General features: G+C 43.2%; 1 protein-coding gene across 2 annotated transcripts; it reads left to right on the top strand.

Moving 5' to 3' along the window:
* The first annotated feature begins 21,807 nt into the window (after positions 1-21,807).
* LOC138638242 (complement C1q and tumor necrosis factor-related protein 9-like) lies at positions 21,808-56,082 on the top strand. 2 transcript variants are annotated; one of them, XM_069727396.1, is made up of 3 exons: positions 21,808-21,872; positions 47,517-48,081; positions 50,600-56,082. In XM_069727396.1, the coding sequence occupies exons 1-3, from the start codon at positions 21,849-21,851 to the stop codon at positions 51,487-51,489; spliced, it is 1,479 nt and encodes a 492-aa protein (XP_069583497.1). In that variant the 5' UTR covers positions 21,808-21,848; the 3' UTR covers positions 51,490-56,082. The 2 variants fall into 2 exon arrangements, with proteins under 2 accessions (XP_069583497.1, XP_069583499.1); XM_069727398.1 differs by lacking the exon at positions 21,808-21,872 and adding an exon at positions 44,090-44,142.
* The last annotated feature ends 16,007 nt before the right edge of the window (positions 56,083-72,089 follow it).

Below are 72,089 nucleotides of genomic sequence, written 5' to 3'. Positions count from 1 at the left end.
ACTCGGCACAGCCTAAGAAACTAGCTAGCCTGAAGATAGAAAAATAGGCCTGACTTGCCCCAGAGAAATTCCCCAAAGGAAAAGGCAGCCCCCCACATATAATGACTGTGAGTAAGATGAAAAGACAAAACGTAGGGATGAAATAGATTCAGCAAAGTGGGGCCCGATATTCTAGGACAGAGCGAGGACAGTAAAGCGAACTTTGCAGTCTACAAAAAACCCTAAAGCAAAACCACGCAAAGGGGGCAAAAAAAACCCACCGTGCCGAACTAACGGCACGGCGGTACACCCTTTGCGTCTCAGAGCTTCCAACAAAACAAAAGACAAGCTGGACAGAAAAAAAGCAACAAAAAAGCAAAAAGCACTTAGCTATACAGAGCAGCAGGTCACAGGAACAATCAGGAGAAGCTCAGATCCAACACTGAAACATTGACAAGGAGCAAGGATAGCAGCATCAGGCGGAGTTAAGTAATGAAGCAGTCAACGAGCTCACCAGAACACCTGAGGGAGGAAGCTCAGAAGCTGCAGTACCACTTGTGACCACAGGAGTGAATTCAGCCACAGAATTCACAACAGTACGTCCCCCTTGAGGAGGGGTCACCGAACCCTCACCAGAGCCCCCAGGCCGACCAGGATGAGCCGCATGAAAGGCACGAACAAGATCGGAAGCATGAACATCAGAGGCAAAAACCCAGGAATTATCTTCCTGAGCATAACCCTTCCATTTAACCAGATACTGGAGTTTCCGTCTAGAAACACGAGAATCCAAAATCTTCTCCACAATATACTCCAATTCCCCCTCCACCAAAACCGGGGCAGGAGGCTCAACAGATGGAACCATAGGTGCCACGTATCTCCGCAACAACGACCTATGGAATACATTATGTATGGAAAAGGAGTCTGGGAGGGTCAAACGAAAAGACACAGGATTGAGAACCTCAGAAATCCTATACAGACCAATAAAACGAGGTTTAAATTTAGGAGAGGAAACCTTCATAGGAATATGACGAGAAGATAACCAAACCAGATCCCCAACACGAAGTCGGGGACCCACACGGCGTCTGCGATTAGCGAAAAGTTGAGCTTTCTCCTGGGACAAGATCAAATTGTCCACTACCTGAGTCCAGATCTGCTGCAACCTATCCACCACAGAATCCACACCAGGACAGTCCGAAGACTCAACCTGTCCTGAAGAGAAACGAGGATGGAACCCAGAATTGCAAAAAAATGGAGAAACCAAGGTAGCCGAGCTGGCCCGATTGCCAACGGCAAAAAGGACACCCAATCATCCTGGTCTGCAGAAACAAAACATCTCAGATATGTTTCCAAGGTCTGATTGGTTCGTTCGGTCTGGCCATTAGTCTGAGGATGGAAAGCCGAGGAAAAGGATAGGTCAATGCCCATCCTACCACAAAAGGCTCGCCAAAACCTTGAAACAAACTGGGAACCTCTGTCAGAAACAATATTCTCAGGAATGCCATGCAACCGAACCACATGCTGAAAGAACAAAGGTACCAAATCAGAGGAGGAAGGCAATTTAGCCAAGGGCACCAGATGGACCATTTTAGAAAAGCGATCACAGACCACCCAAATGACTGACATCTTTTGAGAAACGGGAAGGTCAGAAATGAAATCCATCGAAATATGTGTCCAAGGCCTCTTTGGGACCGGCAAGGGCAAAAGCAACCCACTGGCACGAGAACAGCAGGGCTTAGCCCTAGCACAAATCCCACAGGACTGCACAAAAGTACGTACATCCCGTGACAGAGATGGCCACCAGAAGGATCTAGCCACTAACTCTCTGGTACCAAAGATTCCAGGATGACCAGCCAACACCAAACAATGAAGTTCAGAGATAAGTTTATTAGTCCACCTATCAGGGACGAACAGTTTCTCTGCTGGACAACGATCAGGTTTATTCGCCTGAAATTTTTGCAGCACCCGCCGCAAATCAGGGGAGATGGCAGACACAATGACTCCTTCCTTGAGGATACCCGCTGGCTCAGATAAACCCGGAGAGTCGGGCACAAAACTCCTAGACAGAGCATCCGCCTTCACATTTTTAGAGCCCGGAAGGTACGAAATCACAAAGTCGAAGCGGGCAAAAAATAACGACCAACGGGCCTGTCTAGGATTCAAGCGCTTGGCAGACTCGAGATAAGTCAAGTTCTTATGATCAGTCAATACCACCACGCGATGCTTAGCTCCTTCAAGCCAATGACGCCACTCCTCGAATGCCCACTTCATGGCCAGCAACTCTCGATTGCCCACATCATAATTACGCTCAGCGGGCGAAAACTTCCTGGAAAAGAAAGCACATGGTTTCATCACTGAGCAATCAGAACCTCTCTGTGACAAAACCGCCCCTGCTCCAATCTCAGAAGCATCAACCTCGACCTGGAACGGAAGAGAAACATCTGGCTGACACAACACAGGGGCAGAACAAAAACGACGCTTCAACTCCTGAAAAGCTTCCACAGCAGCAGAAGACCAATTAACCAAATCAGCACCCTTCTTGGTCAAATCGGTCAATGGTTTGGCAATGCTAGAAAAATTACAGATGAAGCGACGATAAAAATTAGCAAAGCCCAGGAACTTTTGCAGACTTTTCAGAGATGTCGGCTGAATCCAATCCTGGATGGCTTGGACCTTAACTGGATCCATCTCGATAGTAGAAGGGGTAAAGATGAACCCCAAAAATGAAACTTTCTGCACACCGAAGAGACACTTTGATCCCTTCACAAACAAAGAGTTAGCACGCAGGACCTGAAAAACCATTCTGACCTGCTTCACATGAGACTCCCAATCATCTGAGAAGATCAAAATGTCATCCAAGTAAACAATCAGGAATTTATCCAGATACTCACGGAAGATGTCATGCATAAAAGACTGAAACACAGATGGAGCATTGGCAAGTCCGAACGGCATCACTAGATACTCAAAATGACCCTCGGGCGTATTGAATGCAGTTTTCCATTCATCTCCTTGCCTGATTCTCACCAGATTATACGCACCACGAAGATCTATCTTAGTGAACCAACTAGCCCCCTTAATCCGAGCAAACAAGTCAGACAACAATGGCAAGGGATACTGAAATTTAACAGTGATCTTATTAAGAAGGCGGTAATCAATACACGGTCTCAGCGAACCATCCTTCTTGGCTACAAAGAAGAACCCTGCTCCCAGTGGTGATGACGATGGGCGAATATGTCCCTTCTCCAGGGATTCCTTCACATAACTGCGCATAGCGGCGTGTTCGGGCACGGATAAATTAAATAATCGACCTTTAGGGAATTTACTACCAGGAATCAAATTGATAGCACAATCACAATCCCTATGCGGAGGTAGAGCATCGGACTTGGGCTCTTCAAATACATCCTGATAATCAGACAAGAACTCTGGGACCTCAGAAGGGGTGGATGACGAAATCGACAAAAATGGAACATCACCATGTACCCCCTGACAACCCCAGCTGGATACCGACATGGAATTCCAATCCAATACTGGATTATGGGTTTGTAGCCATGGCAACCCCAACACGACCACATCATGCAGATTATGCAACACCAGAAAGCGAATAACTTCCTGATGTGCAGGAGCCATGCACATGGTCAGCTGGGCCCAGTATTGAGGTTTATTCTTGGCCAAAGGTGTAGCATCAATTCCTCTCAATGGAATAGGACACCGCAAAGGCTCCAAGAAAAACCCACAACGTTTAGCATAATCCAAATCCATCAGATTCAGGGCAGCGCCCGAATCCACAAACGCCATGACAGAAAACGACGACAAAGAGCATATCAAGGTAATGGACAGAAGGAATTTGGACTGTACAGTACCAATGACGGCAGACCTAGCGGACCGCTTAGTGCGCTTAGGACAATCAGAAAGAGCATGAGTGGAATCACCACAGTAGAAACACAGACCATTCAGACGTCTGTATTCCTGCCGTTCAACTCTAGTCATAGTCCTATCGCACTGCATAGGCTCAGGTTTACCCTCAGGCAGTACCTCCAAATGGTGCACAGATTTACGCTCGCGCAAGCGTCGACCGATCTGAATGGCCAAAGACAAAGACTCATTCAAACCAGCAGGCATAGGAAATCCCACCATGACATCCTTAAGAGCCTCAGAGAGACCCTTTCTGAACAAAGCTGCCAGCGCAGATTCATACCACTGAGTGAGTACTGACCATTTCCTAAATTTCTGACAATATACTTCTATATCATCCTGACCCTGGCACAAAGCCAGCAAATTTTTCTCAGCCTGATCCACTGAATTAGGCTCATCGTACAGCAATCCGAGCGCCAGGAAAAACGCATCGACACTACTCAATGCAGGGTCTCCTGGCGCAAGAGAAAATGCCCAGTCTTGAGGGTCGCCGCGCAAAAAAGAAATAATAATCAAAACCTGTTGAACAGGATTACCAGAAGAACGAGGTTTCAAGGCCAGAAATAGCTTACAATTATTTTTGAAACTTAGAAACTTAGTTCTATCTCCAAAAAACAAATCAGGAATAGGAATTCTTGGTTCTAACATAGATTTCTGATCAATAGTATCTTGAATCTTTTGTACATTTATAACGAGATTATCCATTGAAGAGCACAGACCCTGAATATCCATGTCCACACCTGTGTCCAGAATCACCCAAATGTCTAGGGGAAAAAAAAAAAGTGAACACAGAGCAGAAAAAAAAAAAAAAAAAATGTCAGAACTTTTTCTTTCCCTCTATTGAGAATCATTAGTTTGGCTCCTTGTACTGTTATGTATGCTAATGACAGGTGTTATGAAGGCAATCCAGAAACACAGTGTGCTTAGCGATCAGAGCGCACACAGTGGTCTGACAAATACCCAAAAATACAAGAACGAGCTCTGAGACGTGGAAACTCTGTAGACTGCACACCTGATCCTATCCTAAACACAACTAAAAGCGGCTGTGGATTGCGCCTAACAACTACCTAGGCAACTCGGCACAGCCTAAGAAACTAGCTAGCCTGAAGATAGAAAAATAGGCCTGACTTGCCCCAGAGAAATTCCCCAAAGGAAAAGGCAGCCCCCCACATATAATGACTGTGAGTAAGATGAAAAGACAAAACGTAGGGATGAAATAGATTCAGCAAAGTGGGGCCCGATATTCTAGGACAGAGCGAGGACAGTAAAGCGAACTTTGCAGTCTACAAAAAACCCTAAAGCAAAACCACGCAAAGGGGGCAAAAAAAACCCACCGTGCCGAACTAACGGCACGGCGGTACACCCTTTGCGTCTCAGAGCTTCCAACAAAACAAAAGACAAGCTGGACAGAAAAAAAGCAACAAAAAAGCAAAAAGCACTTAGCTATACAGAGCAGCAGGTCACAGGAACAATCAGGAGAAGCTCAGATCCAACACTGAAACATTGACAAGGAGCAAGGATAGCAGCATCAGGCGGAGTTAAGTAATGAAGCAGTCAACGAGCTCACCAGAACACCTGAGGGAGGAAGCTCAGAAGCTGCAGTACCACTTGTGACCACAGGAGTGAATTCAGCCACAGAATTCACAACAATCTCCCCCACCTCATTGTAGATTGTAAGCTCTCACTAGCAGGGTCATCTTATTTTGCTTTAATTATTGTATTGTTAACGTTGTTACTTATGACTGTTGTGTTTAAAACTGTTAAACTGTTAAGCGCTATGTTGGTGCTGTATAAATAAAGATTATACATATATATATATAAATGATGCTCAGTAGTGTGTGTGTGGCCTCCACGTGCCTGTATAATCTCCTTACAATGCCAGTCGGTTTCTAACCATTTGTGCAGACACATGTACATTTGTGGCCTGCTGGAGGTCATTTTGCAGGGCTCTAGCAGTGCATCTACTGTTCCTCCTTGCACAAAGGCTGAGGTAGCTGTCCTGCTGCTGGGTTGTTGCCCTCCTATGGCCCCCTCCATGTCTCCTGGTGTACTGGCCTGTCTCCTGGTAACACCTTCAGCCTCTGGACACTATGCTGACAGACACAGCAAATCTTCTTGCCACAGCTCGCATTGATGTGCCATCCTGGATGAGCTGCACTACCTGAGCCAATTGTGTGAGTTGTAGAGTCCATCTCATGCTACCACAAGTGTGAAATAATAAAGCGACATGTGCACAACAAAAAAACGTGTGCACAACGTGTGCACATTGAAAAAAAATGGTTATTTTTTTCCTTCTAACTTGTCCTCAATCGATCATCATGCACTGTCTTCACTTCAGAAAGATGACAGTTTGATTATTAAGCCAGCTGGCAAGGGTGGAGCCCTGGTCGTTATGGACAAAACGTCCTATATATCAGAGATTAATAGGCAATTACAGTATGTGATACTACGGTCTATAGTAAACTCACTAAGGATCCCACTTCGGAGATCCTTCTCAAAACGGAATCTATTCTTACTAAATACTCCTCACAGGGCATCCTGGACGCCAAAACCCCTGAATATCTCAAAAAGGAGAAATCCATTACACCGGTATTCTATATCCTACCCAAAAAACATAAAAACCTACAGAACCCCCAGGGGAGGCCCATAGTTGCTTCCACCGATTCAATTCTGTCTCCATTGTCCATCTACCTTGAAAAAATCTTGACTCCCATTACCCAAACCTCCCCATTGTTTCTCCTTGACACAGGGGGATTTCTTCAATGCATCTCATTAATCAAGCAAGTACTACCTGACACTCTGCTGGTCACTTTTGATGTCAAGGACCTGTATACGTCTATCCCGCATATCAATGGCATCAATTCTGTCCATCATTCTCTCACCACGGCTGGTTTTGACACAGATCAAATTAATCTCTGCGTGGACCTTCTAACAATTGTCTTGTATAACAACTTCTTTCTTTTTCAGAACACTTTTTTCTTACAGACGCGGGGGACCGCTATGGGCTCCAATGTAGTGCCCCCCTATGCAAATACCTACATGTCTGACTTTGAATCTTCCGTCATCTATAAACATCCATTATTCATCAGTAGCATTTCCCTCTGGAAACACTACATTGATGATATTTTTTGCATCTGGTGGGGCTCATTGGAGTCCCTTCAGGAATTTTTTGCATCTCTCATTGGGGCCTGGCCTGGGATCAAATTCACCATGAATTATGACCAACATGCCATCAATTTTCTGGACACCATGGTCCTCAAGGACTCCGAGGGCATGCTGACCATGGACCTCTATATCAAACCTACAGACAGGAATAGTATACCCCATTACCAAAGTTTCCATCCTTCTCCGGTGAAGCGTTCTATTCCCAGGTCTCAGTTCCAAAGGGTCAAACGTATAGCCCCTGATGGCCCTCTGAGAACAAAACGACTTCATGACATGACCACTAAATTTGAAAAGAGGGCATACCCTTTAACAGTCCTAGCACATTCTATGGACCCCCCGGCACATTTCCTTGCTTACACTGTGCTCAGTGTAACAATATACAGAAGGGAAGTACATTCTAACACCCGAGGTCTGGTAAGACCTTTCACATTAGGGGTTTTTTTTACGTGTGATTCATCTTTTGTGGTTTATATGATTAAAAGCACATGTGGCCTTCTCTACATCGGTGAAACCACCCAGTCGATCCGTGACAGAATCTCAAGACATAAGTTCACAATCCATTGCAAAAACCTATTATTACCAATCCCTCATCATTTTCACACTCAAGGGCACTCAGTATTCCAACTCAGGTACCAGGTGATTGATTCAGTCCCTCCACCTAGGAGAGGTGGCAATAAGTCAATGTTATTGAAAAAAAGAGAGGCATTTTGGATTCATACATTAGAGACCTTTTTCCCAAGGGGTCTCAATAAGGAGTATGACCTAATGGCATTTATATGAACATATTTGTATATCATTCTTACAGGTATTAACACCAATTTCTCTATTTTCTCCAGAGTCGCCTCTATTGATCCCTGGACACCGCTGAGCACAAATTTAGACCGGCACGTTTTGCACATCTCTTCTCTGCCTTCCAGTGCTCCTCATATATCGATACATGTCATTTCAACCTGATAAGTGCACCCTTGAATCTATTATCTGAATAATGTCTCCTCCATTTATTCCCCTGTGTCATATTAGACTCATAGTCTTGTCTCCTACATAAATGTTCATCATTATCTCTTTTCACCCTATATCTATAGTCATTCTGTCTTACCCGCTCCCACTAACATGTATTTATTTCATTACACTCTGCCTTATTGTGGACATATGCCCACACTGCGCCTTTCCTTACGATTGCGCAAGCACCATATTACAGCAGGGTGGAACGCCCCTCCGTATTATCTATTTTTAGCGGTGGTACGCATCTTTAAGCCACGCCCACTCTCACGTCACGTTGGCTTTTACCCACACTGTGTCTCTCCTTATTACGCATGCACCACATAATAGCAGGGTGGAACGCACCAACATATTAGCTTTGTCTAGTGGTGGTACGCATCTTTGAGCCACACCCACTCTCACATCACTTCCACTTCTGCGCAGTGCGATCCGGCCTTCCCACAGGTAACCGGAAATACATGCCGGTCATGCCCCTGGGCTCTAATATTTAACCTGGGACACACTTCCTTAAGGTACCGTCACATTAAGCGATGCTGCAGCGATATAGACAATGATGCCGATCGCTGCAGCGTCGCTGTTTAGTCGTTGTGTGGTCGCAGGAGAGCTGTCACACAGACAGCTCTCCAACGACCAACGATGCCGAAGTCCCCGGGTAACCAGGGTAAACATCGGGTTACTAAGCGCAGGGCCGCGCTTAGTAACCCGATGTTTACCCTGGTTACCATTGTAAATGCAAAAGAAAAAAACACTACATACTTACATTCCGGTGTCTGTCGCGTTCCTCGGCGTCAGCTTTTCTGCACTGTGTAAGCACCAGCCGTAAAGCAGAGCGGTGACTTCACCGCTGTGCTCTGCTTTACGGCCGGCTGGCGCTGACACAGTGCAGGGAAGCTGACGCCGGGGGACGCGACAGACACCGGAATGTAAGTATGTAGTGGTTTTTTTTTTACATTTACAATGGTAACCAGTGTAAATATCGGGTTACTAAGTGCGGCCCTGCGCTTAGTAACCCGATGTTTACCCTGGTTACAAGTGAATACATCGCTGGATCGGCGTCACACACACCGATTCAGCGATGTCAGTGGGTGATCCAGCGACGAAATAAAGTTCCAGACTTTCAGGTCCGACCAGCGATGTCACAGCAGGATCCTGATCGCTGCTGTGTGTCAAACACAACGATATCGCTATCCAGGATGCTGCAACGTCACGGATCGCTATCGTTATCATTCTAAAGTTGCTCAGTGTGAAGGTACCTTTACATTCTCAACTCAGCGGTGGATGCCACGTCACTCCCCAGGACACAGGTAATCTATCTATCCAGCCTCACTACACAGTATGCTATACTGTTTATCCTTTACAGCGCACTCTGCTTTTGTGACAATGCGCATACACTTATCTGGGGGCAGAGTCTTAATCATTATATATACTGTCATACAGGCTTTGTCCCTATCCTCATTGGAAATTCTCCTGAATCATTCTCATACCTATTACTGGTAAGATCTAGTCACTCTACCTAGTACCTATATCTCTTTTGCCTCTCGCATAGGCAGTTCACAAAACACTCCCACCGTTATTTTCCCTACAGGCTTGCACAGCCGTTTATAATCACACCACATCTCCTCATACGGTATGTTCTCACATTTGACATAATGTTGTTTTGTTCCTTGTATAGTATTTATCTTCCTCATGATTCTCTCTCATATATCTGATAATTAGCCACAGTATCTCTCTATGAGCTTATATTTGTTATATACCGTAGTTCTTGAATACACTTTGTTTCTTTTGATTGTTACCCCACTTATGTACTCTTTTTATTTTGTGTATATATCTGTATACATTTTTAAAGTCATTACAGTCATTGATAAAGGTCCCGGATTGGGACCGAAATGTCTGTCATACATTGGGATAAATAAATCCTGTTCTGTCCTCACTAGCTGAGGCAGGCTCATACGTAGCTATACAGTCAGCTAAACCGCTATACCGGGGTCCAATAAGGAGACTGTGGTTGAGTCTGTGCTTTATTAAACGTAGTGGTATATTGATGCGGTGAAACTGTGAACAATGATATACATAGAATCAGTGCATGGTATAGAACAGATACATACTACAAATGATATACATTATGCATAACATTTAGAAGCTAATAACTTAACTAGGAGTACAACTGGCTAAGCTAGGCTAATATAGAGCAGGGATTATCTAGAGAAGGCATAAAGACATACCGGCAATGCAATCGCAAGGGGGATGAAGTGAAGCGTCTTTCCTTGAAGGCAAACTGAAGAAAGTGAAAGGAAAAATGGAGGGAAATGGAGGCTGAGCTACCATAATGCATTGCAAAAGAGGAGGAGAATCATACATGGATAATACAAAACAGAAAATTGAACTGTGAACATGACTCTGACCGCTAGAGGGAGCCAAAACACCACAGATGAATAAAGGCATGAATATATCAATACTGTATACTGAGGAAACTGCAATTATGCAAGCAAATAATCGGGGGTAGCAAATTGGATGGCGGAGACAGAACACTCCCCGTCTGACATCAACGGATGTCACTACTTTTTTCTTCCGAAGGCAACAATAGGACCAGTTCAGATATTGGTCTGGAAAATGTCTTAGGTTCATTCCCTTTGGTCATCCTTAGCTCAACTTTGCGGACGTTGCGTCCTTGCTCGGGAACGTTGCGGTAACTAGGCCAAGTGGCCACTGGTTCCGATGAATTTGACAGTCTTTCACAAGAACAAGGTCACCTATGTTCAGATGAGGTTTAGTAGATTGCCACTTTGTATGTGGCTGCAGGGTAGACAAATATTGTTTGCGCCACCTGTCCCAGAAAGTATTTGCAAGACTTTGTACCTGTCTCCATTGGCGCTTGTAGAGGTCCTTAGCGTCGAATCCTCCTGGAGGGGCACTGGACAGTCCCGTTTTCTGGGTAAGAAGAGTAGCTGGAGTCAATAGCAAGGGCTCCTCAGGGTCATTAAGAACTGGAACCAGGGGTCTTGCATTGATTATAGCTGCAGCTTCAGCCATGAAGGTGATTAGGCTTTTGTGGGTAAGCCTCGCTGCTCCTTTACATTTTTCCATGTCACGAGTTCTGGTGGTCCTGAATGAGCGAGCTATATGAGTCAGGCAGGTAATGGCTCGAGTAAGTGACTTCCAACTTGAGAATCTGTCGAACCTGCAAGATCCAAGCTGGATAACAGAGGTCATTGTATGTAGTGTAGACACCTGAGGGCGGATTTCAGCATCTGAGTCCTCTCCTACTAGTTCAAAGGTGTCTGGAAAACATTCCTCAATGTACAATAGTTTTGGTCCAGAGAGCCACATTGTGCTTCCTAGTCGACTTGCGTCAACTGCTCTAGTTGCATGATCCGCTGGGTTCTGATCTGTGGGCATGTAATGCCACTGCTTTGGATGAGCTGATCTCCTGATTCGTAGCACTCTGTTATTGACATAAACGTAGAATCGCCTGGTTTCGTTGTGGATATATCCCAGGACTACTTTGCTGTCTGAGTAGAACTTGGCCTGTGTCAGGTCGATATCCATTTCGGATGCAATGAACTCCGCTAACTCAACGGCTAAGACTGCGGCACAAAGCTCTAACCTGGGTATAGTGTGCTCTGGTTGTGGTGCGAGTTTAGCCTTTCCCATGATGAAACCAATGTGGCACTGACATTTAGAGTCTACAGTTCTGAGGTAGGCAACAGCGGCAATTGCTTTGACAGAAGCATCTGCAAATACGTACAGTCTTTGGCTTTGTATTTCAGTAGATGGCACAGGGGTGTATGGTCTCGGCACATGCAGGTTGGAGAGTGCCGCTAACGAGTTCTTCCACTCTTCCCACTGGATCCTCTTATCAGGTGGCAGAGGTGCATCCCAGTCAGATGTTTCCCTAGCTAAGTCTCTTAGTAGGGCCTTGCCTTGTATAGTAACAGGAGCTGCAAAACCCAAGGGATCGTACAGACTGTTGATGGTAGACAGGATGCCTCTACGTGTGAAAGGCCTTTCTTCCTGACTGACCTGAAAGGTGAAAGTGTCTGACTGTAGATTCCAGAGAAGCCTGAGGCTGCGTTGCATTGGTGCGGGGTCTGACCCCAGGTCCAGTTCTCTGAGACCATTACATAGGTCCTGAGAAGGGAACGCTTCCATGAGTTCTTGGCTGTTTGAGGCTATTTTATGAAGCCTAAGGTTCGAGTAGGCAAGCATGTCCTGGGCTCTCCTGAGAAGACTGATGGCAGTCTCATTTGAAGGCATGGCTTTTAGACAGTCGTCGACATAAAAGTCCTTTTCTATGAATTGGCTGACATCTGCTCCATATTCTGCTTCTCCTTCCTGAGCCGACCTTTTGAGTCCATAAATGGCGACTGCAGGTGAAGGACTGTTACCAAAGATGTGCACTCTCATGCGATACTCTGTGACTTCTTTAGTATGGTCATTGTCTCTGTACCAGAAGAATCTTAGGAAGTTCCTGTCTCTCTCTCTCACAAGGAAACAATGGAACATTTGCTGGATGTCAGCGATGAAGGCAATGGAATCCTTACGGAAGCGCATAAGTACACCCAGTAGTTTGTTACTGAGGTTTGGTCCTGTCAGTAGAACGTCATTCAGGGAGACATCATTAAACTTAGCACTGGAATCAAACACGACTCTGATCTGGCCTGGTTTTTTAGGGTGGTAAACTCCGTCACATGGGTAGGAACCAGCATTCTTCAGAGTCTTTGAGAGTGGGAGCTAGTTCTGCGTGACGGTTTTCAAAAATCTTTGACATGAAGGAGAAAAAGTGATCTTTCATCTCTGGTTTCTTTTGCAGATTACGAATGAGAGAGGAGAAACGTTGTAATGCCTGATTTCTGTTGTTCGGTAGACGTGGTCTGTGGGTTTTGAAGGGAAGAGGTGCGACCCAGCTGTTGGTCTCATCTTTAACGAGTCCCTTGTCCATTACCTCTAAGAACAACTTGTCCTCTACCGACATTGCCACTTGGCTGTCCTGCTTAGTTCTCTGGAAGACTGTGCACCCTAACTGCTCCCCATAGCTTCCCGACACTATATTGCTGTCGTGAGTAAAGTCTATTAGATGGTTGGGCAGTTGGATGCTGTGTGGCAGTTCCCTGACATGGAACTCATTGTTACAAGGTTGAAACAGAGATGTACGTCCTTTCTCCAATGTATTTGTCAGCATGCTTGCCACAGAAGATGGGGCGTGCATGCGTCCCAAGCATACGTTGCCAATTATGACCCATCCTAGGTCTAGCCTTTGGGCATAGGGAGCATTGTGGAGTCCATTGATATGACGTCTCACTTTATGAACCTGCAGGATATCTCTCCCCAACAGCAGAATTATCTGGGCCTGATGGTCGAGTTCCGGTATAAGGTGTGCTATTTGTTTTAAGTGAGCGTGATGGATTGCTACATCTGGTGTAGGGATTTCCAATCTGTTGTCTGGGACCTGGTTACATTCGATGATCATAGGTAGCGGTAGGCAGAATTGTCCGTCTAAAGACTCGATCTGGTAGTCAGTAGCTTTCCTGCCTGCTGTTGTCACAGTACCTGCACACGTCTTTAAGGAGTAGGGAGTGCTTGGCCCTTTGATGTTGAATAGGTCAAAGAACGTTGATCTAGCCAAGGATCGATTACTTTGATCATCCAAGATAGCATACAGTCTTACAGCTTGGTCTCTATGGCCTTTCGGGTATACTTTGACGAGGCATATTTTTGAACAGGACCTACTGTCTATTGTCCCTTTGCAGACCTCGGTGCATTGTGAAGTGATCTCTGGCGTAGCTGTATCAGTGTTCCTTTCCTCCCCGCTATGCTCACTGTCAGCTGGCGTGTTTTGTGTACTCCATGGAGCTGGGCCAGGGTGTAGAGCGGTGTTATGGTTTGTGGTGCCACATTCTGTGCATTTTACACTGACCTTGCAATCCTTGGCGAGATGAGTTGTGGACGAGCAGCACTTGTAGCAGATACCGTTTTCTTTCAGGAAGCTTCTGCGATCTGGCATAGATTTTCCTCTGAAGGCTCTGCATTTCAGGAGAGGATGAGGCTTCTGATGAATTGGGCACTGCTTGTCAGGGTCCTGCACCTTTGTCTCTGATTGGGAGCAGCCAGCAGACCTGTAATTAGAACCTGGAGAAGAAACATAAGTCTTGTGTACCTCCACAGATGTTCTGTGTGGATTTGCAGGTGGTGATGGTGTGGCATATGGTATTGCAAAGTCAAAGCTGGGATCGTTTCTAATTCTCGATTGTTGGTGTATGAAGTCTACAAAAACGGAGAAGGGAGGGAATGGAACGGTGTGTTTGTATTTGTACGTGGAACCATGTGTGAGCCACCTCTCCTGTAGATTGTAGGGCAACTTCTGGACTATAGGGTTAACACCTCTGGCTGTGTCGAGGAATGCAAGTCCCTGTAGGTCATCCTCGTATTTGGCAACTTGGACTTCCTTTAGCAGGTCGCTTAGCTCTCTAAGTTTCTGGAGACCTTTGTTAGATATTTTAGGAAAGTCATCGATTCTTTTGTACAAGGTTCTTTCTATTACTTCTGCTGAGCTGTAACACTCATCCAGCCTCTTCCAGATCTCTTTGAGGCCAGTCTCAGGGCGGTTTATATTAATGTCTCTGATCCTTACTGCATGTTTGACTGACTCTTCTCCCGGGTATTTGACTAACAGGTCTATCTCTTCCCTGTGTTGTAGTCCCAAGTCTCTAATGACATTTTGGAATGAAGCTTTCCAAGCTCTGTAACCTTCAGCTCGGTCAGTGAATTTCATGAGTCCCTTGGCAACCAGTTCACGTCGTGTGAAGAACTTGGCAAATTCTGTCGTGAACCGGTTGTCAGCAGAGTATACTGGTAATGGGTCGCCCTGATAGTGATGTGAGGTGCGTTCGTACCTGTTAGTGTCCTCAGGGTGGCGCCAGCCGGTGTCGTATTGCTTCGGCCTGATGTACGGTGTGTCAGCAGGGTGATCCACGTTGGTTACCTGGTGAGGGGTAAGGTAGTCATTAGCAGAGTTGTTTTGCCTCACATTTTCGAGTTTGTTTCTGTCCTGAGCCTCGTGACGACTCTTGCTCACTTTGCTGGAGGTGTCGTATTCTGGTTTTGGTACAGGGTTATAGTTTGGATCAGGAAGTTCATTAACATACTGAGATGTGCGTTGTGGTGAGTCTTGCAGTGGAAACTCCAGACTCGACGTACTGCTTTGGCTATGCAGCTTGGGATTTTGCGCGGCTTCTAGCGATTCTGCTTCGGCGAGGGCTGCGGCAGCTTCCCTTTTTGCTGCTAGGCTTTCTAAGGCGGCATCCACGCGCGCCTTCTCTAATTTAAGTTGCATCTCTTGGTCAGCAAAGCTCCCTCGCATTTTGGTGGCTTCAGCATTTGCGCGGGCAATGGCGACCGCGCTGCTGATAGATGTTGTCTTTGAGGAGACGGAAGTAACAGATCTTGTCCTATGTGATTTGTCAGACATGGTGTCTTGGGAAAGTGCTTGGCTGTGCAGAGATTGCTGTAGATGTATTTAGACTCTGAGTAGCCGGTGACTTGAATCCCACTAGTTGGATGGCTGCCGTTTCACTGTTCTGTCCTCACTAGCTGAGGCAGGCTCATACGTAGCTATACAGTCAGCTAAACCGCTATACCGGGGTCCAATAAGGAGACTGTGGTTGAGTCTGTGCTTTATTAAACGTAGTGGTATATTGATGCGGTGAAACTGTGAACAATGATATACATAGAATCAGTGCATGGTATAGAACAGATACATACTACACATGATATACATTATGCATAACATTTAGAAGCTAATAACTTAACTAGGAGTACAACTGGCTAAGCTAGGCTAATATAGAGCAGGGATTATCTAGAGAAGGCATAAAGACATACCGGCAATGCAATCGCAAGGGGGATGAAGTGAAGCGTCTTTGCTTGAAGGCAAACTGAAGAAAGTGAAAGGAAAAATGGAGGGAAATGGAGGCTGAGCTACCATAATGCATTGCAAAAGAGGAGGAGAATCATACATGGATAATACAAAACAGAAAATTGAACTGTGAACATGACTCTGACCGCTAGAGGGAGCCAAAACACCACAGATGAATAAAGGCATGAATATATCAATACTGTATACTGAGGAAACTGCAATTATGCAAGCAAATAATCGGGGGTAGCAAATTGGATGGCGGAGACAGAACAAATCCTTTCAATTTTTTCACCGCTAAGTTGAGTGCCGGGTTATGCTTTACTTACCACGAGTGTGAAAGCACAACCAACATTCAAAAGTGACCAAAACATTAGCCAGGAAGCATGGGTACTGAGATGTAGTCTGTGGTCCCCACCTGCAGAACCACTCCTCTATTGAATGTGTCTTGATAACGGCCAAAAATTTCCATCTGTTGTCTATTCCATTTGCACAACAGCATGTGAAATTGATTGTCAAACAGTGTTGCTTCCTAAGTGGACAGTTTGATTTCACAGAAGTTTGCTTTACTTGGAGACACATTCTGTTGTTTAAGTGTACCCTTTATTTTTTTGACAGTGTGTATATATAAATATATATATATATATATATATATATATATATATATATATATATATATATATATATATTGTGGAAGGTCAGCTCACTTAGCTGCCCCACGAGGTAGACAGTAAAAAGTAAACAGTTCATACACAATCCTACCCAGTGCCTCTGGGCAACACACATAGCAGCTCTCATAGGAGCTAGTAGTCTGGAGGCTTCCTTCCTCCACACAACACAGAGAAAAAAAGACTAGCTGGACATTTAACTCCCTCCAGCCACCCCCTGGAGGTGGAGATATGGTGAGTAGGCTTCCCGCCCATCTCTGACCTACCCAAGATAAAAGCCATGCCCATATAGCTACTGGATTGCTCTCAGCACTTATCGTGCTGGAGAAAACACTTATGGCTTTCACATCATGCAGGAAAGCAACCTTTGTGACACATATCTCTCATCACCTTGGGATCAGTGACCCTGTCACATATTCCCCCCTCTGCCAAAAGCAGGGGCTTTGACACCTTCAGACACCAAACAGAGAATTTGGGAGAGGGCATCTGTGTTCCCTTGTAACTTCCCAGGTCTATGTTCTACGTGGAACCTGAAATCCTGGAGGCCTAAGATTCACCTAGTCTTACCCTTTATCTCCCTTAGCCATCTCAGAGGGGCATGATCGGACACAAGTTTAAACCTCTGGCCTAGTAGATGATCCCTCAATGTATACATCCATGGCCCATTTTATGGCTAGACACTCCTTCTCCACAATGGCATAATTTTCTCACATGACAAGAACTTCCAGCTCAGATACAGGATGGGATGCTCTTCACCATTTATTTCCTGAAAAAGCATGGCTCCCAATCCGACTTCTGAGGCATCCGTCTGCACCACGAATTCCTTGCTGAAGTCTGGTGCAACCAGAACTGGATGTTTACATAGAGATGACGTTCCAGGAGTTGAAGCAAGCTCTGTGTCAGCAGTCCATTTAACTATGGTTAATTTGATACCTTTAAGAAGATCCGTCAACGGTGCAGCGATTATAGCGAAACCTGGGACGAACCGCCGTTAATAGATGACAATTCCTAGAAATGCCCTCTCTTGCTTCTTGGAAAGCGGTTGCAGCCACTTCTAAATGACTTCGAACTTATTTATCTGCGGTTTAATTTTGCCCCATCCTTCTCTATGGCACACTTATTTGGATTTTTTGGTGAACCCTGCAGTTTTTAAAGTATCCATAACCAACTGTACCTTTGGCAGATAACTAGCCCAGTCAGGGTTAAAGACCACAATCTCATCGAGGTACGATGTGGCATACTTCTTATGCGGAGCCAGGATCCAATCCATTGCCCTCTGGAAGGTGGCTGGGGCCCCCTGCAGACCGAAGGAAATCCTGGCGTATTGAATATACCCATCAGGTGTCGAGAAGGCTGTCTTCTCCTTGCCACTCTGGGACATAGGGCTCTGCCAATAGCTTTTTGCAAGTTCCGGGGTTGTAAAGTAGTTTGCGGGTCCAAGTCTCTAAATGAGTTTGTCCCAACTAGGCTTCGGGTAAGCATCAAAATTAGAAACTTTATTCATCCTGTGGTAGTCGTTGCAAGACTACCACTCACTGTTGGGCTTCGGCATGAGGACAATGGGACTCAACCATCCACTTTTCGACTCCTCTATCACCCCGAGGTCTAGCATCCTCTTCAGCTTATTTGATATCATATTACCTCTCTCCGTGCTTCTGGAATTCTATAGGGCTTGGGGTTCACCCTAACGTGTGGTTCTGTTAACACGTCATGGTTGACCACCTGCATATGCCCCGGCAACTCTGAAAATATGTCCAGAGATTCTCAGTCTCGCCAGTTTCAGCAAGTTCACATGATAGACCTGGTGTGGCTTCTTTTGCCCCAGCTGGTGTACCTTGTAATTAACTTCGCCCAGTTTTTCCATCACCTCGTATGGGCCTTGACACTTGGCTAGGAACTTGCTCTCCACTGCAAGGATAAGCACTAGCACACAGTCCCAAGGCTGGCACTGCTTCAGCCTCGCTGATCGGTTAGACACCCTTGCCTGTGCCTCTTGTACCTGGAGAAGATGCTCCTTCACGATAGGCATCACTTTCACTATTCTCAACTGGGCGACATGCTCTATGATGCTCCGGTGTGGCGTGACCTCAGCTTTCCACGTTTCCTTGGTGATATCCAGGAGCCCTCGCGGATGTCGACCATACAGGAGCTTGAACGGCGAGAAGCCAGTAGAGGCCTGGGGAACTTCCCTGATGGAAGCAGGTAGTCCCAGTCTTGACCATCCTTCTCAATGACCTTTTACAGCATGGTTTTCAAGATTTTATTGAAGTGTTCTACTAGACTGTTGGTCTGTGGATGATACATTGAGGTTCGCAGCAGGGCAATCTGCAGGACACTACACAGTTCTTTCATTACCTTGATCAAGAAGGGGGTTCCCTGTTCTGTCAAAATCTTCTTCGGCAGGCCAGTCTTAGCAAATATATGGACAAGTTCCTGGGTGATACTTTTAGCCAAAGAGTTCCTTAGGGGTTCTGCTTCAGGGTACTGGGTTGCTTACTAAAGGACCACTAGAATATATTGGTGCCTTTCTGCAGACATAACTAAAGGACCAATTTGCTCGAACAGGATCTCTATTATCAGTAACGGGAACAGAGGACTTCGGAAGTGAGTAGAGAGATCGGTTATCTGGCAAGTGGGGTAGGACCTACAATAATTCAGGATCTTCCAGTAACATACTGGCCAATACAACCTCTGCAATATTCTCTCCTGCGTTTTCTCCACCCCCAGATGTCCCCCCAAAACATGTGAATGGGTCATGTCTAGAATCCTCCTCCGGTATGGCCCTGGAACCAACAGTTGCTCTACTATTTCACCTCCCCTCAGTGTAGTCACTCGATTCATCAATTTGCTATTGACTGCAAAGTGTGGGTACCTGGTGTCAGCCCCGGCTCTTAGGCAACCCCATCAATCACAGACACATTTTCAAAGGCCCCTTTTAGGGTAAGATCCTACATTTGAGCAGTCCTGAAATTTCCCCAAGAAACCCCCAGCTCAGGATTCTTGGCCTCTCTAGTCACCAGTTCACCTTCAACATCAGCTAGGACACAGAAAGGGAACTCCTCCACCTCCGACTGCAACGGCAATGCATCAGAGTTGCCCTGGCTCATGCCTGAGTCACTGGGCACCCCTGCCTTCCCCAACAAGTTCCAGAACAGGCTGAAGTCCCGCCCAATTATCACAGGGTGTAGTAAGTCTCCTCATGGAACTACATGATGTTCGTCCTTCGTTTTCTAAGATTACCATGACTTCAGGGTTAGAAGAGAATTAATAGTTATGGGTCCAGAGGTGGCTGATGAGTCCAATCCGGGCCCTGAAGGTTCGCCCACATACTTGACATAAGGAAGCAGATGTGGTCAGTATACCAGATTCTACTTGTGCCTTGCGTACAGCACGCTTTCTTTTTGCGTCACAGATTTTCCTGTCTTCAGCTGCACGTGCTCCTGAAGTGATCCTGCCCCGCCAACCTGGACGATCCAGGGCAAGCTCTTCCCATTCATTGGTGTTGACTTCCAGGTTTTTGAGATACACCTTAAGGCAGTCTTTATAGCGCTTCTTCTGCCCCCAAACTGCTCGCTTTCCTTGGCACAGTTCTCCGTACAGCAGTTGTTCCGGTAGTTGGCTGTCAGCTGGTACTACATACCACGGCTCCCTTTAATCAACACTCTGGCCATAGGGTAGTCTTTGGCATTCCCGTGGATACAGCAGACACCCACATGTTTCTCTGTGATTAACTGGGGGGGAAGCCTGGCCCTTATCAGGGTCACCAAACTCCCAGAGTACAAGAGTCTTGACACCAGTACTCCGTTTATGGTCCCAGGACATAACTGCAGCCCCTCTCCCTCTTTGTGACACATATCTCTCCTAATGTACTGCACCAGTGACCCTGTCACTATATATATATTTATATAGTGAGGCAGTAACCGGTTTCACATGCAGGGGTCACTGTGTTTTCCCCCCAGGATGCGCACCGAGGCGCATTGAGGACATGGGAGTGCATTGCAGTCACAGGCATAGCTGTGATTGCAATGCGGAAAAAAAAGTAATTTATTTGTCCAGTGCAGATTTAAGAAAATCTTCTGGGCTTTTATTTTTGAAATGGACTTACAGGATGGTAGTGGTGCAGTTTGTTTCCTTCCTGGCCTGGTTTTCCATGTGCCAGAGGCCACAGGTTCCAGTTAAAAACCTTACAGTAAAGGGTTTGGGTGTGCCAGGGTCAGAGTTGGTGTCAGTCTGGTGTTTGGAGGAGTACAGAACAAAAGGCTCTGCAGAGCTCCACCTTTGTGAGACAACACAGGCAAGCGGAACCAAACAGTCAAGGGAGCTGGAAGGTCTGGTACTCACAGTGTACACAACGGTGTAGTCGCCCACGGCAACTAGTCTCAGAAGGTGGACTGGTGTGTTTATAGGCTGCAAACTGGAGAATATGGTTCACAGCGGCGATCCGGAGGATATTGTGTACTGTGTATTGCTGTGAGTTGAACATTAAAGAGACATTTGTTTTGAATTTTGCTGGGTCACTGCCTCATCACTGCATGGGGTGCTACCGCTGCATGACAATATATGCATATAAAATACGATGTGAATAAAATGTATATATTACTCAAAATAGTTTTAAGACTTGGAGTACTTATGTAAGTTCAACTTTTAAGTTGAACTCATAATAAACTTGTAGTTGGTAGTGATAAGTTCAGAATGGAAATAGATTGCCTGGAAAAAAACAGATGACAGAGTAATAAAACAAATTAGAATAAAATAATACAATGTAATTTATTCTTTGACAAGTGTGTTTGTCACTTTTATTACTTAAAATTTGCAATTTGCAAACTGCATAAAAAATTGGCTTCATGATCATAAAATGAGATCATTTTCTGAATGTTCAAAAGTAATGATCACACACAACATTTGCATATAGCGGTGTTATCTTACAAAGCTGGATAAGAGTATTTGTTTTTAGCCATAATTCCTCTATTGTTATTGATGATTGACTGGTAGAAAGCAATCATTTTTCCATAGTGCACTGACTTTAACTAGGTAAATGGACGATTTTAGAAAGAACATTTTTCTGGTTATTAGTCTGTTTTCTTTTTTTTCTGCTGTGGAACATTTTGAGATGAATGTTTTTAATTACTGCGGAAACCTTCTTCCCAGACTAGATGAAAACAGCAGAAAGAACACAACATAGAGGAGTCCGACAATACCTCTCTGATCTGGCTGTTTTCAGTATGTCCATGCAGGGAACAAATTTGGTAAGTATGGCAAGTGCTAATTATTATGACACCATGCTGTTTTGCTGCAGCAATAGATACACAAATTGCCTTAGTGGAACATCCTAATGTTAATGCAAATGTTTAGATTAAAATGAGGAGGTTGGCAGTATAGAGGGTGCTTGGTGCCAATGTTCTCAATTGTGGCAGGATAGAGGGAGCTTGGCGCCAATATTCTCAAGTGTTTGAAGTGGTTCCAATTATTCTGCATGTGCCACAACAAATAGAGACAAAGTGACGGGAAGGTCCTACAGTTATCAGATGGATTTAGTGGCACGCATGTTGTCATGTCTACTTAGGTATATACTGTAGGTCATTTTTTATACCGAGGCTGAGAATATGATACTTACAATTCTACATGATGCCAGTAATACAGAATTGAACTGGGATAGTTAATAGCTTTTATGATTCTGCTTTTAAGGTTTGTGCTGTTACTTAGAAAGAAACGGATTTGAACACAATTTTAGCTATTTTATTTATGTGATGTACAGTTTTTTTTTTCAGAACTCAACTTCTCCAGCTTGTGTTGCTTGCTATACTTTTGCAGTTCTAGTTCATAAAAATACAAATGAAGTTCCTCATACATCAAGACTGGCGTTGTTCACGTCGGTCTTGATGAGGAGATGGAGTCAGACGCTACTGATTGATGATGAGCCAGTCCCTGCTGCATTAAGATTTGTGAATGCCGATGCTCATCATGAATTTGAACATTGGTGTAAAAGCTGTGATGAATCAGGCACTTTACGATTCCCATTCACATTAGACTAAAGTCAGCCAAACTTACCGATATCGGCGGGATCGGCAAGCAGTCTAATGTGTATGGGGACCTCCCAACTGTTCCCTGACAGCTGGTGTCAGGAGGAGAAAGATACGACTTACTGAAGTTCAATGACTAATTAGTTATCCTTTGAGACAATCTGGCCCAAGAGGACTGTGGTAGGCTAAGACCCATATGATTGACAGAATGAGATATTTGTAATCCCCAGTGGGACACTTTTATCACATGCCCAACCACTGCTCCATACATTCTCTAAGGGGCTGCTTTATAGGGAACGAGTGGCACTTTATTCCAATAGGTATACAAGGACCTCCTTCTGCCAATCGCTGTGGGTCCCAGTGGACGGACCACTACCAAGCAATAAGTTATCATCTATCCAGGACAATACAACCTACAATTTTCTTCCAAAATAAATATATTGCTCCTAAAGACAATAGAAAAGCATATCGACCTACAATGGGTGTATATAGCCCTAGTTCCCTATTTATTCAAAAAAATATATATTGAGGACTATATAACATAATAGAAGCCAATAACCAGAATTTATAAATATAACAAACTTTATTTAAGTATCATAAATACAATCATCTTAACAGTAATATATTCGTGAGATTTTACCAAAAAACAGACAAAAAGACAGAAGAAAAAAGGTTTTGCCAGGCAGCACAACGCAGGCTGAGAAAACCACACCACCTTAAAAGCCCTATATATGTGTTAACGGCCCCAGTCTGAGATGCCATGTGTAATAGACTACCATAGCAATTAGATCAAAATTGGGCTCAAGACAAAAAGTTAGAGAAAGTGATCCACACTAAAGTGAGATGTAGGTAAAATACCATATGTTATTGATCAAATTGAGCCTATGAAAAAGCAGGTATTAGTATATAAGTTTATAGTACCTGTGGCCATGGTCAGTCCGAGGGGGGTAGGTGGAACCTGCTGCCGTGCTGGCAGGCGCATCGACGCGCGTTTCGCCCGATGAGCTTCGTCAGGAGGCGTGGCTAGTGCGGCAGGAGAAGTTCCCTTTATGGAGCGTGTAAATTGATTGTATATGAAGCAGGTGTGTGGTATATCGTGGGTGTATTAGTGCCGATGATGTCATCAAAACGGGCATTTAAGCCAGGACATATATCCAACATAAGATGCAGCGCTCTATCTATGTTTGATGGTACAAAAAGGACCTTTCATATTTAGACCAATGGTATTAGTTATAGACAATCATGTGATGCTGTCACATGGGTAACAAAAACTGTGGTATTGCATAAAAGGACCTTGCATTCTAGCCCAATGGAAAGGTTTCTATATGGTCACATGGGGCCCATGATATAGAGCTCCATAGAGTTTTAACATTAAACCGGTCGGCGTGCCGTCATGTGATGCCGCGCTCACACAGGATTGACGCCGACGCCCCGCACCGCATGCCACCAGTGGGAGGAGCAACGTCATCCCCATGGTGACCACAGTAGCCAGACGCCGCGAGGAGAATGGGACCACGACAGCGCACATTGACAGCGCGTCTAGGTGAAAAGCATGAAGAGATCAGAAAAGTAAATAATATAAGTATATGTTTTTCACATAATGTACGTACATCAGATTGAACACTGTACAATCAAAATATCATACCATAAACATGGGTGACAAGAATAAAAATAAATCTATGTGACCAGAAAAATTTTTTTTTCCGCTGTCCTCAAATTCGTTTGTTTAGAAGAATCTTACATTTTGGCCCAATGAAAGGGCTTTTGTATGGTAACTTGAGGCCCATAACATAGAGCTCCATAAAGTTTTCACCATGTACCAAACGGCGCGCTGTCATGTGATGCCGTGCTCACACTAGATCGGCGTCGACGTCCCGCACCGCAAGCCACCAGTGGGAGGACTAACGTCATCCCCATGGTGACCACAGTAGCCGGACGCCGCGACGAGCATGGGACCACGGCAGCGCACATAAACAGCGCGTCTGGGTAAAAGGGCATGGAGAGATCATGAAGATAAATAGTACAATACAAACATACATGCTTTTTATAAAATGTAAGTACATCAAATCGAACTCTATACAATCGAAATATCATATCATAAGCATGGATAACAAAGATAGAAATAGATCTATATAACCAGAAAAGAACGCGCTGTTCTCATGTTGGATTAGATATGGTCCAAAAAACACTAAAATCCGATGCATCTCTGTTAATAATGATATCCCAAGTCTTTGAATATGTTATTTCCAACAGAGAGATCTGAAGGTACACGGCAATGCCCAACATCCTGCAGCTCTCCAGAGCATAGAGTAGTTCGGTCCATCACTCCAAGATGAAGATATATACCCGAATGGAGGAAGTAATTTTAAGTGAACATAAGACATACAGACAAAAATCTGAAAACTGGATAAAAGAACATAAAGTTAAAAAACAACAAAAATCTGTGATTTAAAAGAGAACTACTAAAATAGCGCCATATGATGTTCATATTACAAAAAAGACTTGAAGCTAATGAACTCATTAAGACCAGAGGGAGTGACAGTATTTAAATTAACCATCCATTTTGTTTCCAATTGTAGGAGCTTACGTTTAACGTCACCCCCCCTATTGCCCATATAGACTCTGTCAATGCCACAGACTTTCAGGCCCTTAGGGTTACAGTTATGATATTCAGAAAAATGTCTAGGGACATTCTTAAGGTTCTCATATTCACTGTCTGCTTTTCTGGCATTTTTAATATCCCGTATGTGTTCCTGTATGCGGACCTTCAGGGCTCTGGTAAATCAAGTTGCACGGACATGTAAGATGATATATAACGCCCTCTGTATTGCATGAGATATGATGTACTATCTTAAAAGATTTGTCCCCTTTAGCATTTAAAAAGGAGTTAGTTTTGGGGATGTATTTACAGATGGAACATGTCCCACAGGCATATGAGCCCCAAGGTGGGCCCTTGCTCCCAAATAGATATTTTTATCTCTCGAAGGGACATAGTGACTCCTAGTTAGGATATCCCCCAAATTACGTGAGCGTCTCCACGTAATAGAGGGTGTCTGAGTAAGATGGTATTTCAAATCCTTATCCGTAAGAAGAATAGACCAATTTCTTGACATGATTTCTTTCATTTGTTGCCAGTTAGAATTAAAGGTAGAGATGAAGCGAGGTGTCATCTCACAGTTGGTATTGTTAAGTTGTTGTTGACGATCTGACCTATATGTTAGAAGGGATTGTCTGTTCGTATTGGCTGCTCTAAGGTAGCCTTGCTTTATATCCCTTGTTCTGTAGCCTCCTTCTCTAAATCTATTAGTAAGATTGTCAGCTTGTTTTTGAAAAATTGAATCGTCCGAACATATACGTCGTACTCTTAGGAATTGACCGACTGGAATAGATTTGATCAATTGTGGTAAGTGAGACGACTCGGCATGTAATAATGCATTCGTCGCTGTATTTTTACGAAAAACATCAGTTGTTATCATGCCATCTGCTCTTTTCAAAATCATAATGTCAAGAAATTCCATTTTGGTCATACTGGATTTCCATGTAAGTTTAATATTTCGATCATTAGTATTAAGCAACTAGAGGAAGTCATTCAAGTGCGATGTGGAGCCCTGCCAGATGAAAAATATATCATCTATAAAGCGCGACCACGAGATGAGGTTTTCATGACCAGGAGTATCAAGGACCACCTCCCTCTCCCACAGCCCCAGGAAAAGATTTGCATATGAGGGCGCACACGTAGCCCCCATTGCAGTTCCCTGGAGCTGTAGGAAGGGGCGGTCCTTGAATACGAAAAAGTTGTGTGTAAGTACGAAAAATAATAATGACAAAACAAAATCAATCAGATCTTTATCTAGATTGGTCATGGTCAGAAAAAAAGCTGTAGCCCTCATCCCGTGGTCGTGGCATATAGAAGTGTATAAGGACTCCACATCGCACGTTACCAATATCATGTCCTCCTCCAGGTGTACCCCCTCCAATTTTTTCAAAATATCAGTTGTGTCTCTCGTATATGATGGTAAAGTCTCAACACATCCTTGTAGATAATAATCTATGTATTTACATATAGGTTCACAAAGACCCCCAATCCCGGAAACTATAGGTCTCCCTGGTGGGTTTTGGGGGTCTTTGTGAATTTTATGGAGGAGGTAGAAAGTAGGTGTTACAGGGCATTCTTGCATTAAAGACTCCTTAAGTTTATTAGTTATAATACCCTTCTCCACCCCATCCTCCAAGATATCATCTAGTTCTTTTTTAAAATTGTGTATGGGGTTTGAACTGAGGCGTTTGTAACAGTCAGGAGAATTGAGCTGCTTAAAGGCTTCCTTTTCATAGGCGGTGGCTGGCCATAGGACTATATTGCCGCCTTTATCCGCCCTTTTGATAACTATGTCCATGAGAGATGAGAGTTCGTTTATGGCTTTTCTTTGCTCCCGTTAATAAGTTTGATTACTTTACGGCGGTAAAGGATCTCGAATTATTTGCACGTAAGCTAATCCTAGAAAAATATTTCAGTCTAGATACCTCTGCTATGACCACTGATACTGAAATACAAGCACTTTATGACCTACATGCTCTAGCTAGAGAACATGATGCGGGGGAATCATCTGATAGTCTCCCAGTACCTACACACCTTTTTCGTACCTCCAAATCTTTCCCACCTTTATCTATCTGTCCCCAAGTGGAGATCTTTGTCAAGGTAGTCAAGAGCGAATTTGAACGTATTCAGGCACATATTGACAAGGACAACCTAACAAGGGCTCAAAGAAAAGCCATAAAAGAACTCTCATCTCTCAGGGACATAGTGATCAAAAGGGCGGATAAAGGCGGCAATATAGTCCTATGGCCAGCCACCGCCTATGAAAAGGAAGCCTTTAAGCAGCTCAATTCTCCTGACTGTTACAAACGCCTCAGTTCAAACCCCATACACAATTTTAAAAAAGAACTAGATGATATCTTGGAGGATGGGGTGGAGAAGGGTATTATAACTAATAAACTTAAGGAGTCTTTAATGCAAGAATGCCCTGTAACACCTACTTTCTACCTCCTCCATAAAATTCACAAAGACCCCCAAAACCCACCAGGGAGACCTATAGTTTCCGGGATTGGGGGTCTTTGTGAACCTATATGTAAATACATAGATTATTATCTACAAGGATGTGTTGAGACTTTACCATCATATACGAGAGACACAACTGATATTTTGAAAAAATTGGAGGGGGTACACCTGGAGGAGGACATGATATTGGTAACGTGCGATGTGGAGTCCTTATACACTTCTACAGGCCACGACCACGGGATGAGGGCTACAGCTTTTTTTCTGACCATGACCAATCTAGATAAAGATCTGATTGATTTTGTTTTATCATTATTATTTTTCGTATTTACACACAACTTTTTTGTATTCAAGGACCGCCCCTTCCTACGTGTGCGCCCTCATATGCAAATCTTTTCCTGGGGCTGTGGGAGAGGGAGGTGGTCCTTGATACTCCTGGTCATGAAAACCTCATCTCGTGGTCGCGCTTTATAGATGATATATTTTTCATCTGGCAGGGCTCCACATCACACTTGATTGACTTCCTCCAGTTGCTTAATACTAATGATCGAAATATTAAACTTACATGGAAATCCAGTATGACCAAAATGGAATTTCTTGACATTATGATTTTGAAAAGAGCAGATGGCATGATAACAACTGATGTTTTTCGTAAAAATACAGCAACGAATGCATTATTACATGCCGAGTCGTCTCACTTACCACAATTGATCAAATCTATTCCAGTCGGTCAATTCCTAAGAGTACGACGTATATGTTCGGACGATTCAATTTTTCAAAAACAAGCTGACAATCTTACTAATAGATTTAGAGAAGGAGGCTACAGAACAAGGGATATAAAGCAAGGCTACCTTAGAGCAGCCAATACGAACAGACAATCCCTTCTAACATATAGGTCAGATCGTCAACAACAACTTAACAATACCAACTGTGAGATGACACCTCGCTTCATCTCTACCTTTAATTCTAACTGGCAACAAATGAAAGAAATCATGTCAAGAAATTGGTCTATTCTTCTTACGGATAAGGATTTGAAATACCATCTTACTCAGACACCCTCTATTACGTGGAGACGCTCACATAATTTGGGGGATATCCTAACTAGGAGTCACTATGTCCCTTCGAGAGATAAAAATATCTATTTGGGAGCAAGGGCCCACCTTGGGGCTCATATGCCTGTGGGACATGTTCCATCTGTAAATACATCCCCAAAACTAACTCCTTTTTAAATGCTAAAGGGGACAAATCTTTTAAGATAGTACATCATATCTCATGCAATACAGAGGGCGTTATATATCATCTTACATGTCCGTGCAACTTGATTTATATAGGCATGACCACCAGAGCCCTGAAGGTCCGCATACAGGAACACATACGGGATATTAAAAATGCCAGAAAAGCAGACAGTGAATATGAGAACCTTAAGAATGTCCCTAGACATTTTTCTGAATATCATAACTGTAACCCTAAGGGCCTGAAAGTCTGTGGCATTGACAGAGTCTATATGGGCAATAGGGGGGGTGACGTTAAACGTAAGCTCCTACAATTGGAAACAAAATGGATGGTTAATTTAAATACTGTCACTCCCTCTGGTCTTAATGAGTTCATTAGCTTCAAGTCTTTTTTGTAATATGAACATCATATGGCGCTATTTTAGTAGTTCTCTTTTAAATCACAGATTTTTGTTGTTTTTTAACTTTATGTTCTTTTATCCAGTTTTCAGATTTTTGTCTGTATGTCTTATGTTCACTTAAAATTACTTCCTCCATTCGGGTATATATCTTCATCTTGGAGTGATGGACCGAACTACTCTATGCTCTGGAGAGCTGCAGGATGTTGGGCATTGCCGTGTACCTTCAGATCTCTCTGTTGGAAATAACATATTCAAAGACTTGGGATATCATTATTAACAGAGATGCATCGGATTTTAGTGTTTTTTGGACCATATCTAATCCAACATGAGAACAGCGCGTTCTTTTCTGGTTATATAGATCTATTTCTATCTTTGTTATCCATGCTTATGATATGATATTTCGATTGTATAGAGTTCGATTTGATGTACTTAAATTTTATAAAAAGCATGTATGTTTGTATTGTAACATAGTAACATAGTAACATAGTTAGTAAGGCCGAAAAAAGACATTTGTCCATCCAGTTCAGCCTACATTCCATCATAATAAATCCCCAGATCTATGTCCTTCTACAGAACCTAATAATTGTATGATACAATATTGTTCTGCTCCAGGAAGACATCCAGGCCTCTCTTGAACCCCTCGACTGAGTTCGCCATCACCACCTCCTCAGGCAAGCAATTCCAGATTCTGTACTATTTGTACTATTGTACTATTGTACTATTGTACTATTTATCTTCATGATCTCTCCATGCCCTTTTACCCAGTACTATTATACTATTTATCTTCATGATCTCTCCATGCCCTTTTACCCAGACGTGCTGTTTATGTGCGCTGCCGTGGTCCCATGCTCGTCGCGGCGTCCGGCTGCTGTGGTCACCATGGGGATGACGTTAGTCCTCCCACTGGTGGCTTGCGGTGCGGGACGTCGACGCCGATCTAGTGTGAGCACGGCATCACATGACAGCGCGCCGATTGGTACATGGTGAAAACTTTATGGAGCTCTATATTATGGGCCTCAAGTTACCATACAAAAGCCCTTTCATCGGGCCAAAATGTAAGATTCTTCTAAACAAACGAATTTGAGGACAGCGGAAAAATTTTTTTTTCTGGTCACATAGATTTATTTTTATTCTTGTCACCCATGTTTATGGTATGATATTTTGATTGTACAGTGTTCAATCTGATGTACGTACATTATGTGAAAAACATATACTTATATTATATTATTCACTTTTCTGATCTCTTCATGCTTTTCACCTAGACGCGCTGTCAATGTGCGCTGCCGTGGTCCCATGCTCCTCGCGGCGTCTGGCTACTGTGGTCACCATGGGGATGACGTTGCTCCTCCCACTGGTGGCATGCGGTGCGGGGCGTCGGCGTCGATCCTGTGTGAGCGCGGCATCACATGACGGCGCGCCGACCGGTTTAATGTTAAAACTCTATGGAGCTCTATATCATGGGCCCCATGTGACCATATAGAAACCTTTCCATTGGGCTAGAATGCAAGGTCCTTTTATGCAATACCACAGTTTTTGTTACCCATGTGACAGCATCACATGATTGTCTATAACTAATACCATTGGTCTAAATATGAAAGGTCCTTTTTGTACCATCAAACATAGATAGAGCGCTGCATCTTATGTTGGATATATGTCCTGGCTTAAATGCCCGTTTTGATGACATCATCGGCACTAATACACCCACGATATACCACACACCTGCTTCATATACAATCAATTTACACGCTCCATAAAGGGAACTTCTCCTGCCGCACTAGCCACGCCTCCTGACAAAGCTCATCGGGCGAAACGCGCGTCGAGGCGCCTGGCAGCACGGCAGCAGGTTCCACCTACCCCCCTCGGACTGACCATGGCCACAGGTACTATAAACTTATATACTAATACCTGCTTTTTCATAGGCTCAATTTGATCAATAACATATGGTATTTTACCTACATCTCACTTTAGTGTGGATCACTTTCTCTAACTTTTTGTCTTGAGCCCAATTTTGATCTAATTGCTATGGTAGTCTATTACACATGGCATCTCAGACTGGGGCCGTTAACACATATATAGGGCTTTTAAGGTGGTGTGGTTTTCTCAGCCTGCGTTGTGCTGCCTGGCAAAACCTTTTTTCTTCTGTCTTTTTGTCTGTTTTTTGGTAAAATCTCACGAATATATTACTGTTAAGATGATTGTATTTATGATACTTAAATAAAGTTTGTTATATTTATAAATTCTGGTTATTGGCTTCTATTATGTTATATAGTCCTCAATATATATTTTTTTGAATAAATAGGGAACTAGGGCTATATACACCCGTTGTAGGTCGAGATAATCTATCCAGGACAATACCTTGATAAATAATAACATTCGTGATGGTCTAGGATAGTAAAAGAATTTATCATAATGGATCTGTTTTTCACTGTTTGTTAAGGTACCGTCACACTCAGCAACTTTGCAACGAGAACGACAACAATCCGTGACGTTGCAGCGTCCTGGATAGCGATCTCGTTGTGTTTGACACGCAGCAGCGATCAGGATCCTGCTGTGACATTGCTGGTCGGAGCTAGAAGTCCAGAACTTTATTTGGTCGTTAGGTCGGCGTGTATCGTCATGTTTGACATCAAAAGCAACAATGCCTGCAATGTTTCTTCATGGAGCGAACAACCAGCGAGAACGATAAGTACGTCACTGGATCGCTCCTGCATTGTTCTGGAGTTGCTGTGTTTGACGTCTCTACAGCGACCTAAACAGCAACGCTCCAGCGATCGGCTCGTTGTCTGTATTGCTGCAGCGTCGCTGAGTGTGACGGTACCTTTATACTGTATGAGAGAACAGGAAATTCTGTCTATTGGGTCGTGGACTATACTATGAATTTGAGAACTATCCCTGCTCCTGTAGTTTTATGTTTTACAACTATAGAAACCTTTTGGCTTCACTGCAGTATATTCTGTATAAAACACTGAGCTGACATTGCAGCTCTGACCTTCCTTTACTCCTAAGGAAGAATGCTTTGACATGTTAGGAAATGTGGAAGATTTGTAAACAGGACTGCTTGTTCCATCCTTTACTTTCTGTCTTTGTACAATTCAATAGAACAATTTAACAGTCAAATTTAAGTGAGAATTTTATTCAATTTATTGATTTTAAAAAGTTGGTAGTTTTAATATGAGGAAACATTGTATATTAACCTTTAGTTTGTATTGATTCATCTTACATTTAAAATTTACCTCTTTTTCCACATAAAATGTTCAAGCCAAAAGAATAAAGTAAATTATGCAAAGAGTTTGCTGACCTTACATTCCTCATTGTATACATTGAGCAGAAGACCTCCTATGGCTATGTGCACATGTTGCGGAAAGGTTTGCGGATTTTTCCGCACTGATTTTGGTAAATCCGCAGGAAATCTGCACTGTGGATTTACTGCAAAAAAGAGGAGAACCAGGAGCAGATAGCAGTAAAGATATATACAAAAGAATCTTTATTAATCTTTATTAATGCAAAACTTTTAAAATCTGGACATCAGTAATAATAACATGCATTCCAAAACAACACAAAGGAAAGGGGGAACACAAACCCTGAACCCTCGCCACCCCTAGACTGAAGAAGATGATAGTGTAAACAGCTAAGAGCCGTAAGCTCCATACAGCTAGAAGTGGTTACATGGGAAGCAAAGGAAGGGGTTAATGCTTGTGACAGGAAACGGTAGAGAGTCTAAGGCAAGTGCGCCGTACCGAATACAATAATTTACCCATGTCACAAGAGCATAAAGTGAACTATAAGCTTACCCATGCAGTGGGGAGGAGAGGTGAGGGTGTCCCGCCGGTGAGATGGCCCCGACGCGCGTTTCGCAGCGCTAACACGCCGCTTCCTCAAGGGGATAACGGAATTCCGGTTATTACTGCGGATTTACTGTGGAATTACCACAGATTTATTTTTTTGTGCGGATTCCACTTGCGGTTTTACACCTGCGGATTCCTATCATGGAGCAGGTGTAAACTGCTGCGGAATCCGCACAAAGAATTGACATGCTACGGAATAAACAATGCTACGCTTCTGCGCAGTTTTTTCCACAGCATGTGCACTGAGGATTTTGTTTTCCATAGTTTTACATGGTACTGTAAACTCATGGAAAATTGCTGTGGATCCGCAGCGGCCAATCCGCTGCGAATCTGCAGCAAAATCCGCAACGTGTGCACATACCCTATTGGTCTACTCCTGCATTGACAGGGAGCACTAATCCAATATTCACACACATAGTGGACATGCTGTGGCTTTAAACCGTAGTAGCCGTGTCCAGCTTTGGTCTTTTTACTGATTTCCTACTTGATCACATAATCGCACAATCACTTAGTCTTGCAGAGAAATAGCTGAATCACAAGCAAAATTACATAATTGTGCAGGGAAAACAGGAAGAAGTAAACAGTAAAAAGTTGCACCATGATTAACATAGAGTTCTCAGAATAACAAGCAATCTATTAGGCTGGAGGGCGACGACATGTTACACAACCAAAGATTGCACGAGAATGCTGTTAAATGGCAAGTTGCTGCTACCTTTTTCTGCCTGCGCTACCCTTCTTCATATTTAGAACTGTGTACTTATTTACTGAGTCCAGAGGGCCTGTCTGTCTGGGCCAATGCCCTACCCATTGCTATTGTACAATCTAGTCAGGTGCCTGCACTTTTCCAGACATCATTTACAATTTCCCCAATGGGGCTCACAATCTAGATTCCCTATCAGTATGGCTTTGGAGTGTAGAAGGAAATCGGAGAACCCGGAGAAAACCCACACAAACACGGGGAGAACATACTAACTCCTTGCAGATGTTGTCAATGGTGGGATTTCAACCCAGGACTCCAGCGCTGCGAGGCTACAGTGCTAACCACTTCTCCACCATGCCCATGAATAGGTGCAAAACAGTGTATGTGACAAGCAATGCTCACACACTGCAGCTCTCCTCTCACAGCACTTTCATCCAGTGAGATCAGATGTGTAGTGTGTGAGCATTGCTTGTCACATGCAGATCTTTGCATCTATCCCGGGTACAGGGGCACTATCGCCAGATGGGATAGATGCAGAGCAATATTTGAATGATATACTGCTCGGGTAAATCTGTATGATCTGGTTAGTCATGAGTTTTATTTTGTCACACAGAGGAAGATGGTTCTGACCTTCTGAGGCGTTTTCCTTTTTCTCCTGCATGATACAGTTATATGAAAAAGTTTGGGCACCCCTATTAATCTTAAGCTTAATGTTTTATAAAAATTGTTTTTTTTTTTGCAACAGCTATTTCAGTTTCATATATCTAATAACTGTTGGACACAGTAATGTTTCTGCCTTGAAATGAGGTTTATTGTACTAACAGAAAATGTGCAATCTGCATTCAAACTAAATTTGACAGGTGCATAAGTATGGGCACCCTTATCATTTTCTTGTTTTAAATACTCCTACCTACTTTTTACTGACTTACTAAAGCACTTTTTTTTGTTTTCTAACCTCATTGAGCTTTGAACTTCATAGCCGGGTGTATGCAATCATGAGAAAAGCTAATTAAAGTGGCACTTGCAAGTTGTTCTCCTGTTTGAATCTCCTCTGAAGAGTGGCATCATGGGCTCCTTAAAACAACTGTCTAATGATCTGAAAATAAAGATTATTCAACATAGTTGTTCAGGGAAAGGATACAAAAAGCTGTCTCAGAGATTTAACCTGTCAATTTCCACTGTGAGGAACATAGTAAGGAAATGGAAGAACACAGGTACAGTTCTTGTTAAGGCCAGAAGTGGCAGGCCAAGAAAAACATCAGAAAGGCAGAGAAGAAGAATGGTGAGATCAGTCAAGGACAATCCTCAGACCACCTCCAGAGAGCTGCAGCATCAACTTGCTGCAGATGGTGTCACTGTGCATCGGTCAACTATACAACGCACTTTGCACAAGGAGAAGCTGTATGGGAGAGTGATGCGAAAGAAGCCGCTTCTGCAAGCACGCCACAAACAGAGTCGGCTGAGGTATGCAAAAGCACATTTGGAGAAGCCAATTTCTTTGTGGAAGAAGGTCCTGTGGACTGATGAAACCAAGATTGAGTTGTTTGGTCATGCAAAAAGGCGTTATGCATGGCGGCCAAAAAACACGGCATTCCAAGAAAAACACTTGCTACCCACAGTAAAATTTGGTGGAGGTTCCATCATGCTTTGGGGCTGTGTGGCCAATGCCGGCACTGGGAATCTTGTTAAAGTTGAGGGACGCATGGATTCCTCTCAGTATCAGCAGATTCTTGACAATAATGTTCATGAATCAGTGACAAAGTTGAAGTTACGCAGGGGATGGATATTTCAGCAAGACAATGATCCAAAACACCGCTCCAAACCTACTCAGGCATTCATGCAGAGGAACAATTACACTGTTCTGGAATGGCCATCCCAGTCCCCAGACCTGAATATCATTGAACATCTGTGGGGTCATTTGAAGAGGGCTGTCCATGCTCGGCGACCATCAAACTTAACTGAACTGGAATTGTTTTGTAAAGCGGAATGGTCAAAAATACCTTCATCCAGGATCCAGGAACTTATTAAATGCTACAGGAAGCGACTAGAGGCTGTTATTTTTGCAAAAGGAGGATCTACTAAATACTATTGTCACTTTTCTGGTGGGGTCCCCATACTTATGCACCTGTCAAATTTTGTTTGAATGCAGATTGCACATTTTCTGTTAGTACAATAAACCTCATTTCAAGGCAGAAACATTACTGTGTCCAACAGTTATTAGATATATGAAACTGAAATAGCTGTTGCAAAAAAGAAACAATTTTTATAAAACATTAAGCTTAAGATTAATAGGGGTGCCCAAACTTTTTCATATAACTGTACCTCCGGCTTATGATTGGGCAAAGCCAAGCAGGGGAAAAATTACATACCCCCAGAGAAGAGTCTTTGCTAACGCCTTCTTGGTTATAGTGTAATTTAGCAAATAATGTTTAGAAGCCAATATTTCTACATAATCAATAAGAAAAAGAAAAGATACATTTTTCAAATCTTCAGCCGCTTTATCATGATTTGGCAGGTTTAGCATGTACATGTAGTGAAAAAGCGGCTATAAATGATGTCATATACTAGCTGAGAAGAGACATAACATATTATTAGTATTATTATTATTACCTATTATTATAGCGCCATTTATTGTATGGCGCTTTACATGTGAATAACATATGATAAAATAATGTTACTTCCTCCAAACCTCAGGGTAGGGAAGTTAGTAGGAAATGAGAAGGTAATGACGCAGACAAGAAGCTTCTGTTACAGATTTCTGTGCAAATTTAATAAAAAGTTCCATGTTCTTTTTCAGCAGATCTAAGTTTGCAGGAGTCTCCGATATGACAAGAAATCCATATATAAGAACCCAGTACAAATGAGCTCTTGCCAGCGCAGCTTGCGTTTCACAGCTCACAGTTAATGTCATCTGGGTTGCTCTGTCTCATGATATATCTGTGCCATTTTCACACTGTCATTAAGTAAGGTTTCTTTTTATCCTACTCAGTCTTATCAATCCAGCCTGTGAGACCAGCCATTATTGAAGGAGAGGTGCAATGTTAGCACTATGTTGCCTCTATTCTTTGAAGTCCTGTCCAGCAAACAGTAACCCTTGTGATTCTAAATAGGCGAAATAATTACACCCCGAGCGGCAGCGTATGGCAGATGCAAAGCTTTGTAATTAGGATCATTTATCATTTGTGCTCCGGATACATCATTAAGCAAGTGGATATTGTTAGAAAATCTGCTAAATTTTACATCTCCTGATCTTTTTTGCAGGTAAGGTTTTTATTATAGAACAACTAATTTTAATAGTTTTAATTATCTGCAATCATCAAATTATTTTCTAAATTTAATAGCATAATTTCGCATCTTAATTAGTAAGTAATTTCTTGTTAATTTGACTCTACTCAGTCTATTAATGCACATTGTATAAACTGAATGTTCCAGAGCTTTTGCAGGGAGGCAGATGTGTGATGTGCCGGCATAATAATACTACATGACTAAATGGTGCCCTCTGGTGGTAGGAAACACTGGCGAGCACTTAGTCTGTATCATATCTATCTTTTTTAGAACATAGACATGTAGTGTAGTGAATTGGTGCTAAAAGAACATTTTTGTAGGAAAGATTTGATTTTTTTTTTTATTTTCACATGTCTACGTTATAAACGTCTTTGAAGTACTTGGGGGTTCAAGGTGCTCACCACACATCTAAATACATTCCTTGAGGGGTCTAGGTTCCAAAATGGGGTCACTTCTGGGAGGTTTCCACTGTTTAGGCACATCAGGGGATCTTGAAATGCAACATGACGTCCGCTCTCTTTTCCAGCCATTTTTGCGTTCATAGTCCAAACCGTTGTTCCTTCCCTTCCAAGCGCTGCCATGAACCCAAACTGTAGTTTCCCCCCACGTATGGGGTATAGGCATAAATAGAGAAATATTTTAAATTTCTCTCATTCCCCTTGTGAAAATAAAAAATTATGGGCTAAAGTAAAATTTTTGTGAAAAAAAGTAAAATGTTATTGCTTTTCTTCCACATTGTATTAATTCCTGTGAAGCATGTTAAAGGTTAATAAACTTATTGAATGTGGTTTTAAGCACTTTGAGGGGTGCAGTTTTTTTAATGGTCTCACTTTTAAGTATTTTCTGCCATATAAGACCCCCCAAAGTCACTTCAAATGTGATGTGGTCCCTAAAAAATGGTTTTGTAAATTTTGTTAGAAAAATTAGAAATTGCTTATCAAATTTTAACCCTTGTAACTTCCTAGCAAAAAAAAAAAAAACACGTTAAAAATTGTGCCGATGTAAACTAGACATTTAGAAAATGTTATTTATTAATTATATTGTGTGACATAACTTTCTGGTTTTAGGGCATAAGAATAAAAATGTAGAAAATTGTGAAATTTTCAACATTTTCACCAAATTTCCGATATTTTCTTAAATAAATGCTAGTCATCTTGAAGAAATGTTAACACTATCGTGAACAATATGTCACAAAAAGTGTTCTCAGAATCACTGGGATCTGTTCAAGTGTTTCAGACTTATTATCTCATAAAGTGACACTGGTCAGATTTAAAAAATGAGGTCTGGTTACTCATAGTGATGAGCGAATATGCTCGTTACTCGAGATTTACCGAGCACGCTCGGGGGTCCTCCGAGTATTTTTTAGTGCTCGGAAAATTTGTTTTTATTGCGGCAGCTGAATGATTTACATATGTTAGCCAGCATAAGTACATGTGGGGGTTGCCTGGTTGCTAGGGAATCCCCACATGTAACCAGGTGGCTAACAGATGTAAATCATTCAGCTGTGGCAATAAAAACTAAATTTCCGAGCACTAAAAAATACTCGGAGGACACCCGAGCGTGCTCGGGAAATCTCGAGTAACGAGTATATTTGCTCATCACTAGTTATTAACCTACAAAGAGCTTAATCCTTAAGTAGTTGACTGGACACTTTTACATTTTCTGTCACTGGTGGCTGTTCTCCTAGGCAAGCAGTGGAACATTTGCAAGTCCTAGTATGTTCTATAGCAGTGATTCTGTCCTCCTCTGATGCTGCAAAGCGGCCTATGCTGGCAGCATCAAAGAAAGCGCAGTTCTGGCCAGTGGCTCAATCAAATCGCTGGTATGAACTGTCAATCATCAGGAGTGCATCACTCGACAGCCAGGAATCTGGGAAGCTATGGAACAGTGCCTTGCTGAAAGAAAAGCATGGTACAATCCCTTTATTTAATCTGCGTACAAAGGATTAAAGGGCTTGGCCACTACTCAGCCAACTCCCTTCTGAATCCCTATGTTTCCCCAAGTTAAAATAATAACATTTATACTCAATTTCGATGTTGGTGCCATTCCAGTGGTGTCTGCACTTGCTATATGTCACGCAGTCCCTGTGGCCAATCAGTACTGGCTTTACTCTCCCCTCCTGCAAACAAATCAGACAACAACATTGGAAGTAGTGAGAGGGCAGCTGCAGCTCTCACTTCCTCCAATTTTGTTCTTAGGAAAGGAAAGTGAAGCCACCGTTGACTGACCACAGGGATCACATAACATAACAATGTCATGTGACCCCCAGAAGGGCCAGTGCTGACACAGTTGGAATGGTGCCTGCATAGGAGGTGAGTATTAGTTTACTGGGGAGGGGGAAACATGGGGGTTTAGAAGTGGTTGGCCAACTAGTAAACAACCCCTTTAACTATAGTGCTGCAGATGTTGGAGTACCACTTTTGACCTGGATTCTAAAGTGTCACTCTTTGATATGATTATCACACCAGTACTGTATAGTTATTAGGCAAGGTAGGAAGTCTTCTTGCATTAGGGTGTAAGAGTTTCAAGTTATGCTTCTCGATATATATTATTAACCAAAGCTGAAATTAAATATTCTTTTACAATTGTTAAATAACTTACAGTCTCTGCAAGCACTTTGACTCATTTCAAACGTGTTCTAAAGACCTCTCGGTGACATATTATAATCAATAACATGCTCAGCTTTCGGATATCCCTTGAAACCAATATTCTGGTGCTTAACAGTCTGTATTTGTGCAGGAGAGTTACTTTGTAGTTGCTTTTACTGTCTCCAAGGACTGCTAGTACAATGTATCAACTTTGTTTCAAGTTGAGTCAAAGACTTTGGTAAACTATAATTAAGGACCCAATGGATAAAAGAATAAATGAGGGCATGGACAAGTGAATTACTTTTTATAACTAGACCTCATATTACAAAGAACTTAATAAATGGAGACTTTGTATATTGAGGATCTTGATACTTGGAGACTGTTGCAGAATGAAGACTTATTAGTTAATTCACTAAAACATATGCATAAGCAGTTAAAGTGGATCTGTCTACGCTGTTGGCAAATCTGTTTTAGTACATAATTCTTTTCTTAGAACTTTAGAAAGAACTTTACAATTTGCTATTCGTCTTTTATACCTTCAAGAAATGTATTGAATAAAAATGGTGTCACTATTTTGGAATGTATCTTTACACAGTCTAAGGCCATGTTCACATAGCAGTATATGGTCTGTAGTTCACAACAATATTTCTAAGCAAAAATCAGGAGTGGGTCAAAAATGCAGAAGTGATGCAAATATTTCTCTTATACTCTTAATCTAGTTGTTTCACTCCTGATTTTGGCTTACAAATACAAGTGTAAAATACTGATAAAATACTGAAATATGAATGTGGCCTAACATTGTCCAATCATTGCTCCCAGTGTTAGCCTCTGTAGGGACAAACCCAATTGACAAGGGGAGTGGTACAAACCAGTTATCCATTCATTCATACATTTCCAGGAGGAATAACATGCAATTTCTGCTACAAACCTTTTGGGATATGTCTCTACCAGCAGAGGTGTAGCTAGGATTTTGATTCAGGGTGGGGGAAGGTGAAACTTCTGAGTGGGCCCCTATCCAGCTAACCTTCATTACAACTGGGTGACGCACCCTAATAGTGGAGGAGAACCTCAGCAGATGACCGCGCTGTTGCTGAAAATAATCTCTATATAAAGACCAACATGGATATTACCGCCATATGGTCAGTGGTAGATACCAGCCCTACAGAACATATAAGAGATCACAGCACAGTTATAGATGGTGACTTACTACTGACGTTCTTTTTGGAATCATTCACTTTTCCCATCTTTTCCATCTGGCCCAGACTGACATGACAACTTCTTCCAGCCAGGACTCGGCTGCAGAGAATACAACAAAGACATATTTCACTTCTCATATTTTCCGCACTGTCACCAATGGGACTGTTCCCAACCTGCACAAACTCCTCATCCTGCTGATACCCCAATACTGAGCCACTGCTGCCCTAGAAAACAGTGCCCACATTTTGTCCCAGTCACAGTAACCTAAGTTCCCCATAACAATAAGTGCCCACTTTACATTTAATAATGCTCTGAATCTCCCCCTGTACAGCTCCCCTATACACAGTGTGATGCTCTCATATACACAGTTTAATGCCCCTCACTGTATATATACTGACCCTTTAGTACCTTAGTATCCCCCGAACTGTTTGATAGCTCCAACACTGTCATTTCCACACTGTATGATGCCCCCCTAAATAGCCTCCATATAGTATAATGCACTCCCCATAGGCAGATTCTGTATAGTTTAATATACTCCCCATAGACAGACTCTATAGTATAAAGTACCCCCATAGGCAGCCTCTATAGCATAATGCAGCCCCTAATGTAATTCACCCCCACAGGCAGCCTCTATAGTATAATGTAGCCCCATAAAAAATAAATACAATACTCACCTTTCCTCCTGGTTCCTCTGCTGCTCTGAGCGCTCGCACATTTCCAGACCACAGGTTCTGAGTAGTGATGTCATCGCGGCCCCCTGTCAGTGTCGGCGCCGATGACATCAGATGCTGAGAGGGGGATGATGGGAGAGGGAGCGTAGCGCTCCTTCTCTCATCAATGTGGTCAGCTGTATCGGCACCCAGCAAATACAGTTGATCTTGTGATCATGGGCTGGTGGGCCCACACTGGCATCGGGCCCCCCACCTGCTCAGGGGCCCCATGGTGGCTGGGTGGCAGATCAGGGAGATCGAGTCTCCCTGCTCTACCGCAGAATGTAACTATATCGACATGCTGCCATCTCTGCCTCCCCCTCTGCCCCCCGGTAGCTACGCTACTTTCTACAAGCTTTTCACATCTAGAGAATGAAAACTTTGTCCATTCTTCTTTGTGAACTAGTTCTAGCTCAGCGATATTGGATGGTAAGCATCTGTGGACAGTAATTTTCAAGTCTTACCACAGAATCTCAATGAGATTTACATCTGAACTTGTTTGGACCATTTAACTTCATGATTATACTTTTATAGAAACCATTCCATTGTACGTTTGGTGTTATGGCTAGGAATGTTGTCTTCATGGAAGGTAAACCTACACCACACACCACAGTTTTAAGTCTTTTGCAGCCTGGAACACGTTTTCCTCCAGGATTGCCCTGCCTTTAGTTCCATAAGTTGTGACTTGTATTGTTCAAGATTATTGTACCTGTTTTTATTATGTATACCCCTCCTCACATGTAAAGCGCCATGGAATAAATGGCACTATAATAATAAATAATAATAATAATAATTTAGCTTTCCATTAACTCTGACCAGCTTCCCTATTCCTGTTAAAAAAGCATCCTCAAAGGATGATGCCATGTTTGAAGGTGGGAATGATATTTTCAGGGTGGTGTGCAGTGTTTGTTTTCCACCACATATAGCGTTGTCAATATAGCTCAAAAAGCTCTACTTTGTTCTCAACTGATGATAGCACCTTATTCCACAAGCTAGCTGCAATCAGGACTTCTTAACGCTTGCTTTCAAAAATGGCTTTCCACCTCCATAAAGGCCAGATTTGTGTAGTATTCGACTAATGGATATCCTGTGGACAGATTCTCCTCCTTGAGCTGTGGATCTCTGCAATCCCCCCCAGAGTGACCATTGGCCTCTTGACTGCTTCTCTAGTTAGTACTTGTGCTGCTTGGGAAGTCTAGGTGGACAGCCATGTTTTGGGAGATTTGCAGTTGCTCTATTCACCTTCCATTTTTGAATGATGGACTGAATAGTGCTCCGTGAGATGTTCAGAGCTTGGGTTATTTTTTATAAAGTAACCCTGCTTTACTCTTTTCCACAACTTTATCCCTGACCTGTTTGCTGTGTTCTTTGGTTTACATAATGCTATTGATTTCCTAATGTTCTCAAACAAACCTCTGATGCCTTCACAGAACAGCTGTAGTTATACTGAGAATAAATTACATAAAGGTGGACTCAATTTACTAACTATTTGACTTATGGAGGCAACTGGTATCTCTGGATTTTCTTTCGGGGTATTAGACTACAGGGGGCTGAATACTAAGTTTTTTCATTTATATTTTTAAAGACTACATGGGGCTGAATACAAAGTTTTCTCATTTATATTTCTAAAATATAGGGAAAATCATGTCTCACTTAAAAAATACTTGCTACTTTATGTTGATATGCCATGTAAAATCCCAATAAGATACATTAAAGTTTGTGAGTGTAATGTGGAAAAGTTCACAGGGATATGAAGACTTTTTCAATGCACTGTACAATCTTGACCCTCTGAAAACCATCACCAAACATACCTACTACTGCTGGTGGAATTCTTTGCAGTTTTTTCTAGAAAATGTCATACCATTGAAGAACTTGCCCAGAAATAGTGTCAGACATGTCCAGAATTTTCAGATATTAATGCTTATATGTCACATTATAACCCAACCCACAAAGTTAAAACTTCTTTTGTTAATATTTGCAAACGCTGCTTATGGTAACCGTTCACATATCTGTAAATGGACAAATATATATTATTTACACCCAAAAAACAATTGTATTTTAAATGTACAGTATTCAGAATACAAAATGTCAGCAGGTATACAGTCATTTAATATGGTTCTATAATTGATGGCTTGCAGATCACTTGTACAAGTTCCTGGAAAATTGCACGCTTTCCTTTCAGTGTAACAGAGAGCATTTCTCTACTAATGGAAGAGTATTAATAGTTCCGTAATAACAATTGTAATTACAGATGAGGGAACAGTAGATGGGTTACATTAGGAACACTAGGTCCTTACATCAGAAGTCTTGTTAAGTATTATGATTATACTTATTTATATGAAGCAGGTAAAGGGCCACGGTTTCGTCGCTGACTACAAATGGCCTTTGTTCATCATCCATTATTTAATGCCACTCAATCCAATGTGCAATTCTACTAACGAGAGAGTCGCTTTAGAAGGTCAAACAATTTCTTACTTTCTTACAGGTAAGGAAAATAATATTTGCATGGGGGCTGAATATTGCTAGCAAATAGCTAGAAAAATGTCAATAAATAGCAATAGAAAACATAATTCTCAGAAATATACTAGAATATATAACCTTTCTTATTTTTTTCTATTCTGTGTTATGCATTAATTTGATTTCCGGAGCTGTGAATTGCCAGCATTTTATATGCATTTATTTGTCTCCTTTGAGTCCTCATCTATATTTTGTAGGAAGGATTTTGAGCTTGTTGCTGATCACTCAGACTTTTGGCTCTTTCTGTTCTGCTGTGGTCAGTTTATTCTGTCTCTTGTCCAGAATGACTTTTATCAATGGGAGCCACAATGTCTGCTGCTGGAAATGATATCGAATGATAAAATATGTGATTCCTCAGCTTTGTGATAAATCAGTAGGTCCTCAGGAATTGTCAAGCTAGGTGGAATGGAAGTTTATGGTATTGATTGTTTTTTGCATTAATTTTGCAATGTTACAATATTTTTCTTTAATTCATCACCGGACTTGTCACCGGTATTTTATGCCATATTACTTAATATGTCTTTAGAATGGTTATCTATTTCCAGCGCATGGGCTTTCTTTAAAGGCGTAATACAAGAAATATAGCTTACTTGATAAAAGATAATGCTGGAACTTAAAGGGTTTGCTCCATGAAGAAATGCAATGCCGGGACTCCTAAAATATTATTGAATTTTTAAGTACCACCATATTCCCCAACACTTTATAGATATTATCATCACTGTCTCCATTGGAGCTCACAATCTAAATTCCCTATCACTATGTCTTTAGATTGTGAAGGGAAACCCATGCAGACATGGGAAGAACATACAAACTCTTTGCCTCTTTTTTTGTTCTTGGTGGGATTTGAAACCAGGATTACAGCCCTGAAAAGCAACAGTGCTAACCACTGAACCCCTGGGCCCCCAGTCACCTATTCTTTCTTCCTTACTTTTTTCTCTTAGCTTGAAATATGTGGTTTGAGATTAACAGCTATGAAGTAAAAATTATTTTGCATTATTTTGTTGAGATGTTTATGCTTTTTATGGTCACCTGGTGGTTGTGGTGTGTACTGCAGCCTGTCAAGGGATGTGCTACCAATATTGTATTGAATTTCGGATTGTGCACATTTGTAATCCTTAACCCCTTACCGGCATCGGACGTACTATACCGTCCGATGCCGGCTCCCCTGCTTTGATGCAGGGCTCCGCGGTGAGCCCGCACCAAAGCCGGGACATGTCAGCTGTTTTGAACAGCTGACATGTGCCCGTAATAGGCGCGGGCAGAATCGCGATCTGCCCGCACCTATTAACTAGTTAAATGCCGCTGTCAAACGCAGACAGCGGCATTTAACTACCGCTTCCGGCCGGGCGGCCGGAAATGACGTCATCGCCGACCCCCGTCACATGTCCGGGGGTCGGCGATGCGTCTCCATTGTAGCCATAGAGGTCCTTGAGACCTCTATGGTTACTGATTGCCCGACGCTGTGAGCGCCACCCTGTGGTCGGCGCTCACAGCACACGTGCAATTCTGCTACATAGCAGCGATCAGCAGATCGCGGCTATGTAGCAGAGCCGATCGGCTTGTGCCTGCTTCTAGCCTCTCATGGAGGCTATTGAAGCATGGCAAAAGTTAAAAAAAAAAGTTTAAAAAAATGTGAAAAAAATAAAAAAAACATAAAAGTTTAAATCACCCCCCTTTCGCCCCAATCAAAATAAATCAATAAAAAAAATATCAAATCTACGCATATTTGGTATCGCCGCGCTCAGAATTGCCCGATCTATCAAATAAAAAAAAGTATTAACCTGATCGCTAAACAGCGTAGCGGGAAAAAAACTCGAAACGCCAGAATTACGTTTTTTTGGTCGCCGCGACATTGCATTAAAATGCAATAACGGGCGATCAAAAGAACGTATCTGCACCGAAATGCTATCATTAAAAACGTCATCTCGGCTCGCAAAAAATAAGCCCTCAACCGACCCCAGATCACGAAAAATGGAGACGCTACGAGTATCGGAAAATGGCGCAATTTTTTTTTTTTTTTTTTTTTAGCAAAGTTTGGAATTTTTTTTCACCACTTAGATAAAAAATAACCTAGTCATGTTTGGTGTCTATGAACTCGTAATGACCTGGAGAATCATAATGGCAGGTCATTTTTAGCATTTAGTGAACCTAGCAAAAAAGCCAAACAAAAAACCAATGTGGGATTGCACTTTTTTTTGCAATTTCACCGCACTTGGAATTTTTTTCCCGTTTTTTAGTACACGACATACTAAAACCAATGATGTCGTTCAAAAGTACAACTCGTCCCGCAAAAAATAAGCCCTCACATGGCCAAATTGACGGAAAAATAAAAAAGTTATGGCTCTGGGAAGGAGGGGAGCGAAAAACGAACACGGAAAAACTAAAAATCCCCTGGTCATGAAGGGGTTAAGAAACAAATTACAACTCTGTCCATGTAATTTACTAACATAGAAATCATGACAAGTGGGGGTCAGCCTCATAGCCTGTATCATATACTTGGCTACATTACATTACAAATTTCTAGAAAAAAGGTCTATCTATGTACAAACACGCGGTTTACTCCAGAGTTAATAACCTTCTTTGCAGCCAGACACCATGTTGGTTAACTTGAATATGGGAAGCCCCCAATTACATCTGAAATCACTGATCAGATACTTAAAATTTGTTTATCTTAACCTAATTTTCTTAAAAGACATCAGGATGATATTCCGAGCCTTATGGTCAGGAAGCCGTCAGGTCAATGTTACTATTAATGGTATAGATCAGAGAATAACAATACAAATTACACCTGTCTTTTAGTAATCCAATGTCGTAGTGCTGAGAAGTCTTTGAAGCGACGTGCAAATTAGCCTAGAATTACATTGGGGGCCGGTCATTGTACTTCCAGGCTTGATTTTGCAATGTTGGCACCTTAGATTACTAAAAGAAAGGTATCTTTTTAGTATTTTTCTGCCACATATACCTCCATACCACTAACTTTATTAGTAAAATCGTCCGGACAGGTTCCTTAACCTGCCCAGTACAATATGCCTTACTGTCCGAATGTCTTGGGATATGACAGGATCCTCCTATAATATTTTGGCCATACGTTTCCTAGATCTTCAAACCCAACTAAAAACACACAAATAAACTTAATTGTAAGAAATTAAAAGTCTTTAAATATGTAAGTAAGTAGCCAAATAGGACATCGCCCTCTACTATGTCAAATATCTTAATCTGCGTTCATTTAATAAAATGATTTACTGTTGAGTAAATTATGTTCTATAAAATTTTGCGTCTATTAAACCTATAATCATATAAGAATGAAAATGTTGCAATTACTCTTCTTTATCTCTTCCTGAGGATATGATGCTGTTCGTAGCACTACAAGTATTACTATGGACTCCCCGAACCTTTGCCATATTGAGCCTTACAAATAACCCAATCTTTACAATGGAATTCCTGAATGGTACTGAAGTTGAAGAGCCCAAACAGACATTTACTGTTCCTCTTGATCTAGACCTTGAAAATGTTGAAACTGATCCAGTCACAGGTGGAGGGACTCAAAATTCCCAGGGTGCTGTAACGTCAACTGTGACCCCTGCATTAAGCAATGTGACAGATGGACGGGAGGACAATACTAGACTTCCAGAACTATCTACGAGTATTGATACCAAGCAACCAATTACTTTGGATGTATTCAACATGGCCAGCACTGTTCCTGCAGAAGGTAGTGCTTCCAAAGAGACTGGGGACAATAGCACCTTAATCCCATTACTAGACACTAACAAAGCCTATCCATTTGATGAACAGCTAGATTCTGTCTTGGATATACCAATGGAAAACAGTACAGAAGGAAAAGAGTGCTTCTGTAATATCCCGGGACCTGCAGGACAAAAGGGAGATAAAGGTGACACAGGGGATCCAGGTAATGTTACCTGTTAATGGCATCATGTATCATGCCTCAATAGTCTATGAGAGATAAGCAGTATGTTACAGTCATTTGATCACGTGGGAATTTTCTGTAGGTTATATGTCAGAGGGACATCTAGAAATTGGATAAAAGGGCTAGTGTCGGTGTATTTACATTACTGACATTAAAATTAGAAACCTTAACTGAGCCGTATGGCTTTTTTTAGATAATGCATTGAAAGTACAATACTGATACAGGAGAACTTTGTTTCACAAATGTAGGAAAGCTGAGATTGGGATTTCATGCAACTCCTTGAGTTGAATTTTATATTATTATAACTGGTAAAGGTAAGATGTTGATTCAATGCTGCAGTTTGAAAGAGTTAACTTACACATAGGACTGCTACATCCACAAAAAACACAGGAGGACTATTGTCCTAAAAATAAAAAAATTTTATATTTATTGTCATTAAAATGCTATGAATTTTGGTCCCCTTTTAGGGACGTGTCGCCGTTTCAAGGGCTCAGTATACTTATCCACCCATCTTAATTTAATACTAAAGGTGTGCAGGCCCTATTTTTTCTTTTTTTGTAGTACATATAGGCGGTTGTGGCCCCGTTCAGGGCTCAGCAACCGTACCTGGTATCCTTTTCACTCCCCATTCAGTTGAGACTGGTTTGGCACATGATGAGATAGGACATTTAGTGGTTAGGGACCATCAATATTAAAAGGTACACCTTGACATGTTTGGATGACTTTTGCGTTCTTTGATCAAAAAATGCTAAGTACCATACATTTTTAGCATTTATAATGTTAGTGTAGTTCATGCACTGTATTTCTTAGTTGCAGTGTGCTGATGCTTCGTGTATGCGTTAATTCAATAAGAGCAGCACATGCACCACAGTGCATCATACAGTACTAATAGTGCCGACTAAGTCAACTCCCTGGTGATATTGCTCTTCCTTATGTCTACCTGATGTGACCTCATCTGTCTCCTGCTGAAGCAGGATAATAGACATAGCTATCCAGTTTGGCTTTGTTACTCATACATTAGGTCACACTGAATTACCTTTGGGGCATACTATTGGGGAGATATAACAATAAAAACTTCAGCTCATGATGGAAAAAACAACTCTTTCACAGCTCCATTGAAGGTAAAATAAACAAAGTTACAGATTTCAGAATATTGGGAAGCAAAACAATTTTTTATACAAAATGCTGCATTTTTTAAACATAGGATAGGTGTTATATGCTCACGTAAGAGAGCCCTAAAAAAGGATCTTTCACCAGTATCAGTATACTGAACTGGCCACCTCACTGTTTAGTTGTTACAGGGCTTAGTAAAATATAGTTTTCATTATTCCTTTCTGTTGAAGAAATATTAGCTTGAAATGTTTAGGTTTTAATTTATGCTATAATTCAACTGGGTGTTAGGAGAGTTTTGTCACTCGTATACTTCTTCCCCTACAAGAGGCTGATCTATCATAAGCAGGTAGTGTCATGCAGGGGAGAAAGAACACACCCTTCTGTCCTCCTTGATAACTGTAGCTACTATGAGACACAGCAGACACATCAGAACTGAGTTATGTATAGTTAAAAACACTTCCAGATCTCATTTCACTGCAGTCAGCTCTGAGGGAGGGTGAGAGCTGAGAGCACTGTGAGATTAGATCTGGAAATGTTTGTAATGATACATAACTCCGCTCTGCTATATCTCTACACAGTAGCTGTGGAGTTATGTACTATTACAAATCCTTCCAAGGTTTCATCTCACAGTGCTGTCAACTCTGACTTTTCCCACATTGACTGCTGTGAGATAAGATCTGGATGTGTTTGTAAAGATACATAACTCAGCTTTTTTGTATCTCTGCACAGTACCTGCAAAGATCAATGAGGAAAGAAAGGTGTGTTCTTTTCTCCCCTGTATGATGCTGCCTGTTTGTGATTGGTCAGTCTCATGCAGGTTAAAAAGTACAAGCTCCTAGAGTTAAATATTTGGTAACACGCAGTTGAACTATTATATGATATATTATTATAACCTAAGATTCACAAGCTAATATATCTGCAATGGAGAAGAAGAATCCATTAATTCATGATGTGGACAATTTAGCATGCTTACACAGGTGAAAGGTTTTCCTTATGTGATTAAGTACATATTACAGATATAACATTAAAACCATATTGAAATACTAGTGCAGTTAATTTATTTTAAGATACAGTAGTCTATGTTTTTTGAGACATGTTTTGTAATCAGATACAATAATTTGTATACATGGTTTTAGAAACCATCTGTAATCTAAGTATACACAATTTTTATTTTATTTTCCATTTTATTTTATTAAATTCTGTTGCAAAACTATAACTTCCCGCATGTCCTGGCATATACAGACTATTAGAGCATGCTGGGAGTTGTGCAGCAAATTGAGGATTACAGATTGGAAATCATTGTACTAATTTCTAATGTTAATATTCTCCTCTACAGAAATCTTTTTCAATTATGCTGGTAATAATAACATATTTTCACATCCTTTAGGCGAACCTGGGAAAGTTGGGAAAAGAGGACCTCAAGGATTGGAAGGTGTAAAGGGAAAAAAAGGCCTGGCGGGTTCCAAAGGAGAAACTGGGATAAAAGGTGATAAAGGGGACATTGGACCAAAAGGTGAACCAGGAACCAGTTGTGCTCTTTGTGAAAAAGGTGGAATAGGAGAACAGGGAGTTCTGGGTAATTATGGTGCCATAGGATTTCAAAGTGCCAAAGGTGAACCTGGTAGTAATGGAACAAAAGGTGATAAGGGATCTAAGGGAGATCCTGGTGAAAAAGGATTAAATGGTATAGATGGAGTACCTGGAGTTCCAGGAGACATTGGACTACAAGGAGCTCTGGGACCTAGAGGCCCTACTGGCCCAAAAGGTGATCGAGGAATGCTGGGACCTATGGGACCAACAGGCTTCCATGGACCTGCAGGAATACCAGGAAGGAAAGGAGATAAAGGACAGAAAGGCGCTCAGTCTGACCATGAGAACATTGCATTTTCTGTGGGTGTCCGAGGACAAAGAAATGTTTTTTCAGATGGACAGCCAATAAGATTTGATAAGGTTTTTATTAATGAAAATAAACCGTATAGTGTAAACTCAGGTATATTCACAGCCAACATTGAAGGTGTCTACTTTTTCACGTATCATATAAGTTTATCACGTTCATCTCTTAAGATTGGCTTGCTGCACAATGGTAGGATTGTTACACAGACACAAGCCAGGCAATGCGAGCTTAATGTTTGTCAAACCTCCGGATCAGTTCTGCTTCATCTTAGAGAAGATGATGAGATTTGGCTTCAGGTTTTAACTAGTGTCCAAAATAAATTGATTTCTGATGAATCTGACTCGCTCTTCACAGGATTTATACTGTATTCTCTAGAAGATTAGGGCTATAATTTAAGAGATTGAATGCTGTGCTTCAGCATGTTACATTTGAATCATTAAATAATGGAATACATTTTACCACTTCTGAAGAGTAAAGAAATGAAAAACATTGCCAAGCCTGTAATTTTATGAATCCTTATGGGTCAGCTTGACCCTGTCATCATTCATCACACAAGTCATGGTTACTTTTCCCAGAATCTGAGCATGAAATTGCATAAAACTAGCCCAGAACACCAATTTGTTTATCCAATTTTCAGTATAATTATTCTAAATATTGATACTCAAAATGTAAAACTGACATACTTATATGATTAAAGTTTATAAATATAGGCGTACTGTAATATAAACCTGTGACTAGCCAATTAAAACTGGTAATACAAGGCTATGAATTTATACATAAAACACAAAGTGTGAAAACCTTTCTAATACTGTACATTTGAGCAGATTTCTATCCAGCTTAGTTATTGAAATGGAAAGATGTTAAAGCTTTAGCTATGATAACCATATAATGCTCATGCATATAGTAAAAGTGTCTGTCTTTTAAAGGGTTTTTTCCAAGCGGAGCATACATTTCTGCAGTCACTCTGTGCACACTGTCATGACTCCCCTCTGTTTCAAGCTTGAGAAGTCGCTAATAGTAAAGAGCGAATGTGCTCGGATATCATGAGTATCTTGGGCGTCCTCGGATAATGTGTTTGAGTCACTGTGGCTGCATGTTTTGTGGCTGTTAAGCAATCACCGCATGTGTTGAGATGGTCTAAGAGCCGTGAAATCTTGCACCCACAGGGACTCAAACATATTATCCGAGCACACCCAAGATACTCAGTTACCACCCGACCATGCTCGGATATCATGTTATCCAAGCATGTTCCCTCATCACTACTTATTAATTGACTAAAAGTATGTGATTTGCTTACTTGGGTAAGGTGTAGACTTGCTTCTCATCCACTTCGCTCAATAGTACCTTCAAAGAAGGAAAATTTGCTAGACGTCACTTGACTGTATGTCTGCAAGATACATACTTGCAGTAAAGTGACGACGACTCGAGCTGATAACAGAGCAGAATCCTAACGGTGTGCATATGACCCACTGTCAAGATTTGGTAATCTGCAGACAGATGTTGTGACTGCAGAAGTTTATGTTCAGCTCAGAAAACTTCTTTAAGACTAGCTACATCTAAATGACCTGACAAACAGAATAATGACTTAATAAAGGGGTTGTTCATCCCTGAGGAAATTATCTGCAAGTTGACACCTTTAGCATTAAGGTACCGTTACTCTAAGCGACGCTGCAGCGATATAGACAACGTGCCGATCACTGCAGCGTCGCTGTTTAGGTCGCTAGGAGACGTCAAACACGGCAACAGCAGAACGATGCAGGAGTGATCCTGTGACGTACTTATCATTCTCGCTGGTTGTTGCTCCATGAAAAAACATTGCAGGCATCGTTGCTTTTGCTGTCAAACATGACGAGTCACGCCGACCTGACGATGAAATAAAGTTCTGGACTTCTAGCTACGACCAGCGATGTCACAGCAGGATCCTGATCGCTGCTGCGTGTCAAACACAACGAGATCGCTATCCAGGACGCTGCAACGTCACGGATCGTTGTCGTTCTCGTTCTAAAGTTGCTCAGTGTGAAGGTACCTTTAGTCTCGGCTTGTCAGTTCCTTTGGTCGTCACCTTGTGAGCTCAGGTAATTTACATGGCTGAGGTCTCAGCTGCTTCGCTCAGTGTTGTATTGAAAGTAAGAACTGAGACTCTAGTTGGCATGTGACTGCAACTAAGCAAACTGATTACCTGTGGTCAAGTGAAGACCATTGGAACCTGCAGGAGTAGCAAAATCCTAACAATGTGTACATTACCCACTGCTAGGTTTTGGCAGGCTACAATGCTTGCTTTAAATTTCCTCATGGGTTGACAACCACTTTAAGTTGAAATTTGACCATGGCGTATTCTGCTCTGAAAATCATCAACAAAGGACTTTGGGTTTGAAATTTCTGTGGAAAAATCAGTATAGATTTGCAAATTCACAACATGCTTATTATATTTAAAAAAAATACAAAGGGTGAAAATGTTTTGCAGAACAATGTTGGGCAAAATGTAATTTTTGTCAAAAACCTTCTCATATATGATCTAATACTAGCCTTGCATTGTCACTTGGGATTTTTGTTTATCTCCAGTTAAAGCACCACTCCAGTTTTTTTTCATTGCTGTGATGGAGTGGTGCTTCTAATCTAAGGTCCGTTACCCTGGTCTTATACTTACCTGCCGTGTTCATCACCTCCTATTTGTGCCGATCCATCAGTGTTCAGCAGGTTGTGATTTACCGGATCCCTTGCTGGAGCAAGTAGGAGGTTACTTCTCAACGTAAGTCTAGGAGAGCCTTGTTCTAGCTCTCTTGTCACTTTTACTTCTGACTTCTTGTCAGTCAAACGTTGTGATCACAACAATGGCGCTGTGAGACTGGAGTGGCGCCTTTAAAAGGTGAGGACAGCAGAGGGTAAGTATAAGATTATGGGCAGGGACCTTAGATTCAAAGCACCACACCAGTGCTGAAAAACATACGCTAAAGTGGAGCTTTGAGATGAATAAATGAACCCTTCTATGTAAACAACCATGCAGATAGCTCACAAACACTATAAGGGCAAGCGTTTAAGACACTTTTTGCAACATTAGGACACCTACATGTTACACCTACATGGTCTTTTATTACATCTCGTTCTAAATCCATAAGCATTAATAAGGAGTTGGTCTTCCCTTTTGCAGCTAAAACAGCTTTGTCACAGCTAAACTTAGCCAAGCCCACCTGCAGTATATCCTCCTCTCAGCCGCATGTATATACCCTACCCTGCAGTACACAGCTACTTACAGCCATAAGCCCATCTTCCTGTATATCTCTCTTGTAAGCACCTGTATACAGCCCATACTACAATATATCCTCCTCTCAGTCTCTCTATTTAAAAACCCCATCTAGCATTACAATATATCGCTCCTCTCACCCCCTATATACTGAGCTGTATCTTACAGTACATTTCTCCTTTCAGCCCCCTCCTACAATATATCTCTCCTCTCACCCCCTATATACTGAGCCGTATCTTACAGTACTTTTGTCCTTTCAGCCCCTTCCTACAATATATCTCTCCTCTCACCCCCATATATACTGAGCCATATCTTACAGTACATTTCTCCTTTCAGCCCGCTCCTACAATATATCTCTCCTCTCAGCCCCTATATACTGAGCCATATCTTACAGTACATTTCTCCTTTCAGCCCCTTCCTACAATATATCTCTCCTCTCACCCCCATATATACTGAGCCGTATCTTACAGTACATTTCTCCTTTCAGCCCCTTCCTACAATATATCTCTCCTCTCACCTCCTATATACTGAGCCGTATCTTACACTACATTTCTCCTTTCAGCCCGCTCATACAATATATCTCTCCTCTCACCCCCATATATACTGAGCCATATCTTACAGTACTTTTCTCCTTTCAGCTCCCTCCTATAATATATCTCTGCTCTCAGCCCCTATGTACTGAGCCGTATCTTACAGTACTTGTCTCCTTTCAGCCCCCTCCTATAATATATCTCTCCTCTCAGCCCCTATATACTAAGCTGTATCCTACAGTACTTTTCTCCTTTCAGCCCCCTCCTATAATATATCTCTGCTCTCAGCCCCTATATACTGAGCTATATCTTACAGTACATTTCTCCTTTCAGCCCCCTCCTACAATATATCTCTCCTTTCACCCCTTATATACTGAGCCGTATCTTACAGCATATTTCTCCTTTCAGCCCCCTCCTATAATATATCTCTCCTCTCAGCCCCATATATGAAGCCATATGTTGCAGTACGTTTCTCCTTTCAGCCCCCTCCTATAATATATCTCTCCTCTCAGCCCCTACATATTGAGCCGTATCTTACAGTACTTTTCTCCTTTCAGCCCCCTCCTATAATATCTCTCCTCTCAGCCCCTATATACTGAACCATATCTTACAGTACATTTCTCCTTTCAACCCCCTCCTACAATATATCTCTCCTCTAAGCCCTTATATACTGAGCTGTATCTTGCAGTACATTGTTTCTTAGTTACATGCACAATGCTGCCATGGCATGAGCTCCAACTCTATAATGAAGAACAATCCCTCCCTTTTTATGTTCTGTTATGCTGGGAAAGAGACTGTGCTGCTCATGGTTGCCCAGGGCTCCTGAAACTACAGGATAATGGTTCCAATGGCAACTGTAAGGTTAATAGAGGTTGGAGAATCATTCTTAGAGGGGTTATCCACACCTAGTGTTAACTATAAATCCCTGACCCAGTCCAGATCACTTGATGATTTGTCCTTATATATTAAACTAGGTAAGATTTTATATTAAATGTTTCCTTAATCAATCAATAATGACCTTTGTTATTCTATTTATTGTAATGTTTATATCGATACAATGACTTACAGTATTAATGTATGTGAAGACTTTATTTGTCCGCTGTAAGCAATTCTAGTGTGAATATGGCAGTACAAATCTTTCTCCTTGTCACCGACATCACACTGTTACCTGTAGTCATACGCTGTAATAAACTCTTATAATAATCTCAGGTCTATATGAGGTTTTTAGTATCTGAATGTAAAAAAATAATGTTTTCCAAAAAGTACGGATCTAGAATGGTGAAATATTGGAAAGAAAGCATAAATTAAAGTTATGCAACTTCATTTTATAATATTTCAAGGGAAGGGCAGGTTTCAAAAAGGTAAGGAAAAAACAACATTTAATGTATTCCAACCCTGTAGTAATTGAAATAAGATGATGTATACTGAATATTGAACAAATTCTATCCATGGCATATCTATAACAGTGTGGATAACATATTAAGTGACTTTCTGATCTCTTAGCGATATTGCTTTTGATGCCGATGATCCGCTATGCACGGGTTCTTTTATCAGATAAAGTCAATGTCATGTACACAATAAATGCTGTAAAAATATTTTCCTGAACTCATAAATCATATTAGAAAAATCTGACAGATACTTTTCATTAATGAACCAAGCAGCAAACATTTCAGCTCCTTTTTTGGTAGCTTTTGCGCCTGGCTTTTAATATCTTGCATTAGTCTAGATTTGACAAATAAATGGTAAGGAGGATGTGAAGATAATGTTTTGTCTTTTTTAGTAAAAGGGTTGAGTAGACTTGAGATACATTTAACTCCATAATAGTTGGGAGTGGGAGGTGATGAAGAACAGTAATTGGCGCAAACTGTTAATTGGACAGTGGAGCGCCCCCAGTAGGGCAGTGGGGTTCTCGGTACCGGGTCCTTCGGTTCTCAGTGGGGATGTCACGGTGGCTGACCCAGTCCGTGGCCCTAGGGGAACGTCCGTTGATAAATTGGGGGAAAGGTCTTTAAAGGGATAATGTTCGTGACGCCACCTATGGTAGTCAGTCAGGGTGACCGACGCTGCTTAGGGGTCTGCTGGGGTGATGTTATGGCAGCTAGATGGTATACCTTCCCACAGGTGAAGTGTATCCCCAGGGCTTCCCAGAATGTAGATGATGGATGGTGGATGATGTAAGGCGCAGTTAATAACGAGGACACAAGGTTGCAGTCTCTTTACCTTTACTGAAGGCTTCAGCATCCACAGTCCAGGGTAGGGACCATGGGGTAGGCAGAGTCCGGCCGGTCTGAAGGCAAATCCAGAGCCCCTTTATCCGGGTGGAATTCAATAGCCTTCTTTTAGCACCTGGGTGTTGTAGTACCTCCCTGCTGAGCAACTCAGTAAGGTCCTCACAACTATTGTAGATGTTAAGTCTCTTCTCTCTGTCCCCCTGACGGATAGGACAAACCCGTATGACTGGTGGCCTGAGGCTTTTTATAGGGACCCTAGAGACGCCCCGGCCCCCACAAGTTGTCACCCTGCCTCCTGGGTATATGGTCGGGCAGTCAACGTGGAATCAACTGTCCTGCCAGTCTCTGAAGTAACGGCATGGAGATCCTTACTCCCTCGGTGTTCTGGCTACCGGTAGTGTGCTTCAGAAGGAGGCAGCCTGCTTCTAGCTGGTCTCCCTCTGATGTTCCTCTCCTGTTGCTATGACTTCGTTGCTCACTCACTGCAACACAATTCCTTTCAAAGTCTCTTTCTTGGGATGCTGCCGCATGGGATGCAGGTGCAGCTCCGTGTACCCTCATCTTCCGCAGGCCGCAGTCTGGAGCTGGCTGGAACCCACTCCAACCAGCCTCTGCCAAACTCGGTCGGGGCTCACTGACTATCTCCTACTCCCTCCAGTCAGCTTCTGTCTAACTTCCTAACCAACCCACCAGTTTTACCTAAGTGTGAGGAGTGCCCTAATAGATAGAAGTATGGCTCCCCCTTGCGGACTGGAGTGTGAAATGTGTTTTGTGGTTGTGATACCTGGACAGAAGATCTCCTTCATTGCCTTCAGACGTAACATCACTCCCCCAGGGGGGGTGGAAGAATAACATTACTACAACGACCAGGACTCTGGGGCGCTGCAACAGCGTCATCATCGGGGCACGGATCATATATGAAAGGAATACTGTAGACGAACCTGAGACAAATCACTTCCCAGCCACCAGACAGATGATTCTATTCCTTATTCATCCAAAATGCATCATAGAAGCAACGTTTTGACCAACAAGCGGCCTTTTTCAAGCATAAATCAATTGTCATATGAAGCATTACTTATGCTTGATAAAGGTCGCTTGTAGGCCGAAATGTTGCTTCTATGATGCATTTTGGATGAATAAAGGAACAGAATCATCTCTCTCGCGCCTTGGAAATGATTTGTCTCTGAATTTGCTGGTAACTCGGTGGGAAGTTGCCACAAGGAAGCACAGAGCCCGTGGAGTGGTGCAAAGGGAACTGCCATTATGGGCTCAGTAGAAAAAACTGCTGCAGATGTAGCATTTTCTAACATGACACAGATGCCACTATGTAACACAATATCTTGATTCAGAAAACTAGAACTAAACATCTACCTTGTCAAGTTTAATGTCCAAGTGTCCAGTTATGGCTTTCTGCATCAGATATTTTTCTGCATTGTGGCTTAGTTCACATGTTGTGTGTTTGGATAAATAATTCTGTACATTGTCTTATGCCTACTGCCCATGACCGGAAACCAAAACAGAGACACTCTGCTCCCTCCAAATCCAGAAGAGGCACATAGCGCAGTGTATCAAACTCAGCCAGTAATTATGCTTTAAATCACAATATTATATACTAATACCAATGATATGGCAAAATGTTTGTATCATTTGCCTGTCTTAAGAATGAAGAGGCAATGTACGTATTTTCATACAAATTATATCTAGAAGCTAATGTATGATTACACCTCCATAGAAGCATATACGTCCTTTATACATTGACACATGGCCCCCATCATGTTTAGTCCTCAAAGGTCAGCCCTCTCTTTCTCACTTGTGTAGAGTCTAAGCTGCTATGGCCAGCGGAGTCCTCTCTCACTTCTGTAGAGTATAAGCTCTTGTGGTCCTTTCTCTTTTGTAGAGCATAAGCTCTTATAAGCTACAAGGTTCTCTCTATAAGCTCTTTTGGTCACTGGGGTCCTCTCTGGCTTCTGTAGAGTGTAAGCTCCTATGATTAGTGGGGGCCTTTCTTTCTTGCCTATAAAGAGGGAGCTCTTATAATCAGCGGGGTCCTGTCTCTCTCCCCTCCCCCATGTATATTTTGCCAGCAATTACACACTTTCTTGTATTGAAGTCCTTGAAAATGTATTCACCGCAAAACAAATTTTTGGTAAAAATGAATCGAAGTCTGTGAATTTGAACTTCAAACATCCTTTCATCTCTACCTATAGTTATGCATCTGCTCTATTAAACAAACTTACTTTTCAGGAAAGCAGAACACACCATTAAATTAGGATTGGACATGAATCAGTCGACATTTTGCAAACCCTTCCAATCATATGGCGTTTTATGATATGAAGTCTATAAAAAACCATAGCTTTATAGCACTGAGTATACAGAGCTGTATTTTTATTGTGTTAGGTAATATTTTACTTCAATGGTTTTAGCTTGTACTCTGCTGTTATATCACCTTCATTCCCAAAAATTGAATGCTGACATTTTAACTCTTGATATGCATCACAGGTATATGGCCGAAGAGCTCACGTTTTGATCTCTACAAACCACCAATTCATGAAACTGCCTGGAAGAAACGTATTAGCTTATTCACTTCATATCAAAGAGCTTTCGTATTGCCCTACTGTGCATGACTCACCATCATAAAACAGTCTGCTCTGAAATTATGGCTCATTTCTTCATCATAATCAACGATCCCCTGAATAGCAATGAAACATGCTGCTTTGTAAATGCCTTTGCTTATTATTTCACAATAGGTAAATAGTGACTGTATTCTAGTGGTTACGTGTTTCTTAACGTTATTGTCTCTGTACTTTGCATCTTTTACATCTCCACTTTTATAATGACAGCTTCTGCATTCATAATATAAGAAATTAATATTCTGTATTTGTAATTTTCCAGCTGAAGCAACATTTAGTCTATCATTGTTCAACTCTGTCGTAGGAACAGAACAATCAAATTGACCCAGTGCAACGGCGATGGAAGTTCTAAATACACAGATTTGAACCCAATCTAACCCTTTTGCAGGGGATTGCCATCCTGATGAGATTTCATAACTCATGTTATTGCTTTTCCTGTACATCATTTTATATTGCACAATAAGCTTCTAATTGGCTCCTTACTTAGGTAAATAATGGTTAAACATTCAAATTACTGGATACAAAATCAATCATTACGTCAGATCAAGGACAACGAATTTCTATGGAATAGTAAATAGGTTGTGTGTGTAGTTTCAGGACAAAAAATGGCATTCTGCCGGTTCCAAAAAGAACATTTTTTATTATATTTTATGCATAAAGTTCTGCAAAGATCTAGTCATTTTAGATATTCATTTAAAATCTGCTGTCAATGGCGGCTTTTTTTGCGAGTGCTAGGTACCCGAGAGGCACCATCGAGCTGTTTTACCTTTGTATAGTCTCCAGGGAAAAGAAAGGATCAACAATGAAAAATTAAATAATGCCCAATCCTTGTTAGGTTAAGCGGTAGATATCAGGAATCTGTCAAGTTCCCCTAATATTATATCAACTGGTGATCATTCTAAATTCTTCAGGACTGACTCATTTTACCAGGGTTTTTTTATAGTACATTTGTTAGGTCTCAAATTCCCGCTTCTGCACAGGGGGAATCTCGAGCCATCTCCGCTGCGGTCTCCCATTCTTATCCAGCCGCAGTGGAGTCTGCTCAGCAGGGACGTCGGTCCCAGCGTCTTGCTCAGTCTCACGCTGTACAGAGAGTTACTGCTGCTTCTTCAGCTTCTGCCATTAAAGTCAGTGCTGGTCAGCAGCGAGCGGACTTCTCTGGGACTAAGTCCTTGTCTGCACACACTGAGCATGCCCAGGGCAAGATCTCCCGTTGGAGATCGAGGGTCATGTGCTCAGGCTCTGCAGCACATTCCATTGGTCCTCTTGGCAGCTCTTGGAAGGGCAAAGTTTCTGTGGCCACTTCCTGTGCTGCAACTATATAAACTGCGCATGACCGCACGGCCATGCGCTAGTGTACAATTGTTAATGTGTGTATGTTGTGAGTGCAAGTCGTCCTTGGATAACCCTACCCTATTGAATGTCTGTTCGCGGAAGGTGTATGGTTGCTATCTAGCGCCCGACTTAGCCTACAGCACGAATCACACATTACAGCGTCCAGTTGCTGTGACCGCCAGTACGGCGCCGTGCACTTCCTCTGTGCTTTCCTTACCAAAGCCTGGGTGGTTAGTGGCGTTCGTCAGTGCGGCACCGCATGCACTCTTGTGCCTTAAAATCGTTATCTAGTTTCCTTACACACCCAGTTGCAGTGTTATGCCAGTAAGGGTCTAATCGGACTTCAATCCTAGTTGGGGTTGAGTTCGCTGACTACTTGCTCGCGCTCTATGTGCGGTACCGCGGTCCTGTGACGCAACAGGATCGCTTCCTTCACGTTGGGTGAAGTTTAACCCACATGTGTATACTTATGAGTACCGCCATATAGTCCGTCGTTACTTGGCAGCAGGTTCCATCTCTGCACGGTGGACCCCGGGCTGCGAACGCACCATACTCTATCTGTCTTAATATTTGGTGCGTTCCGCTAGCCCTAACATTACACTAGCGCCAGGGTCTGGCTAGTAATGATGGACAAACAGCAATCTTTGCGGTATATCCAGCAGCTGGAGGGTAGGTTGGCGGCTCTTGAGAGCGCAACCTCAGCTGTGGATGTTACCGCGGTTGCTGTACAGGCTGCTAGCGTGGCTGCAGCAACCCTGTCCATTGCCACCCCTGCTCCGACATTTTCTCGCCTCCCGCTGCCAGAAAAATTTTCTGGTGATAGCAAGTCTTGTAGGGGATTTGTGAGTCAGTGCTCTATTCACCTCGAGCTCCTGGCTGCACGTTTTCCCACAGAGCGGGCTAAGGTGGGATTTATAGTGTCTCTCTTGTCGGACAGGGCGTTGGAATGGGCTACGCCGCTGTGGGAGCGTGGCGATCATGTGGTGCAGAGTGCTCCGCTGTTTCTGAGCACTCTGAAACAGGTCTTTTTAGGACCTCAAGTCACCCATGATACAGCGAACCAAATGCTGGCATTAACTCAGGGTGAGTCCTTGGTCAGTCATTTCGCCGTCCAATTCCGCACTTTAGCTTCTGAGCTGGATTGGTCGGATAAAGCTCTTATCCCCATATTTTGGAGGGGCCTGGCTGACCACGTCAAGGACGCTCTGGCCATTAGGGAGATTCCTGCCACACTGGAGGAGTTAATAACTGTCTCCACTCGAATTGACCTCCGTTTTAACGAGCGGAGGTTAGAGCGAGCCCAGTGTAGGCAGAGGTTTCGGCTGGCTCCTACCTTCGCCAAACCTCTGGAATCTCCGGTCCTGGTTCCTGAGTCACATGAGGCCAGGGAAGTGTCACAAGCGGGATCTAAGTCCCGGACCGCTTGTGCACTCAAGGTCTGTCATGTTTGCCAGCAGTCAGGACATCTAGCCACCAGATGTTCTCAGCGATCGAGGAAACGTCAGCGTTTAGTGGTAGTAGGTGGAGGTACACTAAATACGGCGACATTTGCCTCTAAATTGTCCTTTAAGGGGACAATTACTATAGGCTCATTCTCCCACTCGGTAGAGCTCTGCGTGGATTCTGGGGCGGAGGGCAATTTTATGTCTTCTGCCTTCGCCCAACGTCACGCAATACCCCTGGTTATGCTAGCTCAACCAGTAACGGTACGAGTGGTGAATGGGTCGGCAATGCCCTCAGAGACAACACACCAGACCATCCCTTTTACTCTGTCCATGTCGCCATCTCATCAGGAGATTATATCTCTGCTCGTCATTCCTGAGGGAATTGATGAGGTCCTGTTGGGAATACCTTGGCTACGGTACCACTCTCCTCATATCGAGTGGTCCTCTGGCAGAATCATGGGATGGGGCGAATCTTGTGGGGGTAGGTGTCAGAGGGAGTGCGTTCAGGTTGCTACTACAGAGGTACCCGCAGATCTTTCCTCTCTCCCCAAGCAGTATTGGTCTTATGCAGAATTGTTCTCCAAAAAGGCGGCGGAAATCCTTCCGCCCCATCGCCCCTATGACTGTCCTATTGATCTCTTGCCTGGTGCTGAGCCTCCCCGGGGTCGAGTCTATCCGCTATCTCTCCCGGAGACGGAGGCAATGTCACAGTACATCCAGGAAAATCTGGCAAGAGGATTCATTAGGAAGTCATTGTCACCTGCTGGGGCAGGGTCCTTCTTCGTGCAGAAGAGGAATGGAGAGTTGCGTCCATGCATAGACTACAGGGGTCTTAACGCCATCACCGTTAAGAACAAGTATCCTTTGCCCTTGATATCTGAGCTCTTCGATAGGCTTCGGGGAGCAAGGGTATTTACTAAACTAGATCTGCGGGGTGCTTACAACCTGATTCGCATCCGTGAGGGGGACGAATGGAAGACGGCTTTTAACACCAGGGATGGGCACTATGAATATCTGGTGATGCCCTTCGGGCTCTGTAATGCCCCAGCCGTTTTCCAAGACTTTGTGAACGATATCTTCCAGGATATGCTTTCCACCTCGGTCGTAGTCTATCTGGATGATATTCTCATCTGCTCTCCAGATATTGACTCCCACCGGAGAGATGTTTGCAAAGTCTTCGACCTCCTATGGGCAAACTCCTTCTATGCCAAGTTGGAGAAGTGTATGTTTGAGCAGGAGTCCTTACCTTTCCTAGGCTACATCATCTCTGCCCAGGGATTGGCTATGGATCCTGCCAAACTACAGGCTGTGATGGACTGGCAGGAACCCCATTCTCTTAAAGCGGTGCAGCGCTTTATGGGGTTCATTAATTATTATCGCCAGTTCATTCCGCACTTCTCAACTTTGGTAGCTCCCTTGGTTGCCCTCACCAAGAAGGGGGCGAATCCCAAATTGTGGTCTGAAGAGGTCTCCAAGGCCTTTAACTCTATAAAGTCACACTTCGCTAGCGCTCCCATCCTACATCGCCCCGATGTTGATAAGCCATTTATCATGGAGGTGGATGCCTCTTCTGTTGGTGCTGGAGCAGTCCTCTTCCAAAAGGATGCTCAAGGTCGGAAGCATCCTTGCTTCTTTTTCTCCAAGACCTTCTCACCAGCAGAGAGGAATTATTCCATCAGGGACAGGGAGTTGCTAGCCATGAAGTTGGCTTTCTCGGAGTGGAGACATCTCTTGGAGGGTGCACGTTTTCCCTTCCAAGTCTTCACAGACCATAAAAATTTGGTGTACCTGCAGACAGCCCAGCGGTTGAATTCTCGCCAGGCCAGATGGTCCTTATTCTTCTCCCGGTTTCATTTCACCCTCCATTTTCTTTCTGGGGAGAAGAACATTCGGGCCGACGCTCTCTCTCGCTCCGTTGTGTCATCTGCGTAGGAGGAGGAGCCTCGGCTTATTGTCCCCACCGAGAGCTTGAGAACTGTGGCCCCGGTTTCGCTAGAGTCTGTGCCCCCGGGCAAGACTTTTGTTTCATCCAATTTGCGACCGGAGGTTCTCTCTTGGGCACACTCGTCCAGGGTGGGTGGACATTTTGGTACCAAAAGGACATCTGGGTTACTGGCGAGGACGTACTGGTGGCCGCATATGGCTCGTGATGTCGCAGAGTATGTTCGGGCGTGTGTCTCTTGCGCCAAGAACAAGACTCCTCAGCAACGGCCAGCTGGTTTGCTTTATCCTCTGCCGGTGGCGGACAGGCCCTGGGAGATGGTCGGGATGGACTTTGTGGTGGGCTTACCCAAGTCTCGTAACTGCACCATTATCTGGGTGATCTGTTGTGAATTCTGTGGCTGAGTTCACTTCTGTGGTCACAAGTGGTATTGCAGTCTCTGGGCTTCCTCCCTCAGGTGTTTTGGTGAGCTCGTTGGCTGCCTTGTTATTTGGCTCCACCTGAGTCTGTCTTCCTTGCTCCTTGTCAATGTTCCAGTGTTGGATCTGAGCTACTGCATCTTTCCTTGGACCTGCTGCTCTGCTAGATAAGTGCTTCTAGTTTGTTTTCTGTTTTTTCTGTCCAGCTTGCTATTAATTTTTGCTGGAAGCTCTGAGAAGCAAAGGGGTGCACCGCCGTGCTGTTAGTTTGGCACGGTGGGTCTTTTTGCCCCTTTGCGTGGTTTTCGTTTTAGGGTTTTTTGTAGACTGCATAGTTCTCTTTGCTATCCTCGCTCTGTCTAGAATATCGGGCCTCACTTTGCTGAATCTATTTCATTCCTACGTTTGTCTTTTCATCTTGCTAACAGTCATTATATGTGGGGGGCTGCCTATTCCTTTGGGGTATTTCTCTGAGGTAAGTCAGGCTTGTATTTCTATCTTCAGGCTAGTCAGCTCCTCAGGCAGTGCCGAGTTGCATAGGTAGTGATAGGCGCAATCCACTGCTGCTTATAGTTGTGTGAGGATAGATCAGGTACTGCAGTCTACAGAGATTCCACGTCTCAGAGCTCGTCCTATTGTTTTTGGTTATTGCCAGATCTCTGTATGTGCGCTGATTACTGCACGCTGTGTTGCCTGATTGCCAGCCATAACAGTACAAGGAGCCACACCAATGATTCCCAATAGAGGGAAAAAAGAAATCCTGACATCATTTTTTTTTCTTAGCTCTGTCTTCAGTCTTTTTTTTCCCCTAGACATTAGAGTGCTTCAGGACACAGCTGTTGACATGGATATTCAGGCTCTGTGCTCCTCAATGGATAATCTCGTTGTAAATGTACAAAAGATTCAAGATACTATTGATCAGAAATCGATGCTAGAACCAAGAATTCCGATTCCTGATTTGTTTTTTGGTGACAGAACTAAGTTCCTGAGCTTCAGAAATAATTGTAAGCTATTTTTGGCCTTGAAACCTCATTCTTCTGGTAATCCTATTCAACAGGTTTTGATTATTATTTCTTTTTTGCGCGGCGACCCACAGGACTGGGCGTTTTCTCTTGCACCAGGAGATTCTGCATTGAGTAATGTTGATGCATTTTTCCAGGCGCTGGGATTGCTTTACGATGAGCCTAATTCAGTGGATCAGGCTGAGAAAAATCTGCTGGCTTTATGCCAGGGTCAGGATGATGTAGAAGTATATTGTCAGAAATTTAGGAAGTGGTCAGTACTCACTCTGTGGAATGAATCTGCACTAGCGGCTTTGTTCAGAAGGGGTCTCTCTGCAGCTCTTAAGGATGTAATGGTGGGATTTCCTATGCCTGCTGGTTTGAATGAGTCTATGTCCTTGGCCATTCAGATCGGTCGTCGCTTGCGCGAGCGTAAATCTGTGCACCATCTGGCGGTATTGTCTGAGAGTAAACCTGAGCCTATGCAGTGCGACAGGACTATGACTAAAGTAGAACGGCAAGAACACAGACGTCTGAACAGACTGTGTTTCTATTGTGGTGATTCTACTCATGTTATTTCTAATTGTCCTAAACGCACTAGGCGGTTCGATAGCTCTGCCGTTATTGGTACTGTACAGTCCAAATTCCTTTTGTCCATTACCTTAATGTGCTCTTTGTCATCGTATTCTGTCATGGCGTTTGTGGATTCAGGCGCTGCCCTGAATCTGATGGATTTGGATTATGCTAAACGTTGTGGATTTTTCTTGGAGCCTTTGCGGTGTCCTATTCCGTTGAGAGGAATTGATGCTACACCTTTGGCCAAGAATAAGCCTCAGTACTGGGCCCAGCTGACCATGTGCATGGCTCCTGCACATCAGGAAGTTATTCGCTTTCTGGTACTGCATAATTTGCATGATGTGGTCGTGTTGGGGTTGCCATGGCTACAAACCCATAATCCAGTATTGGATTGGAACTCTATGTCGGTAACCAGCTGGGGTTGTCAGGGAGTACATGGTGATGTTCCATTTTTGTCTATTTCGTCATCCATTCCTTCTGACATCCCAGAGTTCTTGTCGGACTTTCAGGATGTATTTGAAGAGTCCAAGTCTGATGCCCTACCTCCGCATAGGAATTGTGATTGTGCTATCGATTTGATTCCTGGTAATAAATTCCCTAAGGGTCGTTTATTTAATTTGTCCGTACCTGAACACACCGCTATGCGCAGTTATGTGAAGGAGTCCCTGGAGAAGGGACATATTCGCCCATCGTCGTCACCATTGGGAGCAGGGTTCTTTTTTGTAGCCAAGAAGGATGGTTCGCTAAGACCGTGTATTGATTACCGCCTTCTTAATAAGATCACTGTTAAGTTTCAGTATCCCTTGCCATTGATTTCTGACTTGTTTGCTCGGATTAAGGGGGCTAGTTGGTTTACTAAGATTGATCTTCGTGGTGCGTATAATCTGGTGAGAATCAGGCAGGGAGATGAATGGAAAACGGCATTTAATACGCCCGAGGGTCATTTTGAGTATCTGGTGATGCCGTTCGGACTTGCCAATGCTCCATCTGTTTTTCAGTCTTTTATGCATGACATTTTCCGTGAGTATCTGGATAAATTCTTGATTGTTTACTTGGATGACATTTTGATCTTCTCAGATGATTGGGAGTCTCATGTGAAGCAAGTCAGAATGGTTTTCCAGGTACTGCGTGCTAATTCCTTGTTCGTGAAGGGATCAAAGTGTCTCTTCGGTGTGCAGAGAGTTTCATTTTTGGGGTTCATCTTTTCCCCTTCTACTATCGAGATGGATCCGGTTAAGGTTCAGGCCATCCAGGATTGGACTCAGCCGACATCTCTAAAAAGTCTGCAGAAATTCCTGGGCTTTGCTAATTTTTATCGTCGCTTCATCTGTAATTTTTCTAGCATTGCCAGACCATTGACCGATTTGACCAAGAAGGGTGCTGATTTGGTTAATTGGTCTTCTGCTGCCGTGGAAGCTTTTCAGGAGTTGAAGCGTCGTTTTTGCTGTGCCCCTGTGTTGTGTCAACCTGATGTTTCTCTTCCGTTCCAGGTCGAGGTTGATGCTTCTGAGATTGGTGCAGGGGCGGTTTTGTCACAGAGAGGTTCTGGTTGCTCAGTGTTCAAACCATGTGCTTTCTTTTCCAGGAAATTTTCTGCTGCTGAGCGTAATTATGATGTGGGCAACCGAGAGTTGCTGGCCATGAAGTGGGCATTCGAGGAGTGGCGTCATTGGCTTGAGGGTGCTAAGCATCGCGTGGTGGTTTTGACTGATCATAAGAACCTTACTTATCTTGAGTCTGCCAAGCGCTTGAATCCTAGACAGGCCCGTTGGTCGTTATTTTTTGCTCGTTTTGATTTTGTGATTTCTTACCTTCCGGGCTCTAAAAATGTGAAGGCGGATGCTCTGTCTAGGAGTTTTGTGCCCGACTCTCCGGGGTTATCTGAGCCGGCGAGTATCCTCAAGGAAGGAGTCATTGTGTCTGCCATCTCCCCTGATTTGCGGAGAGTGTTGCAGAAATTTCAGGCTAATAAACCTGATCGTTGTCCGGCCGAGAAACTGTTCGTCCCTGATAGGTGGACTAGTAAAGTTATCTCTGAACTTCATTGTTCGGTGCTGGCCGGTCATCCAGGAATCTTTGGTACCAGGGAGTTGGTTGCTAGATCCTTCTGGTGGCCATCTCTGTCACGGGATGTGCGTGCTTTTGTGCAGTCCTGTGGAATTTGTGCTAGGGCTAAGCCCTGCTGTTCACGTGCCAGTGGGTTGCTTTTGCCCTTGCCGGTCCCGAAGAGGCCTTGGACACATATTTCGATGGATTTCATTTCTGACCTTCCCGTTTCTCAAAAAATGTCGGTCATTTGGGTGGTCTGTGATCGCTTTTCTAAAATGGTCCATCTGGTGCCCTTGGTTAAATTGCCTTCCTCCTCTGATTTGGTGCCTTTGTTCTTCCAGCATGTGGTTCGTTTACATGGCATTCCTGAGAATATTGTTTCTGACAGAGGTTCCCAGTTTGTCTCGAGGTTCTGGCGAGCCTTTTGTGGTAGGATGGGCATTGACCTATCTTTCTCCTCGGCCTTCCATCCTCAGACTAATGGCCAGACCGAACGTACCAATCAGACCTTGGAAACATATCTGAGATGTTTTGTTTCCGCTGACCAGGATGATTGGGTGTCATTTTTGCCGTTGGCTGAGTTCGCCCTTAATAATCGGGCTAGCTCGGCTACCTTGGTCTCTCCATTTTTCTGCAATTCTGGGTTCCATCCTCATTTCTCTTCAGGACAGGTTGAGTCTTCGGACTGTCCTGGTGTGGATTCTGTGGTGGACAGGTTGCAGCAGATCTGGACTCAGGTAGTGGACAATTTGACCTTGTCCCAGGAGAAGGCTCAGCTTTTCGCTAATCGCAGACGCCGTGTGGGACCCCGACTTCGTGTTGGGGATCTGGTTTGGTTATCTTCTCGTCATATTCCTATGAAGGTTTCCTCTCCTAAATTTAAACCTCGTTTTATTGGTCCGTATAGGATTTCTGAGATTCTCAATCCGGTGTCTTTTCGTCTGATCCTCCCAGACTCCTTTTCCATACATAATGTATTCCATAGGTCGTTGTTGAGGAGATACGTGGCACCTGTGGTTTCATCTGTGGAGCCTCCTGCCCCTGTTTTGGTGGAGGGGGAATTGGAGTATATTGTGGAGAAGATTTTGGATTCTCGTGTCTCTAGACGGAAACTCCAGTATCTGGTCAAATGGAAGGGTTATGCTCAGGAAGATAATTCCTGGGTTTTTGCCTCTGATGTCCATGCCCCAGATCTTGTTCGTGCCTTTCATGTGGCTCATCCTGGTCGGCCTGGGGGTTCTGGTGAGGGTTCGGTGACCCCTCCTCAAGGGGGGGGTACTGTTGTGAATTCTGTGGCTGAGTTCACTTCTGTGGTCACAAGTGGTATTGCAGTCTCTGGGCTTCCTCCCTCAGGTGTTTTGGTGAGCTCGTTGGCTGCCTTGCTATTTGGCTCCACCTGAGTCTGTCTTCCTTGCTCCTTGTCAATGTTCCAGTGTTGGATCTGAGCTACTGCATCTTTCCTTGGACCTGCTGCTCTGCTAGATAAGTGCTTCTAGTTTGTTTTCTGTTTTTTCTGTCCAGCTTGCTATTAATTTTTGCTGGAAGCTCTGAGAAGCAAAGGGGTGCACCGCCGTGCTGTTAGTTTGGCACGGTGGGTCTTTTTGCCCCTTTGCGTGGTTTTCGTTTTAGGGTTTTTTGTAGACTGCATAGTTCTCTTTGCTATCCTCGCTCTGTCTAGAATATCGGGCCTCACTTTGCTGAATCTATTTCATTCCTACGTTTGTCTTTTCATCTTGCTAACAGTCATTATATGTGGGGGGCTGCCTATTCCTTTGGGGTATTTCTCTGAGGTAAGTCAGGCTTGTATTTCTATCTTCAGGCTAGTCAGCTCCTCAGGCAGTGCCGAGTTGCATAGGTAGTGATAGGCGCAATCCACTGCTGCTTATAGTTGTGTGAGGATAGATCAGGTACTGCAGTCTACAGAGATTCCACGTCTCAGAGCTCGTCCTATTGTTTTTGGTTATTGCCAGATCTCTGTATGTGCGCTGATTACTGCACGCTGTGTTGCCTGATTGCCAGCCATAACAGTGATCACCGACCATTTTTCCAAAATGGTGCACTTGGTGCCTCTTCCACGGCTACCTTCTGCACGGGCGTTGGCTGTCTTGTTCGTCAAGCATATCTTTCGCCTACACGGTATGCCAGATAAAATTGTTAGTGACCGGGGTCCCCAGTTTGCGTCTCGATTCTGGAGAGAGCTTTATCGTCTACTCAGTATTGAGTTGAATCTCTCTTCGGCATATCATCCCGAGACGAATGGGTTGGTAGAGAGGGCCAACCAGACCTTGGTCACATATTTGCGACATTTTGTTTCTGCCAGGCAGGATGACTGGGCATCCTTGCTACCGTGGGCAGAGTTTGCACTTAACAATGCCGTAGCCGACTCTACCAGTCAGACTCCATTCCTCCTAAATTACGGCCAGCATCCGCGTGTTCCTGTGCCCATGCCTGTGTCTTCTGCTGACTCCAGGGTGGCAGACTGGGCTGTGGAGGCACGGGACATTTGGGACCGCACGCAGGATGCCATTCGGGCCTCCAAGGAGAGAATGAGGTCCTCCGCCGATGTTCATCGGCGTCCCGCTCCGACCTTTGCTCCTGGCGACTTGGTGTGGCTCTCCGCCCGTAACATCAGGCTGCGAGTTGAGTCCACTAAGTTTGCTCCTCGCTACTTGGGTCCCTTCAAGGTTCTCGAACAGGTTAATCCTGTGGTCTACCGTTTGGCTCTTCCTCCACGCTTGGGTATCACCGACACCTTTCATGTGTCCCTCTTGAAACCCGTATACATGTCCCGGTTTTCCGAGTCATCTGCCGGGACATCGGGTTCGTCTACGGACGATTACGAGGTGAACGCTATTTTGGGGTGCAAGGTGGTACGCGGCAAAAAGTTCTATATGGTGGATTGGAAGGGTTATGGCCCAGAGGACAGGTCATGGGAGCCTGCTGAAAACATTCGGGCCCCACAGCTCATTGCTGCCTTCGAGCGTAGCGATGCCCAAGGAGGGGGGGGCCCTAGGAGGGGGGGTAATGTTAGGTCTCGAGTTCCCGCTTCTGCACAGGGGGAATCTCGAGCCATCTCCGCTGCGGTCTCCCATTCTTATCCAGCCGCAGTGGAGTCTGCTCAGCAGGGACGTCGGTCCCAGCGTCTTGCTCAGTCTCACGCTGTACAGAGAGTTACTGCTGCTTCTTCAGCTTCTGCCATTAAAGTCAGTGCTGGTCAGCAGCGAGCGGACTTCTCTGGGACTAAGTCCTTGTCTGCACACACTGAGCATGCCCAGGGCAAGATCTCCCGTTGGAGAACGAGGGTCATGTGCTCAGGCTCTGCAGCACATTCCATTGGTCCTCTTGGCAGGTCTTGGAAGGGCAAAGTTTCTGTGGCCACTTCCTGTGCTGCAACTATATAAACTGCGCATGACCGCACGGCCATGCGCTAGTGTACAATTGTTAATGTGTGTATGTTGTGAGTGCAAGTCGTCCTTGGATACCCCTACCCTATTGAATGTCTGTTCGCGGAAGGTGTATGGTTGTTATCTAGCGCCCGACTTAGCCTACAGCACGAATCACACATTACAGCATCCAGTTGCTGT

Source organism: Ranitomeya imitator, chromosome 5 (genome assembly GCF_032444005.1).
Source record: "Ranitomeya imitator isolate aRanImi1 chromosome 5, aRanImi1.pri, whole genome shotgun sequence".
Classification (NCBI taxonomy): domain Eukaryota; kingdom Metazoa; phylum Chordata; class Amphibia; order Anura; family Dendrobatidae; genus Ranitomeya; species Ranitomeya imitator.
This window is presented reverse-complemented; position numbering and strand designations above follow the sequence as displayed.

Excerpts from the sequence above, each read along its gene's own strand:
- LOC138638242 (XM_069727396.1), top strand. The coding sequence starts at position 21,849 with ATGTCCATGCAGGGAACAAATTTG. Across the intron at positions 21,873-47,516 it reads CCATGCAGGGAACAAATTTG|GATATGATGCTGTTCGTAGC; the intron begins GTAAGTATGGCA and ends TCTCTTCCTGAG. Across the intron at positions 48,082-50,599 it reads AGGTGACACAGGGGATCCAG|GCGAACCTGGGAAAGTTGGG; the intron begins GTAATGTTACCT and ends CACATCCTTTAG.